The 72,089-nt window shown below is 20.2% G+C and overlaps 7 non-coding genes across 7 annotated transcripts; all 7 read right to left on the reverse strand.

Annotated features, from left to right (window-relative positions):
- Window positions 1–2,855: 2,855 nt before the first annotated feature.
- On the reverse strand, window positions 2,856–2,940 carry Trnal-uag (transfer RNA leucine (anticodon UAG)). Its single transcript has one exon. It is a non-coding gene; the product is annotated as a tRNA-Leu (tRNA).
- A 6,465-nt stretch (window positions 2,941–9,405) lies between these two features.
- On the reverse strand, window positions 9,406–9,479 carry Trnar-ucu (transfer RNA arginine (anticodon UCU)). The gene has a single exon. It is a non-coding gene; the product is annotated as a tRNA-Arg (tRNA).
- A 53-nt stretch (window positions 9,480–9,532) lies between these two features.
- Window positions 9,533–9,616, reverse strand: Trnal-uaa (transfer RNA leucine (anticodon UAA)). The gene has a single exon. It is a non-coding gene; the product is annotated as a tRNA-Leu (tRNA).
- Window positions 9,617–9,628: 12 nt separating this feature from the next.
- On the reverse strand, window positions 9,629–9,701 carry Trnak-uuu (transfer RNA lysine (anticodon UUU)). Its single transcript has one exon. It is a non-coding gene; the product is annotated as a tRNA-Lys (tRNA).
- A 273-nt stretch (window positions 9,702–9,974) lies between these two features.
- Window positions 9,975–10,046, reverse strand: Trnat-ugu (transfer RNA threonine (anticodon UGU)). The gene has a single exon. It is a non-coding gene; the product is annotated as a tRNA-Thr (tRNA).
- A 5-nt stretch (window positions 10,047–10,051) lies between these two features.
- Window positions 10,052–10,124, reverse strand: Trnav-uac (transfer RNA valine (anticodon UAC)). The gene has a single exon. It is a non-coding gene; the product is annotated as a tRNA-Val (tRNA).
- Window positions 10,125–22,513: 12,389 nt separating this feature from the next.
- Trnai-uau (transfer RNA isoleucine (anticodon UAU)) lies at window positions 22,514–22,589 on the reverse strand. The gene has a single exon. It is a non-coding gene; the product is annotated as a tRNA-Ile (tRNA).
- Between the last annotated feature and the right edge of the window lie 49,500 nt (window positions 22,590–72,089).

The following is a 72,089-nucleotide window of genomic DNA, read 5'->3' on the forward strand; positions in this document are numbered from 1 at the left end:
ATATTTCTTTTTCATTTATTTTTAATTCAGGATAAATTTTGCTATATTTTTCAACTACTTTTTCACAAATTTTATAAATATTTGGTTCATAAATTTTTAAAAAATAAAATTGTAAACAAGCATTTCGAATTATTCTTCTTAAAATGTAACCTTTTTTATTTTTAAAATTTATTTCTTTTTTTTCTATTAATAAATCAGAAATCAAAAAAGTAATTGCACGACTATGGTCAAGTATTATCTTTATCTTAATATTTAAATCTTGATTATTTTTTGAAGATAAATTTATATCTTTATTTAAAATTTTTTTCATTAATTTTAATGAATTATCAAATAAATCAGTTTCAAATGGATTTTCTTTTTTTTGTAAAATTGTTAAAATTCTTTCTAATCCAGCACCAGTATCAATATTTTTATTTTCTAATAATTTATAATTTTGATTACCTGTATTTACAAATTGTGAAAAAACAACATTTCAAACTTCTAAGTACCTATCATTTTCAATATCATCTTTTATTAAATTAATACCTTTATTTTTTAAATCATATTTATTACCAAGGTCATAATAAAACTCTACATTAGGACCACATGGACCAACACCTAAATCCCAAAAATTTGTTTTTCTTCCCATTGGAATTAAATGTTTTTCATTAATATTATTTAATTTTTTTAATATATTAAAAGCTTTTAAATCTTCATTAAAATATGTAATAAAAATTTTTTTTGCATTTAAATTCAATAATTTTTCATCTGTTAAAAATTCTCAAGCTCATTCTAATGATTCTTTTTTAAAATAATCACCTATTGAAAAATTACCTAACATTTCAAAAAATGTTAAATGTCTATTTGTTATTCCAATTTTTGAAATATCTTTTGTTCTTAATGATTTTTGTATATTTACTATTCTTTTATTACTTGGTTTTTTAATACCTAAAAAATAATCTTTTAATCCAGCAACACCTGAATTAACTCATAAAAGTGATTCATCTTTACTAATTAAAGATACTGATTTTTTAAATTCGTGATTTTTGTTTGTTCAAAATTTAATTCACAATTTTCTAAGTTGAAAGTAAGTTAAATTTTTCATTCTTTTTTATATACAACACTTAATATTGTTTTTATAATGATTATTGCTGGTAATGCAAAAATCATTGAAAAAACACCAAATAAAACACCAAAAAAAACTAATGCCATAATTATTGTAACTGGTCCAATTTTTAATTGTTGTGAATAAACTAGTGGTGCAACTAATAAAGATTGACCAACTTGTATTAATACAGTACCACCAACAGCAACAATAAATGGCAATCAATTAACAAATAATGAAACATCTGTAATAATTGCATGTGAAATTCCAAGACCAACTATTGGTATAACTCCAACTCATGGTCCAATATATGGTATTAAATTGAATAATGACATAATCAATGTTAATGCAAAAACAGAATCAAGAAACCCACTATCCCGTCAAATAATACCAGTTAAAAATATAAAAAAACCTGTACCTAAAAAAATATAAGTTTGTTCTATAAAAACACCTTTAGATCAAGATTTTAAATTTTTTGTAAGTTCAAATTTTAATTTTTCTTTTACATCTTTTTCTTGTTGTTTTGTAAAAAAATTTCAAATTTTTGAATAAAATGATTGTCCTTTACCCATTGAAAAAGCAGCAATAAATAATGAAAAAACTATTATATAAATTATCATAAACAAAATATTAAGATTACTTCATAAATAATCAATATAACCTTTATTTGAAAGTTTATAAAAAAATGAAATTAATTTAATTGATATACCTTTAAAATATTGAGAAGTTGAAAACATTTTTATTAACAAAACAAAAATACCAGATAATTCTGAATTTTTAAAAGATGTTGTCACTTCATTTTTTTTAATAACTTTATATGAAAAATTCCATTGATCATTTTCAGAAATTAAATCTAATTTTTCTAAATTAGTTGATGTAATTTCTTTGTTTTTAATACCTTCAAAAAACTCTTTTACTTCTATATTTGAAGGTGTTTTTTCTATTAAAAAATCATATAAACTTTGTAATTGGTATAAAAATAAAATAATGATACCAACTAAAAATATAACAATTAAAAAAGAAATAAATATATATGAAATAATTTGACTTGTTTTTTCAGAAAAATATTTTTTTAAAAAAAGTACAAATGGCTTACTTATATATGAAAAAGCAAAACCAAAAAATAATGGTAATGATGTAATTAAAAGCAAAATTAATTGATTAGAAATTTGTCTAAAAATCAAAAAACCAATAATTAATATTACTAAAAAAAAAGAAATTCTAAATCATCTAAAACTAAAAATTTTAGAAATAAAAAAATCTTTTGAATTTTTATTTTCATTATTATTAACAGGAATTGAATTTTTCATATATATTTCAATTTAAAATTTATTTAATTGATTTTTCTTTGTGTAACATAATTTTTTTGCAATTTTTACAAAATTTATTCATCTCTAATTTTCCAGTACTTGTTTTTTTGTTTTTAGTTGAAAAATAATTTCGAGTTTTACATTCTGTACATGCAAATGATATTTTTATTCTCATACTTTTTTATTCCTTATTTTTGAAATTTTTGCATTGCATTAACAACTGAATTTATTTGTGATTCTGATGGTTTTCTTCCCATTTGCATATACATTGCACGAATCATATTTTTATTAATTGGAGGATTCTCCATTAATTGTTTTGTAAATACTTTCTTAGCAATTAAAAAACCAATAACAATACCTATAAGTATAGTTACAACTGGTAACACTGCTACTAAAACAATTGCTTCTGTTGGTCACATATTTTTTTTATCTTTTATTCCTTTCAATTTTAAATTTAATGGTGCAGAAAAAGGGACTTGAACCCTTACATCACAAATGATACTAGCTCCTAAGGCTAGCGCGTCTACCAAATTCCGCCATTTCTGCTTTATTGATTATTATTAATAATTATTTTATAATTTTTTATTTGCTTTTTCTATTTTTTTCTTGGAGATTTAGAAAATAAACAGTTAAAATTCAATGTTTTTGGAAAAGCAATCACATCTCTTATACTATTTGCATTAACTAAAATCATAATAATTCTGTCTATTCCAATTGCAATTCCAGCATGTGGTGGATAACCATATTTCATTGATTCAAGAAAAAATCCAAATTCTTTTTCAATTTGTTTTTCATCCATACCTAATATTTTAAATACTTTTCTTTGCATATTTTCTTTAAAAATACGTTCAGAACCACTACCTAATTCAATACCATTTACAACTAAATCATAACCATTTGATTTACATTTTTTTCAATCTTTTTCAAATTCTTCTTCATTTTTTGGTAAAGTAAATGGATGATGTGAAGAAACATATTTGTTTTTTAATTCTGAAAATTCAAACATAAATGGATTGGTTATTCAACAAAATTTAAATTCATTTTTATTTTTTAAATTTAAAAAATCTGCCAAAATATTTCTAACTTGAGAAAGAACAACATTTGATAATTGTTTTTTAGAAACAAAAGCAATTAATGATTTATTTTTATTTTTAATGTTTTCTATTTCTTCTAAATCAAAATTTGTACTTAGACTTTTACAATTAATCATTAATTTTTTTTCTGTTATTTTTGAAATTTCAAACTTTAAAAAATTAAATTGTTCTTTATTTATATCACCATCAAACCATATTCCTCTTGCAACTTCATTAGAATTTACTTTTATGAATTTTAATTCTTCTATTTTTAAATCAAATCTTAAATCTGGTTTATCAGTTCCATATTTTTCAATTGAATATTCATAATCAATTCTTTTAAATTTATAATTAATTTGAAATCCCATTCTTTTTCAAAGATCTTTAATCATTTCTTCAATTAAGTTTAAAATTTTCTCTTGTTTTGCAAAACAAATCTCTAAATCTAATTGAGTAAACTCTGGTTGTCTATCATTTCTTAAATTTTCATCTCTAAAACATCTAGCTATTTGATAATAAGAATCAAAACCAGCATTCATTAATGTTTGTTTATAAATTTGTGGTGATTGTGGTAATGCAAAATAATAATTTTTTTTATTATTAATTTTAACTAAAAAACTATCAGCACCTTCAATTGTTGGAAAAGATAAAATTGGAGTTTCTATTTCTAATATTTCTTTTGTATTTAAAAAATTTCTAATAAATTTTAAAACATTTGATCTTATTATTAAATTTTTTTTTAAATTTGATCTTCTTAAATCTAAATATCTATATTTTAAACGAATTTTTTCAAGGCCATCAGTTTCATCTTTTATCATAAATGGAGTTATTTTTGAATTATTTATAATTTTAAGTTTTGTAATTAATATTTCAAAAATTCCTGTTAAAATCTTCTTATTTGGTTTATTTCTTAAATTTAATGTTCCTTCTATTTCAATTAATGTTTCTTTTGAAAGATGTAAAATATTTTCAAAAATTTTTGAATCCTCTTTTACAATAATTTGTACAATATCAAATGTATCTCTAAGATCCAAAAAACAAATAGAACCCATTTTTCTAATATTTTGAATTCAACCAATCATTTTTATTTTTTTATTTAAAAACTTATTTGATAAATTTATTGATTTTATATACATAATTTAATTATTTTTTAAAATTTCTATTACTCCATCTAAAGAAGATATAAATTGAATTTTTTCTTCTTTATTTTTATAAATTTTTTTTATTAATACTTTTTTTTCTTTTATATATTCATTTCCAAAAAAAATCATTCATTTAATATTTTTTTTTAAATTTTTTTCTAATGATTTTAAAAATGAAATTGGTTTTAAATCATTTATTACAAAATATTTTGCATTGATTAATTCATTTTGTAATTTTAATGCATTATATTTAAATTCTTCTTTTAAAAAAGAAATAGAAATCTTTTGTTTATTAAAAAAATTATTTTTTTCAAAAAATGAAATTTTATCTAATGCAATCAAAAATCTTTCTATACCTATTGCAAAACCAATACCTTTTTCATTTTCTTTGAATTTATCACTAAATGCATTTAATAAATATTCACCACCAGCTAAAATTACATTTTTGGCTCATTTTTCATTTGAATTAAATAATAATTCAAAAATTATTCCATCATAATAATCAAGTCCTCTTGTTAAATTTTTATCTTCAATTATTTTTAAATTTTCAAAAATAATTGATAAATCTTTTTTTATTTTTTTGTATCTTTTTTTATCATTTAATGTTAAAAAATCAATTAAATTAATTTTTTTAGATAAATTTTTTCCATCAATTTTACAATCTAAAATACGAAATACATTATTTTGTTTTTTTCTTTCTAAACAAAAATTACATAATTTAAATTCATCAGAAATACTAGAAAAAAAACTTCTAACATTTTTCAATTGATTTAAAGAAATGTAATTTATTTTTAATGTTACAAATTTTTTTATTTCAAAAAATTCTAATATTAAATTTAAAAATGAAAAAATTTTTAAATAATTATTATCATCAGTTAAAATTTGTTCTAATGATCATTGATAAAATTCTCTATATCTACCTTTTTGAGGATTTTCATATCTAAAACAATTTCCTGAAGTAAAAACATTAAATGGTTTTTTTGGATTTAATAATTTTGATTCCAAAACTGCACGTATAACATTTGATGTTAATTCTGGACGAAGAACGATATTTTTATTATTTTTATCTTTTGATTTTATTGAAAAAAATTCTTTTTGTACTATATCACTTGTATTTCCTAATGTTTTTGAAAAAACATCTTCTAATTCAACAGTTGGAAGTATTAAAGAATTAAAATTAGATTTTATTGCAAAATCATTTAAAAAATTTATTATTATTTGATTTTTATTTACATCTAAATTTCATTTATCTAAAAAACCTTTTAATTTTTTAATCATTTATACCTTTCATTGTTTCTTCTTTTCCATATTTAAAAACAACATTTGAAATTTGTTTTTTAAACTTTAAAATAATTTTATATTCTAACTTAACAAACAAAAAATAAAGTATTTTTTGTAAAAAATAAAATATTGGAATAACAAATATAATTATTATAAAAAAACCAATAAATTGAATATTTCTTAAATCAAATAACAATAAAATACTTAAAATTAAAAATGAAAAAAGAATTATTTTATATTTATTTGTTTCTCTTTTTAAATTTAAAAAAAATAAATTTTTTAAAATATTTTCATTTAATGAATCTATTAAACTTATTTTTCTTTCACAAAAATTTAAAAAATTTTCAACTAATAAAAAATCTAATAAAAAAACAAAATATATCATTGGTACATTTATATTTTTTATTGTATCTATAATTTTTTCATTATTAAATGAAAAATAAAAAATTAAAGAAAACAAAACAAGTTTAATTGGAAATAAAAATGTATATATTAAAAAACCTTTAATTTTATATCTAATCATTAAATAAATCATTGGAATTAACATTGTAAAAGATAAATTTTTTAACATTTCTAAAAAAATATCTTTAAATTCATTATTATTATTTAATTTTGTAAAAATTTTATTTGTTAAAGTACTAAACAAACTTACAATTACAATTGATGAAATTATTAATAAAAAATTAAAAATTAAATTCAATATAATTATTTTTTTATTTAAATTATATTTATTTAAAATTTTATTATTTAAAATTAAAAAATTTATCTTTTGAAAATTATTTTTAACAAAAAAATCAAATTGAAAAAACAAAAATGTAATTAATAAAAGAAATAAAATAAATTGAATAATAAATGAATTTAAAACAATAAATAACAAAGAAAGAAAATGTTTATCTAAATTATCATATTTTACAATAAATGTTGGAGTTAATATAAATAAAATAATTAATAAATAATACTTCAATTTATAAAATTCTTTAATAAAAAAAAATTTAAAAAACTTTATAATTCCGATTTCATTATTTAAAGAATATTTTTTATAAAATTTAAAAAATAAAATATGCATATAAATTCCTAAATAAAAAAAAGAAAAAACAGAAATAAAATAAAATAATTTATTTTCTAAAACGTATAAAAATTGCCATTCTAATTTATAAAAAGGAAAACAAATATTTAAAGATAAAAATAAAAAATTAATTAAATATATAAAAAAACCAAAAAATTTAAATCTTTTTATTAAATAAAAAAAAGTAAATATTAAAAATACTAAAATTATTGAAAATTGTGAAATATTATATTTGTTAATAATATTTTTTTCATTTACAATTTTAAGAAAACTTATGTCAAAATTAATAAAAAAAGTTCCTATTAACAAAATAATAAAAAAACTAATTAAATATAAAACTATTGGAAACTTTCCATTTATTCCAAATAAATTATTCAATCTAATATTAAATTTCATTTTCTAAATCATCAAAAATTTCTTTACATTCTTGAATTTCTAATATTTTATTTTTTATTTTAATATATTCATCTTTTAATTCATTAGAAATTATTTTTCTTACAAACGGAACAAGAATTTCTAATGAATCTAAAATTTCTATATTTTTACTTAATAAATTATTTTTTAACTTTTTAATTTCTGAAGAATTATTAAAAATAAAAATTATTTTTTCATTTTTTTCTTCTATATTTTCTACATCAACATCTTCTAATAAATCAAATAATTTTTCTTCTGAAATTTTATTTATTATAATTTTATATTTTGTTTCAAATAAATGTTTTATAGAACTACTTTTTAAAATATTAATTTTAGATTTTTTTGTTACTTCTTTAATATTATTTAAGCTTCTTAAAAAATTATCAGTAAAAACTTTTATAAACAAATTTATTTTTTGTGCAAATTTTGCTTCACATCAAAAAATATTTTTATTTTCAATTGAAGAACTTTTTTTTAATGCTCTTTGAATAACATCTTTTGGTAGGTTTTCCTTCCTTGCTAATTCTAAAAGTTTTTTTAATTCAGAATTTGTATTTGGATTTGGATTAAAGTTAGCAACTTTTTGAATTTCATTAACTAATTTTTGAAACTTTTTACTTTTTTGACTATCTTGTCTTTCTTTACGATGTTTTATGTTTGCTCACTTAGAGTGTCCTGCCATTTTTAAAACTCTTTGATTTTTAAATTATTTTTTTTTGTTTTCTAAAGAATTATTATTAATTAAAAATTCTTCAACTTTATTTTTTAAAAAATTATTATAAATTGCTGTTTTAGGATACACTTTTTTTAATTCATCAACTGATTTTTTTGTATATTGTGACAACATGTTGTAATAACTTTCAATCTCTTGTTCAGTTACATCTATATTTTCAATTTTAGCAATTTCAAAAATTACTAATAATTCTTTAATTGTATTTTCAGTTTTTATTTTTAACTCTTTTTCAAAATCTTTTAAAGACATTTTTTTATTTTTCAAAAAATCTTCTAATTTAATATTTTTTCTTTTTAAATAATCAATTTGATTTTCTTTTAAATATTTAAATTCACGTTCAAAATATGTTTTTGGAAGATCAATTTTTGAATTTTTTAAAATTTCTTCATTTATTTTTGAAATTAAAATAGGTCTATTATTTTGTTTTTGTATACTAATTAATTCATCTGAAACTTTTTGTCTTAATTCTTCTTCAGATTTTAAATTTAACTTATCAATTAATTCTTCTTTAGATAATTTAACCTTTTCATGAACTTTATTTAAAATAATTTTAAATATTACTTCTTTACCAGCAAATTCAGGTGCATAATCTTTTGGAAAATTTAATTTTAAATCTTTATTTTCATTTAATTTCATTCCAATTACACCATCTTCAAAACCTGGAATAAATGTATTACTTCCTAATTCAAGAGAATAATTTTTCATTGATGCTTTTTCATTTTTTTTTCCATCAATAAAACCTTCAAAATCAATATTTGCAAACATTCCTTTTTTAGCAATATTTCCTTTTTCAACTAATTTTGAAAATTTTTCTTTTTTTTGTTCTATTAAATCATCTATTTCATTTTCTGAAATTTTTTTATTTTTAATTGAAATATTAAAATTTTTATATTTTGTTAATTCAATTGTTGGTAATTTTTCAAATTCAAATTCAACTTCAAATTCAGAAAATGATATTTTTTTAGTACTTCTTCCAACAAGACGATAAATTTCTAATTCTTTTTCTTTTTTTAATTGATTAAATATTTTTTGAATACCTTTTTCTTCAGCTTGAGAAAGAATATCAGATGTTGAAACATATCTTTCAACAAGTTCTTTTGGTACATTACCAGAACGAAAACCTTTTATTTTTAATTTTTTACCAATAGATTCTTTAACACTATCAATAACACTATTTCATTCTTCAAAAGAAAATGAAACTATATTTTTAATAATTTCATCATTTTTTATTTTTTCAAATTTTACAGTAAACATTAATTAACTCAATTCTTTCTTTTTTATTTTTAAATATTAAAAAAATGGAGCCCACGGAGGGAATCGAACCCCCGACCCAAAGATTAGAAAACTTTTGCTCTAAACCACTGAGCTACGCAGGCAATTCTTAAATACCCATATTATTTCAATAAATTTTAAAAATTTATTGAAGTGGTACCCGGAGCCGGACTTGAACCGGCACGAACCAAAGTTCGGCAGATCTTAAGTCTGCTGTGTCTACCAATTCCACCACCCAGGCATAAAAGAATGGTGTCCCATAGAGGGCTCGAACCTCTGACACCCTGGTTAAAAGCCAGGTGCTCTACCAACTGAGCTAATAGGACTTTTTTTTTTTTTTTTTTGGCTGGGGCAGACAGATTCGAACTATCGTATCATGGGACCAAAACCCATTGCCTTTCCACTTGGCTATGCCCCATTATTTTTAAAAACCAAAAACACTTAAAAATTAAATGTATATTTTTATTATATTTAAAAATATTTTTAAATAATAAAATTTTTTTAAAAATGGTGGAAGCGAGAGGATTCGAACCTCTGAACCCGAAGGAGCTGATTTACAGTCAGCCGTGTTTAGCCAGACTTCACTACGCTTCCAATGGTGCTGACTATAAGATTTGAACTTACAACCTTTCGCTTACAAGGCGAGTGCTCTACCATTGAGCTAAGTCAGCAATGGTAGAGTGTAACAGATTCGAACTGTTGACCTCCTGTTTGTAAGACAGGCGTTCTCCCAACTGAACTAACACTCTAAAACTTATTAATAATTATTTTATCAATTTTTATAAATCTTTAATAAATAAATTTAATATTTTTTAAAAATTTTATTTGTTTTCTTAAAAAAAATAAATTTTTGTAAAACAAAAGTTATAAATAATACAAAAAACAAAAATAATAAAAAATACCAAAAAAATTCTAAATAATCAAAAATAATTAAAAATATACCTGTTTTAACTGAAAAAATATTTGATAATAATTCAAAAATAAAATATCCAAATAAAATTGCAAATATTGTTGATAACAATAGAAAAATAGAAAAATTTAATAAATATTTTATATTTCATTTTCAATTTGGAAATCCAATTGTTGAAATATTTAAAAATAATTTTTTATCATTATTAATTTGTCAAATAATAATTGAAACAATAATTAAAAATAAAATCAATGAAAAAACTAAAATAATAAATAAAAAATATCACTCATAAATTTTAAAATGTTTAGACTTAATTTCTGATAACAAACTTAAAGATGAAGATTCAGCATTAATAATTTCAACATTTTTAAAATCTTTTAAATCTGTTTTTGTTGGATCTATATCTATAATAAGATTTCTTTTTAAATAACTTTTTTCATTATTTGAAAAAATAAAATTATAAATACCTGAGTTTTCAGAATTAATTATTTCATTTTTGGATAAAAAACTGTAATTAACAACACTTATTGGTTGATTAAATTTAGAATATGGAATAAAACCTGCTACTGTAAATAATCACTCATTATTTTTTAAATTATTATTTTTTTCTTTTAATGATATTTTTTTATATAAAAATTTATCATTTACATAAAATCTTTTTATTACTTTATCACCAACTTTAAAACCAGAATTTTTATATGATTCAGGTAAAAGTATATATTCTTTTGATCCATCTTTTTCTAAATAAAATTCACCATTTTTATTAAACTTTATACCTTGTAAAATTAAGCTTTCTTTTAAACCATCAAAAAAATTAATTCAATTATTTTCTTTTGAAAAAAATAAAGTATATTTTAATGATGATGAATCTATAATTTCAGTTTTTTCTTTAAATGGATTTACTATTTCACTTTTTAATAATAAACTTGGTAAATCTGTTTTTTTATCATATGGTGCAACATTAACAAAAATTTTTTCTATTTTAAATGACTCTAATAATTTTCTTTGTTTTTCATCAGGAAAATCTTTAGATTTTATCATTACTGGTATTCCATCACCACACCTATCATTTCTAAAGGTGTTGCTTTTTAAACTATTAAAAATTTCATAAATACATTCAGCATGTAAATTATCATTTGATAAAATTTCAGAAATTGTCTTTTTAAAATCATTAATTTGAACAATATTTTGTGAAAATTCACTATTTTTTTCAACAAAATTAACTTTTTTTTCTATACTATTACCATTTTTTAAGTACAAACTATTTAATTTTGAAATACTTTTTATATTTTTTGGAAAAAAGTTTTTAGAATCAACAAAATTTGAAAAAGATATTTTAATAAAAAGAAAAAGAAAAAATAATAAAATTGAAAAAAAAGTTAAAAAAAATAAAAATATTTTTTTATTTATTTTATTAAAAAAAAGTAATGTACTAACTCCTATTTTTGAAAAAAATATTGGAAATCATTTTTTAATAAAAACAAAAATTGGTTCTATTTTTATATTTTTTAATGAATTTTTATTTTCAAAATATATTAAATTCTTTTTATAAAAATATATTTGATATATATATGATGTAAATGCAAAAAAAACAGGAAGAATTATTAAAAATGAAATAATAAAAAATGGATTAAAATATTCTTTTTTTAATCTAAAAAATGAACTATCAAAATTTCATTCATAAAAATAAACACTTAAAAATGTTCCAAAAAACAAACTTATAATTGATATACAAAATATTATAAAAAAACTTGTAAATGTATCAATTAAAATTATTTTTTTAAAATTTAATCCATTAAAAATTAAAGACTGTATTTGTTTTTTTCTTGAATATAATTCTTCTTTTTCAACAAATTTAATAAATAAAACTAAAATTATAATTAATAAAAATGAAAAAAATGTAATTATAAAAATATTAAATAAATTATTAATTTTAATTTTTAATCCACCATTAAAATCTTTATCAAATTTATGAATTGAAATATTTGAATTACTTCATTTTTTAGAAAAAAAACTTCTAATATTATCAATTATTTCTTTTTTTTGTGTTTCATTTGTAGATTTATAAAACTTAATATATATATTTTTTTGTTGTGTATGTTCTTTATTAAATTTCTTTAATAAAAATTCATATTGTTTTTTATTTACAAAAACTTTTGCAAAATTTTCAAAATAACCATTTTTATTAAATGATTCTAAATATATACTATTTTTTAATGTTTCTGTAAGATTTAATGAATAATCACTTATTCTTTCACCAATAAATTTTACTTTAAATTCTTTGTTACCAAGATCAAATTTATTACCAACTTTAAAATTTGGATTTAAATCTACAAATTTTGTATTTAAAATAACTTCATTATCTTTTAATTCTTCAATATTTATAACTTCATTATTTGATGAATTTACTAATTGATTAAATGTTTGTTGTTTTGAAAATCTTGTTATTAAATAATTTTTTTTGTTTTTAATATCAACTCAAAAAAAATATGGTGAATAATTATATTTAAATGTATTTTTATACTTTTTTAATCTAAATTCATTATCTATTAATTCATCTTCAACTTCTTTATTTTCTAATTTTAAACGTGGTAAATTAATTCTATAATCAAAAGCAACTGATTTATTTAAAAAATTATTATTTTTTATTTGAGATAAAATTTGAAATTGAAATAATGGAGCAAATAAACCAACTATTAAAAAAATTGAAATAGCAAAAATAAAAAAATTAATTTTTCTTTTTTTAATCAAGTTTTTTATTTTGTTTTTAAATATTAATCAAAAAAATTTCATTTTATTTATATAATTAGGATATATGAAAAATTGTATTTTTTGTAAAATTATCAATAAAGAAATTGAATCAAAAATTCTTTATGAAAATGATACATTAATTGTTATTTTAGATGTTTTTCCTTCTGATGTTGGTCATTGTTTAATTATAACTAAAAAACATAAAGAAAATATTTTAAAATTAAATAAAAATGAAATAAAAGAAATTGCATTAGTACAACAAAAAATAACAAATCTATTAAATTATAAATTAAAACCAAAAGGATTTAACTTTTTAAATAATTTTAATCCAATTGCTGGACAAATAATTGATCATTATCATTTACATATTATTCCAAAATATAAAAAAAATATAGGTTTTTCAGTTAAAGTTGAAAAATCTGATGAAAAAATTGACATTGAAAAAGTTTGAAAAACTATTAAAAATTAATTTTTTATATTTCTTTTATTTGGTTTAATAAAAAATTCTCTTCTTTTAAATTCTTTTTTAACACCTAATGATGCTCTTTTAAATCTTCTAACTAAAGAATTAATATTTTCATTTTCTTTTATTTTAATAATAATCATAGATAAAAAAATTTTATCATAAAAAATAAATATAAAAATTTATAATTTAAATAATATGTTAATTTTATCAATTGAAAGTAGTTGTGATGAAAGTAGTGTTGCAATTTTAAAAAACAATAAAGTAGTTAATTGTTTAACAATATCACAAATTGAAACATTCAAAAATTTTGGAGGTGTAATTCCTATAATTGCAAGTGATTTACATGTAAAAAATATTCCAATTTTAATAGAAAAAATAAAAAATAAAAATCCAATTGAATTTAAATTAATAGATGCAATTGCATATACTGAAAAACCTGGATTAATTGGTTGTTTAAATATTGGATATACATGTGCAAAATTTATTTCTGATTATAAAAAAATACCATTAATTCCTGTAAATCATTTACATGGACATATTTATGCATCAGAACTTAATGATAAACAAAAAATAGAATATCCAGCACTTGCAATTGTTATAAGTGGTGGACATACAAGTATTTTTTATCTTGAAAAAGAACTAAAATTTAAATTAATTTCAAAAACTTTAGATGATGCAGCAGGTGAAATGATAGATAAAGTTGCAAGAAAATTAAATTTGCAATATCCTGGTGGACCAAAAATTGAAAAACTTGCAAAAAATGGAAAACATAAATTTAAAATTCCTATTTATAATAAAAATGATGATTTAAATTTTTCATTTTCAGGTATTAAAACACATTGTATAAATTTAATTAATAATTCAAATTTTAATGAAAATGATAAAAAAAACTTTGCTTTTTCATTACAAGAAACAATTTTTGAAAATATAATTTTTAAGGTAAATAAAATAATTAATAAAAATTTTGTTAAAACAATAATTTTAAGCGGTGGTGTTGCAAGTAATGAAAGTTTACAAAAAAAATTTAAAGAAAATTTTAAAAAAATTAAAATTTTAATACCAGAAAAAAAATATTGTACTGATAATGCAGCAATGATTGGAATTGTTGGTTATAAAATTTTTAAAAATAATAAAATATTATATAAATATGATTCAAAAAAATAATTTTAATAAAAAATCATTAACATTAAAAATAATAAAATATTTAATATTATTTTTAATTATTTTCTTTTTAGTAATAACAACCTTTAGATTATCAATAGTTGGTCAAACAATAGATAATTTTGTATTTCATTTACCATTTGGTATATTAAAATATTTCTTATATTTTTGTTTATTTTTTCAAATTATTTTTTATACTTTTAATAAAAAAATTTTCAAATTAAATAAAATAAATAAAAAATTAATTATAAAAATAACATGATGTATATTTAATATTTTTTGAATTACAGGTTTATTAACAACTATTTTTTTAAATATAAATAATAATATTTTAGCTTATAAAAATTACTCTTTTAATAAAATTTTTTCAAATTTTTGAAAAGAATATAAAGTAAATAATGTTATATTTCAAGAAAATATAAATTTTTTTATAGGATATAAACCATTTATTTTAATAACTGAAAAAAATATTAGTGGAATTATTGGTTTAACAATAGCAACATTATTTAATTACACATATATTATTTCATCCATTATTTTAAATTTTTTTAGTTTATTTTTTATGTTTTCTTTTTTATTTTTTAATCATCCATTTTATTTATTATTTAAAAAAGAAAAAAGAAATTTAATAAAATGGAAAAATATGAAAGAAGGATTTAAAAAAATAAAATTTAAACCTGAAACAATGAATCAAATACATGATGAAAACATAACAATTGAAGTACCTATTGTTTATAAAATGAGTAAAAAAGCAGATAATATTGCTTCTGAAAATTTAAAATTAATAAAAAAACAACATCAAGAAAAAATTGAAGAAAAAGAAAAAGAACATACTAGAGAAATTGAATGAGAAATTCCTGAATTTTCATCTAATAAAAATGATAAAAATAAAAATATTATTTTAGAAAACTTAAATAAAGAAAAAGAAAATAATAATAATAATAATAATAATAATAATAATAATAATAATAATATATATCCAAAAAATGATATTTATAACAAAGTAAATAATCAAGATATTGAAGAAATAAAAAAATTTAATAAAATTGAATCATTAAAAAATAAAAATAAAATAGAAAATGTTTTAAAAATTTATAATGTTAATGCAAATGTTAATAATTTTTATATTGGTCCAACATTTACAAAATTTGAAATAGAATTAGGAACTGGGGTAAAAGTTCAAAAATTTAAAGAATTAAAAGAAGAATTTGAAATAGAATTAGCAAGTAACAGAATAAGAATTGAAGCACCTATACCAGGTAAATCTGCTGTTGGTATAGAAATACCAAATAAAAAAAGATTAAATATTTATTGAAATTCAGTAATTAAAGATTTAACAAAAGAAAATAATTCTTTAAAATTATTAATTGGAAAAGATGTTATTGGTAACACAAAAATTATTCAATTAGAAAAACAACCTCACCTACTTATAGCTGGAGCAACTGGAGGTGGAAAATCAGTTTGTTTACTTTCAGTAATTTCATCATTAATTTCTCAACATTCTCCAGAAGAATTAAAATTACTATTAATTGATCCAAAACAAGTCGAACTTACAGTATTTAATGATTTACCTCATTTAGTAAGACCAATTATTAATGATAATAAAATTGCAATTTTAGCTTTAAAAAATGTTCTTAAAATAATAAAAAAACGTTTTGAAATTTTTAAAGAATCAAAAACAAATAAAATTGATTCATATAATTATAAAAATCCAGATAAAAAAATACCATATTTTGTTGTAATAATAGATGAATTAGCTGATTTAATGTTTTCAAACAAAAAAGATGTAGAAGACTCAATAATTAAAATAACACAAATTGCAAGAGCAGCAGGAGTATTTTTAGTTATTGCTACACAAAGACCATCTACTGATGTTCTAACTGGTTTAATTAAAGCAAATATTCCAGGAAGAATAGCATTTAATGTTTCTAATCAATTTGATTCAAGAACAATTTTAAATAAAACTGGTGCTGAACAACTTTTAGGATATGGAGATATGTTAATTTTAAATCCATTAGGACAAAAAATTTCTAGAGCACAAGGTGTTTATATAAAAAATGATGAAATAAATACATTAGTTAATTTTTGAAAAAATAAAAATTATAAAAATAATTATTGAAAAAATTTTATTAATTTAGAAGAAAATTTAAATTCAATAGAAAATGTAAATTTTAATGAAAATGATTTAGAAATTTATGAAAAAACTTTAAATCTAATAAAAAATAAAGAATATATTTCTATTTCTTGAATTCAAAGATATTTTTCAATTGGTTATAACAAAGCAGCAAAAATAACTGAAAAATTAGAAAATGAAAAAAAAATAGTTAAATCTGGTAATAAATACAAAATAATTGATGAATAAATAAAATTATAAATATGGAACACCAACTTTTTTATTAATTAATTTCATTTTTTTTTCGGCAATTTTTTTTGCTCTTTTAAAACCTAAATTTAAATATTCTTTTAATATCTTAGGATTATTATTAAAATATTTTACTTTTTTATGAATTGGTTTTAATTTATTTATTAATGAATTTAAAACATTTAATTTTAAATCTAAATAATTATTACAAATTTCTTTTAATTCTTTTTCAGCTAAAAAAATATTTTTTTCATTACACAATGAATAAATAAGAATTAAATTTGAAACACCAGGTTTATTTTCAAAATCAAATTTAATTATATTTTCTGAATCTGTTTTACAACTTTTTATTTTTTTTGTTATTTCTTCAATTGAATCATTTAAAAAAATCGTAGATAATTTATTTTTAACAGATTTTGACATTTTTTTATCTGGATTTTGTAAATCTCTAATTCTATAATTTGTACCAGACATTTCAATAAATTCAGGTAATTTAAATACATTTTTATATTGTTTATTAAACCTTTTACATAAGCCTCTAGTTAATTCTAAATGTTGTTTTTGATCTGGACCAATTAAAACATCTGCATCAAAAAGTAAAATATCACTTGCCATTAAAACAGGATAACTATATAAACCTAATGATTTAAAAACACCTTTATTTATTTTAGATTTAAATTGTGTCATTCTATTTAATTGACCAACTGGTTGAAAAGATGATAATAAACAACTTAACATTGTATGTTCTTGAATTTGAGATTGAATATAAACATTTTCTTTTTCAATTCCACATGCAAAAGCTATTTTTGCTAATTCTTCTTGAAAGATTGGAATTTCTTCATTTTCTTTTCTAGTACTTATTGAATGTAAATCACCAATTAAAAAAAATAAATCATATTCTTTTTGTAATTTAATTAAATTTTTAAAAATTATTAAATAATGAGCTAATGTTGGGAAACTTGAAGAGGTAATACCACTAATAATTCTTCTTTTTTTCAATTTCATTTTCTTTTTTTGAATTTTTTATATCATCATTTTTAATAATAAAATTATCTTCAATTTTATTATCATTATTAATTATTTGTAAATTTGTATCATCTTTTTTTTGATGTTGTCATAAATTAAATATTTTTACATTCATTGCAATACCAAGAAAAGTTAAAATAATTGAAAATGGTGAACATACAAAAAATATTATTCTAGATAATATTGTTGTTTTTATTATTGTACGAACTTGTATATCTGAATCATAAAATCATACTAAAAATAAACAAATAATTCCAATAATTAATGTAAAAAAAATACTAAAAAATAATATTTTAAAATCTTTATATACTTTTTGAACAAAAAAATTATATTTTTTTTTAAAAAAAAGAAAAAAATATAATAAATAAACAGAAAAAAATAAAACAGATATTGCAAAAATTGAAGTAACAACTATTCTAAAAGAAACAATATCTGTTCAACCAGTACTTCTAAATGCAAAAATATTTGTAATTACTAAATTTAAAACAAAAGATATATTTAAAATACTAAAAATTTGTTTATAAAATAAAAATTCTGAAAGTTTTATTTTTTTCATCTATAAAATTTATTGTTAAAATGGAGCAGATAAAGAGAATCGAACTCTCATCTTCAGCTTGGAAGGCTGTGGTTTTGCCATTAAACTATATCTGCAAAATTATTTATTACATTTTAACATAAAAAATAATATTAAATATTTAAATCAAAATATTGTAACAATACAAAAAATGAACAAATTGAAACTGCTTGTCCTAAATTAATACTACTTGTTAATTTTGTTTGATTAATTTTAAATAAATTATTTGAATACTTTTTAATTATATTTTTTGGTAAACCAACAGATTCTTTTCCAAAAACAATAAAAATTGGTTTTTCAATCATTGTAAAATCAAAATCTGTAATTTTTTTGTCTGCTTTTGAAGAAGTTGTAACAATATAAATATCTTTATTTTTTGAAATAAAATCTTCTCATGATGAATATTTCTTAATATCTGCTAATTCAAAATGATTTGCACTACTTCTTTTTAATCATTTTTTTGAAAATATAAAACCAAATGGTTCAATTAAATGTAATGTAAAATCAAATGAACAAGCAAGTCTAATAATTGTTCCAACATTTCCAGGTATTTCTGGTTCTAATAAAACAATATTTATTTTCTTTTGAAAAAAATAATTTTCATTTGAATCTTTTCAAAAATACATTTTATTTTTACAAAAATTACAAACAAAAAAAATAAAAGTTTGTTTTTTTATTATTTTTTCTTCTATTTTTGAAATACTATTTTCATCAATTAGTGATTTACAAAAATAACAAGTATTAAAATTTTTTATAATTAATTTTTTATATTCCATTAATCTATTATATTTATTTGTTTAGTTTTTTGTAATTCTTCAATAAATTCTGAAAAATTATAATCTGATGTTATAAACAATGTTTTTCTTGCTCTTGTCATTCCAACAAATAACAATCTTCTTTCCTCTTCTAAATCATTAATTGTTTTAATTCTTCTTGTTGGAAATATATTTTTTGAAACATTAAAAATAAAAACATGATCAAATTCTAATCCTTTTGTATTATGAACTGTCATTAAATTAATTGAATTTTTTTTATCAATAAAATCATCTGAAATAGAAATTTTAATCATATTTAAAAATTCTAAAATTTTTGTTTTAATTGATTTATTTAAATTTTTATTTTCAAAATCATTTATTATATTTAATAAAATTTTAATATTTTTAATTCTTTCATCTTTATTAAAATAAAGTTTATCTAAAATATTTAAATATATTTTTTCAAAAATAACTTTACTTAAATATGATAAACTTTTAATTTCAAATAATTGTTTTTTATAAATAAAAATATTATCAAAAACTTCACTAATATTTGAAGAAATATTATTAAATTTTATATTATCTGAAATATTTTCAATAAACTTTAATAAAGTTTTGTTTTCTTCTTTTGCTGCATTTTTTAATTTTATTATTGTTTTTATACCAACAGCTTTTACTCACATTAAAATTTGTTCAACTTCAAAATCATTTTCATTTACCAATAATGAAATTAAAATCAAAAAATCTTTAATTTCTCTTCTTAAAAAAAATTTAATACCTTTAAAAATATAATAATTAATTTTATTATTAATTAATTCTTTTTCTAACTTTGCTGATAAATAATGAGAACGATAAATGATACATATTTCATTTAATGGTACAAAATTATCAATTAATACTTTAATTTTATTTACAATTTCATCTACTTGTTCATACTCATTGCCAATAAATAATTCAGGTTTTTGAATATTTTTTTTTGTAGCAATGATATTTTTTAAAATACGATTTTTATTTTTTAAAATAAAAGAATTTGATAAATCAACAATATCTTTTGATGATCTATAATTTTTATTTAAAATTATAGTTTCAGTATTTTTAAAATCTTTATCAAAATTTAAAATATATTCAATATCTGCATCTCTTCAACCATATATTGTTTGATCAGGATCACCAACAATTGAAACTTTGATTTCTTTTCCATTATTTGATAATAATTTTATTAATAAATATTGTATTTTATTTGTATCTTGAAATTCATCTATAATTATTTGTGAATATCTTCTTTTTCATTTTATTAAAAGTGATGGATTTTCTTTCAATAAAAAATATGTTTTTTTTAATAAATCAAAAAAATCTAATAAATTATTTTTTTGTTTATATTTTTCATATTCATTACTTAAATTTCATAAAAATAAAATTTGTTTTTCATTTAAAATTGAATCAAATTTTAAAATTATTTCTTTAAAATTTTCATAATTTCTTATCTGTAAAAATTTAGTTTCATTTAATGATTCAAAAATATAATTTATTGTTTCTTTGTCTATAATTTTTCCAAATAAATTAATTTTATTTTCTTTAATTATATTTTTAATAATTTGTTTTTGATCTTCTTGATCTAAAATATTTAAATTTTTATTTTTTACAAAATTTAAATGGTTTTTTTCTTCTAAAAGAAACTTATAACAAAATGAATGATATGTAAATATATGTTTACCATCAAAATCAGATATCTCATTTTTAATACGTTCTTTAATATTTTTACATGCTTTTTTTGTAAAAGTTAAAATTAAAATTTTATTAAAATCTACTTTTTTATTTTTGATTAAATTTAAAATTCTAGAAACCAAAACTGTTGTTTTACCTGTACCTGGTCCAGCAATTATTCTTAAATTTTTTTCTTTTGAAATTAAAGTTGCTTTTAACTGATTTTCATTTAAAAAATTATTATTTATATTTGTTTTTATTTTCATTTTTTTATTATTTTCTATGTTTTTTTCTTCTTTTACAAACACTTGTTGCCCTTCCATTACAACAAGAGCTAAATATTTTGAATCATAAAACAATCTATTTGATTTATTAATTTTTTGAAAAATAAAAATAAAAATAAATCAAAAAATATTTAAACAAGAAATTGAATTAATGATAAGTTTTATTATTTCTTTGTTATTCAATAAATTATTTTTTAATAAAATCAGATAAATAAAATTAGATAAAATATAACTTAAAAATAAAGTTAAATAAACAAAAAATTCTCTAATAATAAAAAAAATGATTGGTAATTTTTTATTATTTTCATTAATTATTTTTATTTTAAAAATATATTTTCCAATTGTTTTTCCATTATTTAAAAATGGAATAACAATTTGTAATAAAACAAAAAAAATAATTGTTATTGAAAATGAAATTAAAGATAAAATTTGTATTTCTTCTTTTTGAAATTTAAATTGTTTTCATATTAAATAAAAAATTGATGTATATATTGAAATTATAATTATTAAATCAAATAATCTTGCAAATATTCTTCTTCATTGTGATGCTAAAACAATATGTTTATTCATTTAATTTTTTAATTTTATATTCTTTATACTCAAATATTTCTAAAATTTTTTTAACTATTCGATTTTTTACAAAAAATAAATATACAAATAAATTAAATATTGGATTTACAATTGTAATCATAAATACAACTATTGGATTTGCTTTTAAATAATCTAAAAAACTTAAATGTGATTTTTCAGAGAAAAATTTTAATTCTCCCATTATTAAAAAAAATATTATATAAATTATTGGCATTAATACTACCATTAAACATATTAATTTTTTTCTTTTTTTTAATCATGAAATAAAAAAACATGAAATACCACTTGCAAATCAAATAAAAACAAAAAAGAAATCAAAAATCATACTTATATCAAATAATGCATGACCTAAAAAACCAGTTATAAAAGCTTCTCTAGGTGGAAAATAAAAAGCTTGAAATCATATCAAAAAATAAAAAACAGGTATAAAACCTGTTGTAAAAAATAATGGTCTAAATATTGATAATGATGTAGATAGCAAAGATCATATTGCAATAAAAGAACTACACAATACAATATTTTTTAAAATTCATCTCATTTAAGTATATAAGTGGTGGGACCATTGGGAGTTGAACCCAAGACCTCACGATTATAAGTCGTGTGTTCTAACCACATCTGAACTATGGCCCCAGTATACTTTTATTATATAAAGAAAAAATAAAATTCTATCTTTTTGAGAATTGAGGAGCTTTTCTAGCTTTTTTAAGACCGTATTTCTTTCTTTCTTTTATTCTAGAATCTCTAGTTAAACAACCAGAATTACGTAGAATATTTTTATTTTCTGGGGATAAAGTTGCTAAAGCTTTAGCAATTGCAGCTCTACATGCAGAAGCTTGTCCTGAAAATCCACCACCAGAAACTTTTATTTTAATATCGTATTTACCAACAGTTTTTGTCAATAATAATACTTCTCTTATTAGTCTTACAAATACAGTATTTGGAAAAAATTTTTCAATTTCTAATTCTTTTTTAATATTTTTACTATTTATTAAAATTTGCGAATCTTTTTTTTCTTCACATGGAAATAAAATTGCTTGTGCAATTGAACACTTTCTTTTTCCTGTACCTCTTATTAAATTGTTTTTTGTCATAATTTATATTAATTTATACTAATTTCTTTTGGTTTTTGTGCATTATGTGGATGATTTGAATCAGAATAAAGATATAAAGATTTTAGTTGTTTTGAACCTAATTTATTTTTAGGAAGCATTCTTTTAACTGCAAATCATAATAATTTTGTAGGATCTTTTTCAAAAATAACTTTTGCATTTTTAACCTTTAAACCACCTGGATATTGTGAATGTGAATAATATAATTTATTTTTTCATTTATTACCAGTTAAAATAATTTTTGAACTATTTATAACAATAACATTTGAACCACAATCTTGATTTGGTGTATACATTGGAAGATTAGTTCCTGTTAAATATGGAATAATTTTACTTGCTAATCTACCTAAAACCAAATCTTTTGCATCAACAACAAATCATTCTTTAACTATTTTTTCTTTTGGTGTAAATTTTGTTTTATACATTTTTTTATATTAATTTTTTATTATAAATAATTATATACTTTTTTACTCTTAATGACTATGTTTATTTTTTAAAGACAATCATTCTTCTAATAAAAAATTTTTTTCTAAAAACTCAATAATTATTTCATAATTTAGAAAAAAAACAAAAATTCCAAACATAAATACAACAATAAAAAATAATATTCAATCTAATTTTTTAAATTGATTTTCAAAATAATATGTTCTTTCTTTGTCAGGATTATAACCTCTTGATTCCATAGCAACAGTCATTTCATCTGCTTTTCTTAAAATAGAAATAATTAATGGAATTAACAATGAAATTAAAGATTTAATTTTAGTTTTTCAACCACCTTTTCTAAAATCTAATCCTCTTGATGCTTGTGCTGTAATAATGTTTTCAGACTCTTCCATTATTGTAGGAACTAATCTAAGACTTAATGTAATTATCATTGCAAGAATATGTACAGGAAATTTTAAAAATTTCAATGGTGATAATAAACTTTCTATTGCCCTTGTCATTTGTATTGTAGAAGTTGTAGAAACTAAAATTACACTTACTAAAATAACTAATGTAATCCTTAATGTAAAATAAAGCATTTGCATTAAACCAGTTTTTGTAATTTGTATAAATCCAAAAATTTTATCAGTTAATGCATTTTCTTTTGATACTGGATCAGAAAAATTTAAAATATTAAATAAAAATAAAAATACAATCATTAAAAAGGATGATTTTAAAATTATCTTAAAAATTTTTCATTGTAACTTTGCTATAAAAAAAACAGATATCATAATAATTATCAATAAAAAATATAAAGTTAAACTTTTTCCACCCTCAAATGTTGGTAAAAAAATTAATATAAAAAATAAAATTGATGAAATTATCTTTAATCTTGGATCAAATCTTCATATAAAAGAATTTTTTGGATTATTTATTTTACTTATTTTAAAGTTCATTATTCTTTATTTTTTTAACTATTTTTTCTATTAATTCATCTTCAGATGAAAATTTTTTTAATTCTGAAATATTTATTTTATTTGATTCTAATTTTTTTAAAAAACTAATTGTATTTGGAATTGACAATCCAATATTTTTAAGAAAATTATTTTCAAAAAAAAGTTGTTCTGAATTTGTTTCTAAAATAATTTTTCCATTTTCTAAAACTATTATATTATCTGCTAAAAATTGAACCATATTCATATCATTTGTTGTAAAAACAATTGTTTTTTTTGATTTAATTGATAAATCTTTAATTAATTTAATTACTTTTTTTGTTGATTCAACATCTAAACCATTTGCAATTTCATCAAATAAAATTAAATCTGGATCATGTGCAATTGAACCAATTATTGAAATTTTCTTTTTTTCACCACCAGATAATTGAAAAGGAGAACGTTTTAAATAAATTTGAGGTAATGAAAGATATTTAAAATATTCTTTTATTTTTTCTTTTGCTTTATAAACATCTAAACCATAATTAATTGTACTAAATAAAATATCTTTTTCTACTGTTTCTTCAAACAATTGATTATCTGAAAATTGAAAAATACATCCAGTTTTTTTTCTTAAAAGTTTAATATTTTTTATTTTTTTATTATTAGATCAAGTAATATCATCAAGTGTTACTTCACCAAATTTTGGTACTATTAAAGCATTTAAATGTTTTAATAAAACACTTTTTCCAGAACCAGGTTTACCAATTATTGCAGTTATTTTTCCTAATGGAAAATTATAATTTATACCATCAATAACTTTTTCATTTGTTTCAGGATTTATACAAATTAAATTTTTTATTTCTAACTTTTTAATTGACATATTTTTTTTATTATTTTTTCTTGACTTAAAATTTTTTTATCTATAATTTTATTATTATATAAACTTAATGATAATTTATAATTAAATGGTAATTCAATAGATTTATTAATTTCTAATTCTTCAAAATTAGACAAATTAATTAATTTTTCTGGTTTATCAAAATAAATTAATTTACCATTATTCATAACAAGTACTTTATCAGATTTTAAAATCCTTTCCATATCATGTGTAATTTCAATAATTGTTTTTTTACCAATTATTTCATCAATTGTTTTTATAACTCCAGATTTACTAAATGAATCTAATAAACTTGTTGGTTCATCAAATAAAATAATTTCTGGTTTTGAAATCAAAACTGATGCAATTGCAACTTTTTGTTTTTGTGCTGGTGACAATTCGGTTGAATTTGAAAATAAAATAGATTCTAATTTTAATTTTTTAACTATTTCAATAATCATTTCTTTCATTTTTGAAATAGGAATCATTTTATTTTCTAAACCAAATGCCAATTCTTGATCAACAGTTTCTTTAATAAATTGACTTTCTGGATTTTGAAAAATTATTCCAATTTTATCTAATAAATTTCTATGATTTTTTTCTTTAAAAGTAGAATCAAGTATTTTTAATTCTCCACTAAATTCTCCTAATAAACCACCAATTAATTTTATTAATGTTGATTTTCCACTTCCATTATGTCCTATTACAACAATAAATTCACCTGGAAATATATTAAAAGAAATATTATTTAAATTTTTATATTTTGACTTTAAATTATATGAAAAACTAACATTTTTAAAAGATATAATTGGTTTTTTAGATGTATTCATCTCTTTTTATAATATTATTTTTATTAATTAAACTAATTTTAGATAAAAAACTGTTGCATTATCACCTAATCTATTTTCTAATTTATAACATTTTAAATAACCACCATTACGATCTTTATATTTAATTGCTAATTCTTTTAATTTAATCAATGGATATTTATCTTTTTTATCTTCTTTTACTTTTACTTTTTTTCTAATAATTTTTAATATTTTTCTATCATTATGTAAATCATCTTTTTTTGCAAAAGTAATTAATCTATCAAAAACTTTTTGTACTCTTTTTTTTCTTGAAATAGTAACTTTAATGTGTTCATGTAAAATTAATTCTGTAACCAAATTACGAATTATATTTTGAACCTTTGATCTTTTATGTGCTGTTATTTGTCTACGTGGCATAATTTATTAACTCTTTAATGTAATTTTACATTCATTTTTTAATTTTTCATCAATCTCACTAACTGATTTATCACCAATATTTTTGATTCTTCTTAATTCAGATAATGTTTTTTCTTTTAATTGACTTACTTTTGTAATTCCAACTGCTGATAAAGCATTATAAGTTCTTTCAGAAAAATCAAGTTCTGTTATTTCAACATCTTCAACTTTTTTTTCAACTTCATCTTTAGGATTTACAAATTTAAATTCTTCAAATTTTGTAGGTGCTAAATCTTTAATAAATTCAAAATGTTTATATAAAATCTCTGATGCAATACTTAAAGTATCAATTGGACTAATTGTTCCATTAGTTTTAATACCTAAAATAACTTTTTCAAGAACAGATTTTTCACCAAGTTTAATTTCATCTGTAATCATTGAAACCTTTTCAACTGGTGAAAAATTTGAAGTCATTGAAATTCAACCAATTTCATCAATTAAATCTCTATTTTCTTCAAAAGTTGAAAAACCATAACCTTGTTTTGCTTTGAAATCAATTTCAACTTCAATTGATTTTGTCATTTCAAATAACTTTAATTCTGGATTTATAATTGTAATACCAACAGGTGTTTCTATATCTTTTGCTTTTACAACACCTTCTTTATTTATTTTTAAATGTAAATTAATTATTTCATTTTCATTATAAATATTTGGTTCAACTTTAATTTTTATTTTTTGAATATTTAAATTAATTTGTAAAACATTTTCAATACAAAAAGGTAATGTTTGTAATTCTTGCATAACATTTTTAATTTTAAATGCAAAAATTGAAATACCAGGAACTACTGATAATAATACACGTCTTAAAGAATTACCAATTGTAATTCCAAACCCTTGTACTAATGGTTGAATTTCAAATTCAACATAATTATTTTCTAGATCTTTTTTTAATACTTTAAATTTTGGTTCAATAAATTTATTCATTTTTTTAATTTTTTAATTTCTATTCCTTATATTTTTATGATCTTGGTTTTTTTGGTGGACGACATCCATTATGTGGTAATGGTGTTACATCAGAAATGCTATCAATTTTTATTCCAGAAGTTTCTAATGCTCTTAAAATTGAATTTCTACCTGGTCCTATTCCTTTAATTTTAACTGAAACAGTTTGCATTTTATACAATTTAGCAACATTAATAACTTTTAAAAAAACTACTTGACCAGCATATGGTGTTGATTTTTTAGCACCTTTATATCCTAAAGAACCACCTGATTCTTGTGCTAAAACTTCTCCATTATCTCTTGATAAAGAAACAATTGTATTATTAAATGTAGATTTTACATGAATAATACCATGTTGTACTATTTCTTTAATTTTCTTTTTTCTTTTACTTATTTTTTGTTTTACACCCATTATTTAAACTCTATTTTGAAACTTTCTTTTTACCAGCAACTGTTTTTCTAGGACCTTTTCTAGTTCTAGCATTTTTTTGAGTTATTTGACCACGAACAGGCAAACCTTTTCTATGTCTAATACCTCTATAACTTCCTATTTCTTTCAAACGTTTAATATTAAAACCTTGTGTTCTTCTAATTTCACCTTCTGTAGGAATTTTTGAAATTTCAGCTTGAATTTGACTTATTTTTATATCATCTAATTCAATAACTTTTTTATCTTCACTAATTTTTAAATCAGATAAAATCTTTTTTGATGTACTTAAACCAATACCATAAATATATGTTAAAGCTACAACAACTCTTTTTTTCTCTGGAATATCTATACCTGCAATTCTAACCATTACTATCTTTTTTTAACCTTGTCTTTGTTTGTGTTTTGGAGTTTTGCAAATAACTGCAATACGTTTTTTACGTTTTACAATTTTACAAAAATTACAAATCTTACCTACTGATGTTCTTACTTTCATTTTTAAATCTCTTTACAATTCTACCTTTTGTACTATCATATATTGACATTTCAACTTCAACCAAATCATTAATTAATATTTGTATTGAGTATTTTCTTATTTTACCACTAACTCTTGTTAATATTTCATGTTCATTTTTTAAACGTACTTTATATAAACCTTTTCCAAGATTTTTTATTACTATTCCATTTAACTTTATTATAGAACTATCTTTTTTCATAATTTGTTAAAATATCTACTCCATTTTTAGTTACAAGAAGCATATGTTCAAAATGACATGTTATCTTTCTATTCTTTGAAACAACAGTTCAACCATCATTTAAAACTTCAGTTTCATATGAATCAATTAACAACATAGGTTCAATACAAATAATACTATTTAATGGTAATTTAATATCTAAATTTTTAGATTCAACATTAAAAATAAAAGGTTCTTCATGTAAATTTTTACCAATTCCATGACCTGCATAACCAACAGTTAATTTGTATCCTTCTTTTTTTGCTATTCTTTCTATTATATAACCTATTTTTTTTAAACTTACATTTTCTTTAATGATTTCTATAGCTTTATCTAAACATTTTTTTGTAGTATTTAATATTTTTTTCTTTTCTTCTGTTTCTTTACCAACAATAAAAGATACTGCTGCATCAGCATTCATACCCATATATTTACAACCAACATCAACTGAAATTAAATCACCATCTTCAAATGGTTTATCATTTGGTATTCCATGTACTAATTGTTCATTTAAAGAAACACAAATTGATGCTGGAAAGCCATTGTAATTTAAAAAATTTGGTTCACAATTATTTTCAAAAATAATTTTATTTGCTCTATCATTTAAAATAAGACCATTTTCTCCAATTTTTGTTGTTTCTTTTAAATTTTTTAATATCTTACCAACTGTTTTTGCTGCTACTCTAGAATATTTGATTTCTTTTTTAGTTTTTTTTAAAATCATTTTCTATTTTTTTAATTCTTTAATTTTTTTAAGAAATGAAAGAAAAATTGGATGAGGATTTGCAAATCTTGTACTTATTTCTGGATGAAATTGTACACCAACAAAAAATGGATGATTTTTTAATTCAAATGATTCAACAATACTTCTATCGTCAAAACGAAATCCAGATAATATAAAATTTTTATCATTTTCAAATAAATTTAAATATCTATTAGATAAACCAAATCTATGTCTATGTCTTTCTGAAACATCTGTAATTGATCAATTTGAATCTTTATACATTTTAATTATTTTTGTATTTTCTTTTAAAATAATTTTTTGATCACCTAAAACTAATTTTTTAATTTTAGGATAAACATAATCAATTATTAATAAATCATTATCATTTTTTGAAAGTTCTTTTGAATTTGCATTTTTTTTATTTAAAACATTTCTTGCATATTCAATAAATGATAATTGCATACCATAACATATACCTAATAATGGAATATTGTTTTCACGTGCATATTTAATTGCAATCATTTTTCCGTTTACACCACTTGAACCAAAACCACCAGGAACAATTATTCCATCATACTTTTTAAAAATTGATGAATCTTTTGTTATCTCTAATTTTTGTGGTGAAACTTCTTCAACATTTATATTTGTATTTAATTTAATTGATGAATCTTTTAATGCAACTAATAATGAATAATATGAATCTTTTGGATTTTTATATTTATTAACTAATGCAATATTTATTTTTTTATCTTTTAAATCTTTTAATTTTAAACAATCATTTAAATACTTATTTCAAAAACTTAAATTTAAATCCTTTTTAAAATTAAATTTTTTTAATAATTTATCAAAAACACCATTTTCAGAAAGAATTTTTACAACTTTAAAAATTTCATCAATATCTTCTATATTTACAATAAATTCTTCATCAAAAGTAGATAATCTAGATATCTTTTCTATTACTTTTTTAGGAATTTTATTATGTGATCTTAAAATTAAAATATCTGGTTCAATTGTATTTGAACGTAATAGTTCAATTGCATTTTGTGTTGAACGAGTTTTAAATTCAAAATTATTTAAAAATTGTGTTACAAAAGTTAAAAACAATATTGATGTTTGATACTTTTTAGAAGAATTAATAAATTTAATTGCATGTAAAAATGGTTGAATATTATAATCTGAAATATTACCACCAATTTCTACTAATAAAACATCTGGATTTTTTCAATTAATCAAAAAATCTATTTTATTTTCTATTTCTTTTGCAACATCAAAAAAATCAATTGTTCTACCTGAAAAACTATTTTTTCTTTCTTCATCAATTAAATATTTAAAAATAGATCCTAATGTTATTGATTGTTTACCACTTTGATCTTCATTTAAAAAACGTTCATAATGACCAATATCTAAATCTGTTTCTTTTCCATCAGAAGTTATAAATGTTTCACCGTGTTCAGCTGGATTTATAAATCTTGCATCAACATTTAAATATGGATCTAACTTTAAAGTTAGAACATTTTTTTTATTATTTTTAAATAAAGTTGCTAATGAAGCAGTTACAATTCCTTTTCCAATACCAGAAAATACACCACCTATTACAAATACAATTTTTGATTTATTCATTAAAAATATATATAGAATTTATTATATACTAAAATAAATTTTAAAAATAAAAAATCCTATTTTAAAAATATGGATTTATGATTAAAAATGGCGGAGATAGAGAGATTTGAACTCCCGCGTGCTTTTAACACCTAACTGTTTTCAAGACAGTTCCCTTCAACCGGACTTGGGTATATCTCCAAATTAATTATATTTTAATATAAAAAAAATATTAAATTTTTCAATTTTTTCTAATAATTAAAATTATATAAATTATACTAAAAAATTAAATATAAAACACTTGTTTTAATTAATTTTAAATTTTTTTATATAAATCTTTTATTCATTATAAAAAATTTTTAATTATTTCTTTTTTTTGTCTTATTTTTTTAAAATTATTAATAAAAAAATTAAAATAATATAAAATTTTCAATTACTTTTTCTTTTTCATTTGCAAAAGGAAGCTTTTTTAATTATGAATTTTAATAAATTGTGTTTAAATAATAATTATTTAATTTATCAAAAATATTTTTAAATTAAAATTGTTTATATTTTGAAGTTATAAATGAAATTACTAATATTGTTTTTTTAATTAAATTAACAAAAAATGAAATAAATAATATTAAAAAAAAAAAAAAAAAAATAATTTAAATTTTAAATTAAAAATTTTCAATATTTTTTCATTATATAAAAATATTTATTTTTTTAAAACTTTATTTTTCTTTTTTATAAAAAACATTATTATATAAACAATAATTGGAATTAAAACTAATAATCATAAAAGATTTAATAAATCATTTTTATTATTTAAAACTTTAATTTTTTTAATTTCTTTAATTTCTTTAATAGATGATTTTAAAAATTTTGCATCTTCAAATCAAGATATAACATTATTTAAAAATTGTTTTTGTTCATCAAAACCTTTATATCCTCCATAATGTAATTTTCTTGCAAACATTTGTAAAAAATAAAATTCATATTTTTCATTTTTTACATTTTTAAATAATTTATCAGTACTAAATGTTATTTCTTGTTTTGTTTTAAACTTATAACTATTATCTTTATTTAAAAAACATAAAAGTTTATCTTTTTCTATTTCTTTTTTTTTATCATCTTCCATTATTTTTTTAATAAATTTAAATATTTTATTATCTTTATCAGTTCATAAATTAGAATTTTCAAATTTTGAAACAATAATAATAAAATCAATTAATTCTATAATTTTATTAACAGTATTAATATTTGAAATATCATTTATTTTATTTTTATTTATTATTATTTGATCATTTAATATTTTAAAATATGAATTATCATTTAAACTTATAAAATCACTAAAATTTAAATCATTTAATATTAAATCAAAAAAAATATCATTTTTATTATTAAAATTAAATACATCAAATGTTTTTGATTCAGGAATATATTTTAATCAAAATAAACCAAGATTTAGATTTCTTGCTCCAATAAAATAATTATTTGTATTTCCTAATTGTTCAATTGTTGGATTGAAATCTTGAATTCAAGCTTTTTTCTTTTTATCTATTAATCAAAAAACATCTCAATTATCACCAGATATTGTATTTATTTTAAATGTATTTGTTGTGTTTTCAAATTCTAATAAATAAAAACCAATATTATTTGTTCCTAAAAGATAATTATTATTACCCAAACTTTGTATTGATGATGTTTAAGCAATAAAACCAGAAGAAAAAACTGGAAAATTAATTTTGGTTCCATCAGAATTTAATTTTTTAATTTTTTCAGCTTCAAACGTATTATTTGTATTATCAAATTTTAAAAAATAAAAACCTTTGTTATATGTTCCAACAATATATTTATTATTTCCTAAACCTTGTATTGAAGAGTAATAAGCTACATATTTTAATTCATTTGACACATTATCTGGATCATCAAATGTTAAATCATCAACTAATACATTTTCTTTATTTTTTATTTGTGATATTTTAAATGTTTCTGTATCATCATCAAACTCTAATCAACAAAAACCCATTTGATTCATTCCAACAAGATATTTATTATTTCCTAAACTTTGTATTGATGAAAAACTTTTATATAAAACAATATCACTTTTATTACCATTAGAATTTAATTTTTTAATTTTTTTAACTTCAAATGTATTATTTGTATTATTAAATTTCAATAAGAATAAACCTTTATTTTTTGTTGATAAAAGATATTTATTTTCACCTATTTTTTTAGATTTTGCAGCTCAACTAATATCACCAGAAATAAATTCATTTGGATTTATATCATTATTTGTATTTGATATTACCATTTTACTAATTTCTAATTCATCATTTGTATCATCAAGTTTTAATAAACAAAATCCATATCTTCTTGTTGCAACAAGAAAATTATTATTTCCTAAATCTTGAATAATATGTCCTCCAGAACTACGATAGTCTAAAATTAAAATATCATTTGAATCAGTTGGTTTTTTAATATATTTTTTTATTTTAAATTCACCATCATTAGGATTAAATTTTAAAAAAACATGTCCTAATGTTGTAAGTAAATGATATTTATTATTACCTAATGATTTTATTCCTTCATAATAAACCAAAAAATTACTCAATTCTTTATATTTTTTTATCTTATAAAGGTATTTAAAATATTTTTTTATATATTCATTTTTATTCCATTTATTTTCAATAATATCTGATTTTGATAAAACACTATTAGTTTTACTTGTTGTTAAAATAACATTTTTATTTAAATTAAAAAATATAAAAAATATTAATATTAAAAATAAAAATAAAAACTTGAATTTTATATAAATTTTATTTAAACTCATTTTTTGATTATTATTGTTGTAATCAATAATATTATTATTGTTATTATTATTTATTTTTTTTTTTTTTTTTTCAAGTACTTTTTTTAAAAATTATTTAAAAAATATAATTTAAATAAAAAATAAAATGCTTATTTTTATAAGTTTTTTATTAACTTTTAAATAAAATTAAATATATAAATTTAAAACTTATTTATCTTTTTTTTATTCAATAATTTCTTTTTTCTAAAATTTTTTTATTAAATCAAGATTTAAAAGTTTCAATTAATTTTTCTTTTTCATTTTCAAAAGAAAATTTTTTTAATTATGAATTTTTATAAATATTTAATAAATTGTTTTTAAATAATCATTATTTAATTTATCAAAAATATTTTGAAATTAAAATTGTTTATCTTTTGAAATTATAAATGAAATTATAAATATTGTTTTTTTAATTAAATTAACAAAAAATGAAATAAAAAATATTAAAACAAACAATAAAATTAATTTAAATTTTAAAGTAAAAATTTTAATTTTAATTTGAAATACATTTTAAATATTTTTTTAAAAATTTTCAATATTTTTTCATTATATAAAAATATTTATTTTTTTAAAACTTTATTTTTCTTTTTTATAAAAAACATTATTATATAAACAATAATTGGAATTAAAACTAATAATCATAAAAGATGTAATAAATCATTTTTATTATTTAAAACTTTAATTTTTTTAATTTCTTTAATTTCTTTAATAGATGATTTTAAAAATTTTGCATCTTCAAATCAAGATATAAAATTATTTAAAAAATTTTTTCTTTCATCAAAACTGTTATATCCTACAATGAAATTTAATGTAAAATTTATTAAAAAATAAAATTCATATTTTTCATTTTTTTTTGAAATGTTAAATAATGTAATACTAAATGTTCTATATTTTTTTTTATCTATTCAAGTTACTTCATACTTATAACTATTATCTTTATTTAAAAGATATAAAAGTTTATCTTTTTCTAATTCTGTTTTTTTATCATCTTCCATTATTTTTTTAATAAATTTAATCTTTTCATTATCTTTATCATTTCTTAAATTAAAATTTTCAAATTTTGAAACAATAATAATAAAATCAATTAATTCTATAATTTTATTAACAGTATTCATATTTGAAATATCATTTATTTTATTTTTATTTATTATTATTTGATCATTTAATATTTTAAAATATGAATTATCATTTAAACTTATAAAATCAGTAAAATTTAAATCATTTAATATTAAATCAAAAAAAATATCATTGTAATTATTAAAGTTAAATACATCAAATGTTTTTGATTCAGGAATATATTTTAATCAAAATAAACCAGTGTTTGGATTTTTTCCTCCAATAAGATAATTATTTGTATTTCCTAATTTTTGAATTGTTGGATTGAAATTTTGAACTCATTTTTTTCTTTTTTTATCTATTAATAGAAAAACATCTCAATCATCACCAGATATTGTATTTATTTTAAATGTATTTGTTGTATTGTCAAATTCTAATAAATAAAAACCAATATTATTTGTTCCTAAAAGATAATTATTATTACCCAAACTTTGTATTGATGATGTTTTAGCAATAAAACCAGAAGAAAAAACTGGAAAATTAATTTTTGTTCCATCAGGATTTAATTTTTTAATTTTTTCAGCTTCAAATGTATTATTTTTATTATCAAATTTTAACAAATAAAAACCTTTGTTAAGTGTTCCAACAAGATATTTATTATTTCCTAAACTTTGTATTGAAGAATAAGAAGCTACATATTTTAATTCATCTGACACATTATTTGGATCATCAACTGTTAATTCATCAACTAATACATTTTCTTTATTTTTTATTTGTGATATTTTAAATGTTTCTGTATCATCATCAAACTCTAATATACAGCAAAAACCCATTTTATTCATTCCAACAAGATATTTATTATTTCCTAAACTTTGTATTGATGAAAAACTTTTATATAAAACAATATCACTTTTATTACCATTAGAATTTAATTTTTTAATTTTTTCAACTTCAAATGTATTATTTGTATTATTAAATTTTAATAAGAATAAACCTTTATCATTTGTTGATAAAAGATATTTATTTTCGCCTATTTTTTTAGATTTTGCACCTCAACTAATATCACCAGAAATAAATTCATTTGGATTTATATCATTATTTGGATTTGATATTACAATTTTACTCATTTCTAATTCATCATTTGTATCATCAAGTTTTAATAAACAAAATCCATATCTTCCAGTTGCAATAAGAAAATTATTATTTCCTAAATCTTGAATAATATTTCCTCCAGAACTACGATAGTCTAAAATTAAATTATCATTTGAATCAGTTGTTTTTTTAATATATTTTTTTATTTTAAATTCACCATTATTAGGATTAAATTTTAAAAAAATATGTCCTAATGTTGTATTTAAATGATATTTATTATTATTACCTAATGATTTTATTCCATCATAATAAACAAAAAAATTACTCAATTCTTTATATTTTTTTATCTTATAAAGATATTTAAAATATTTTTTTATATATTCATTTTTATTCCATTTATTTTCAATAATATCTGATTTTGATAAAACACTATTAGTTTTACTTGTTGTTAAAATAACATTTTTATTTAAATTAAAAAATATAAAAAATATTAATATTAAAAATAAAAATAAAAACTTGAATTTTATATAAATTTTATTTAAAATCATCTTTTGATTATTATTGTTGTAATCAATAATATTATTATTGTTATTATTATTTATTTTTTTTTTTTTTTTTTCAAGTACTTTTTTTAAAACTTATTTAAAAAATATAATTGAAATAAAAAATAAAACCATTATTTTTATAAGTTTTTTATTAACTTTTAAATAAAATTAAATATATAAATTTAAAACTTATTTATTTTAATGTTTTGATTTTTTTAGAATCAAAATTATTAAAATAATAATTGGTATTAAAATTAACAATAATAAAAGATGTAATAAATAATTACTTTAATCTTTTTTTTGATTCAATAATTTATTTTTTATAAAATTTTTTTATAAATTAAAATTTAAAAGTTTCAATTAATTTTTCTTTTTCATTATAACTTGATAAATTTTCTAATTTTGTTTTTAAAAAAATAAAAATTAAATATTCATCTTAATTCAAATTAAACATATTTTCTAATTCATTTAATTTTAATATAAAATTATTTTTTTTAATTGATCTTTATAAAATTTATAATTATTATTTTCATAAATAAAACCAAATAATTTATTTCTATAATTTAAATTTTTATCTTTTAAAATATCTTTTATAAAATTAAATTTTAATTTATCTTAATCAATTATATTAATAAACAAAAAATTATATTATTAATATTAAACAATAACAAAAAAAATTTAAAATTCAAATTAATTTTTCTTATATTCATTTCTCAAAATGCTTTACTAAATATATTTTATTATTTTTAATATAAAATATTATTTTTATATTTTGTTTAAGAATATTGTAATTTAATACTATACCAAAACTTGTTTCTTGTTTTTGAGTTAGTTGAATTTGCTTAAGAATAATCTAATTTAATACTATACCAAAACTAATCACTTGTTATTTAACATTGGCAACATGCTTAAGAATACTCTAATTTAATACTATAACAAAACATATACTCTTTTATCTATTTGAGTACCTGAGCTTAAGAATACTCTAATTTAATACTATACCAAAACTAGGAGGAGTAATGAAATCAATATTTATTTGCTTAAGAATACTCTAATTTAATACTATACCAAAACTGATTTTAAGCTAGAACGTAATGATATAGTGCTTAAGAATACTCTAATTTAATACTATACCAAAACATTCACTAAGTTTAATTATGACAATTTTATGCTTAAGAATACTCTAATTTAATACTATACCAAAACAAAAGAGGTATAGAAAGAGACCACGTAGATACTTAAGAATACTCTAATTTAATACTATACCAAAACCAATCATTAAATCAGTTCCATATTCAAACTGTTTAAGAATACTCTAATTTAATACTATACCAAAACCCGCTAATGTTACCCGTTCGTTCTAATTGTGTTTAAGAATACTCTAATTTAATACTATACCAAAACATAAATTTAAACATAATTTATCAATTTCTTGTTTAAGAATACTCTAATTTAATACTATACCAAAACTATTAACTTTAAAACTATCTAATAAGTTTTGTTTAAGAATACTCTAATTTAATACTATACCAAAACCGATAACATACTCGAGTGATTGCCAGGTTGGTTTAAGAATACTCTAATTTAATACTATACCAAAACTGAGCAATAATTTTAATAATTGGTATATGTGTTTAAGAATACTCTAATTTAATACTATACCAAAACACTAGATCATATCAAAACTAAACAAAAACAGTTTAAGAATACTCTAATTTAATACTATACCAAAACTGCACCTAACAGAACAATAATTACAGATTAGTTTAAGAATACTCTAATTTAATACTATACCAAAACCGAGGTGTTTAAAAAGGATCGTGTAGCTAAGTTTAAGAATACTCTAATTTAATACTATACCAAAACAACAACGTTGTAATACCTTATCTTTAATACGTTTAAGAATACTCTAATTTAATACTATACCAAAACGGACAGCGTATCAATATACCCGCCTCAAACGTTTAAGAATACTCTAATTTAATACTATACCAAAACTATACAGCATATAAGCATTAAGAGGTAATCGTTTAAGAATACTCTAATTTAATACTATACCAAAACATAGAGGTTATCAATATATTAAATACGACGGTTTAAGAATACTCTAATTTAATACTATACCAAAACCCCTATACATATCAACTCTTGTTATCGTTCGTTTAAGAATACTCTAATTTAATACTATACCAAAACCTGCTAGGTGGGGGATCCGGGGCGCCTTTGTTTAAGAATACTCTAATTTAATACTATACCAAAACTAAATATTATTTTATTATGTTGAACTGTTAGTTTAAGAATACTCTAATTTAATACTATACCAAAACATGATAGACCTGAATGAGTTCAATATCTTTGTTTAAGAATACTCTAATTTAATACTATACCAAAACCAAAATTAAATGATGGATTATATTGATTGAGTTTAAGAATACTCTAATTTAATACTATACCAAAACTGTCATATCAATTCCTTTCTTAAAGGTAAAGTTTAAGAATACTCTAATTTAATACTATACCAAAACCTGAGAGTATTGCTGGTAAATATCCAATAAGTTTAAGAATACTCTAATTTAATACTATACCAAAACCTTCTGCTGTTTCGTCTGTTGCTGTTAATTGTTTAAGAATACTCTAATTTAATACTATACCAAAACAATGTTCCTTTTTTAAATCTCATTGTTTGTGTTTAAGAATACTCTAATTTAATACTATACCAAAACTACGTATTGCAGCAGCCTTTGGTGACGAATGTTTAAGAATACTCTAATTTAATACTATACCAAAACTTATTTCTTTATTATCTTTAACATTTAGAAGTTTAAGAATACTCTAATTTAATACTATACCAAAACAAAGTAAAATCTAAACATTCTATTCTTATTGGTTTAAGAATACTCTAATTTAATACTATACCAAAACTAAATTTTTAGATCTACAAGAACAAAAAAAGTTTAAGAATACTCTAATTTAATACTATACCAAAACCAACCAGAAATTATTACAAGTGATAATTCTGTTTAAGAATACTCTAATTTAATACTATACCAAAACCGTATTCGTGAGTTTAAAAAAGAATTAAAAGTTTAAGAATACTCTAATTTAATACTATACCAAAACTAGCAAGACATGCATTAACAACAATTAATTGTTTAAGAATACTCTAATTTAATACTATACCAAAACAATTAATATTATTATTTTCATAATTAACATGTTTAAGAATACTCTAATTTAATACTATACCAAAACACCTGACAAACACATAGCAATGGGACCAAAGTTTAAGAATACTCTAATTTAATACTATACCAAAACCAAACTCAACTAGAAGCTAAACAACAAGAAGTTTAAGAATACTCTAATTTAATACTATACCAAAATGAACCATACAATAATTGTGTTCAACAAAAAGTTTAAGAATACTCTAATTTAATACTATACCAAAACTATAATTAGGTTTTTTAGGTATTCAAAATAGTTTAAGAATACTCTAATTTAATACTATACCAAAACGGCATACTAAAACAAATTCTAGCTTCAAAGGTTTAAGAATACTCTAATTTAATACTATACCAAAACAGTTGTATAGTCACCTATATCGCCCATACCGTTTAAGAATACTCTAATTTAATACTATACCAAAACCAAGTGCTGAAACACAAGATTTTTTAAATCGTTTAAGAATACTCTAATTTAATACTATACCAAAACTCGCGGGTACAGGTATTGTATCGTTAAAAAGTTTAAGAATACTCTAATTTAATACTATACCAAAACTATAAACGCATTAAATGATTTAAAGCAAGAGTTTAAGAATACTCTAATTTAATACTATACCAAAACTATATTAATAAATTCTTTATGAATACAGGTGTTTAAGAATACTCTAATTTAATACTATACCAAAACTAGATTTTTAGTATTTGTTTTATTTTTATAGTTTAAGAATACTCTAATTTAATACTATACCAAAACTCTTTGTTATTGAATATTGAACTACAAAAGGTTTAAGAATACTCTAATTTAATACTATACCAAAACCATACCAGGTGAACTATTCAATGACGTGCAAGTTTAAGAATACTCTAATTTAATACTATACCAAAACTATGTAAAAGGCTTATTAATGCTTCTACTTGTTTAAGAATACTCTAATTTAATACTATACCAAAACCGATATCTATCAACCGCGTCCGTTTCTCTAGTTTAAGAATACTCTAATTTAATACTATACCAAAACAGCAACGCCTTCGTTCTGTTAGCTACACGGGTTTAAGAATACTCTAATTTAATACTATACCAAAACTAGAATAAAAACGAATAATATCGTTCACGCGTTTAAGAATACTCTAATTTAATACTATACCAAAACCAGGAACAGGTGGAACAGGCGGAGAAACAAGTTTAAGAATACTCTAATTTAATACTATACCAAAACATATACATTCATTTAAATTTTTATATAATTGTTTAAGAATACTCTAATTTAATACTATACCAAAACTTGAACGACGTGCTTGATTCCTAATTGTCGGTTTAAGAATACTCTAATTTAATACTATACCAAAACTAAGCCACTAGGACTTATTGAATTCAATTTGTTTAAGAATACTCTAATTTAATACTATACCAAAACATAATAGATTCTCAACATAATACACCATTAGTTTAAGAATACTCTAATTTAATACTATACCAAAACAATTAAGTTCAACACCAATTTCTATTCCCTGTTTAAGAATACTCTAATTTAATACTATACCAAAACTATTACAAGATATATTAGATGTCTTAATTGGTTTAAGAATACTCTAATTTAATACTATACCAAAACTTCAATTGTTACCCTTTTAAAAATATATTAGTTTAAGAATACTCTAATTTAATACTATACCAAAACAACTATTGAAGCGATGCAATCGATAACCTTGTTTAAGAATACTCTAATTTAATACTATACCAAAACTAATATATCTTTTAAATTAATTAAGTTTTTGTTTAAGAATACTCTAATTTAATACTATACCAAAACTTGAATACCAATAACAATAGCTATAACAAGTTTAAGAATACTCTAATTTAATACTATACCAAAACTTGTTGGAGTTGTTATGAAAAATAAAAAAAGTTTAAGAATACTCTAATTTAATACTATACCAAAACTAGCCCCTACTCCTATACAGCGGTAAATGGTTTAAGAATACTCTAATTTAATACTATACCAAAACAATAGCCTAATGAGATAAATAAATCATACTGTTTAAGAATACTCTAATTTAATACTATACCAAAACACAGATTGCTTGCGTTCTTTGCTAACTATTGTTTAAGAATACTCTAATTTAATACTATACCAAAACAAATATGATTTTCCAAAAATAAACCCTTCAGTTTAAGAATACTCTAATTTAATACTATACCAAAACTTGATGGAGGAGGTAAAAAATGACAAATAAGTTTAAGAATACTCTAATTTAATACTATACCAAAACAGGCTAGCGGGTACAAAATGGCAAAATATAGTTTAAGAATACTCTAATTTAATACTATACCAAAACTTGTTGGAGTTGTTATGAAAAATAAAAAAAGTTTAAGAATACTCTAATTTAATACTATACCAAAACCAAGAGAAATAACAACTCCAGGTTATTATGGTTTAAGAATACTCTAATTTAATACTATACCAAAACAGTTCTTAGTTGATTTTGTAATGTTGTTTTGTTTAAGAATACTCTAATTTAATACTATACCAAAACATAACGCCATATTTTCTGTTCCAGCAACTTGTTTAAGAATACTCTAATTTAATACTATACCAAAACTTATTAGCATTAGTTAATTTATCATTATATGTTTAAGAATACTCTAATTTAATACTATACCAAAACTGGTGCCTGAAACTCAGGTTTAAGAGGTTTGTTTAAGAATACTCTAATTTAATACTATACCAAAACATCAAGGCAAGAAATAACGAAGGAGTTTTTGTTTAAGAATACTCTAATTTAATACTATACCAAAACGGCACAGGTGAAGAAGCTACATTTAAAGATGTTTAAGAATACTCTAATTTAATACTATACCAAAACAAGCTAAACTATGGATCACAAGATAAGCTAGTTTAAGAATACTCTAATTTAATACTATACCAAAACCAACAACAAGACCAAGAATTAGACACATTAGTTTAAGAATACTCTAATTTAATACTATACCAAAACTGTCAACCATTAGATAAAATGATTATAACAGTTTAAGAATACTCTAATTTAATACTATACCAAAACTTTTTAGATGGAAACATAAATGGAGAACAAGTTTAAGAATACTCTAATTTAATACTATACCAAAACTATAAGCTCTTTTTGAACTTTTAGATTTAAGTTTAAGAATACTCTAATTTAATACTATACCAAAACATCCAATAGATGTGTTAACAGCATTTTGAAGTTTAAGAATACTCTAATTTAATACTATACCAAAACCAACAGGTAATATACCGCACCATTCCGTGGGTTTAAGAATACTCTAATTTAATACTATACCAAAACAAAGAATATAGAAATAAAAAGAAAGAAATAGTTTAAGAATACTCTAATTTAATACTATACCAAAACTTCTCATTCTCAAAGAAAGAACTTTTCCTAGTTTAAGAATACTCTAATTTAATACTATACCAAAACTAGATATTGTTGATGAAACAGGACAAGAGCGTTTAAGAATACTCTAATTTAATACTATACCAAAACTTTAAGAAAATGAAAAAAATATATAAATAAGTTTAAGAATACTCTAATTTAATACTATACCAAAACTAATATAACATTTATAATTACAATATTTTTGTTTAAGAATACTCTAATTTAATACTATACCAAAAAAAGCAGGAGGTGCAGCAGTAGCAGGAGTTAGTTTAAGAATACTCTAATTTAATACTATACCAAAACTATTTGTGCCTACTCCAACAGTAGGAACTCGTTTAAGAATACTCTAATTTAATACTATACCAAAACTAGATAGATGATTAAATAGAGGATTTATAAGTTTAAGAATACTCTAATTTAATACTATACCAAAACTAACCAATATTGACCATATTGAACTTGTGGGTTTAAGAATACTCTAATTTAATACTATACCAAAACGTAAAGCACTATCAGGTCTATTTGTATAAAGTTTAAGAATACTCTAATTTAATACTATACCAAAACAGATGAGGAGATTATTTACAAACAAAAAATGTTTAAGAATACTCTAATTTAATACTATACCAAAACGAATTGAACGCACCTGGTGAAGGTACGGGTGTTTAAGAATACTCTAATTTAATACTATACCAAAACTTTAATGCATGCCGTGCAACATTCGCAAGTGTTTAAGAATACTCTAATTTAATACTATACCAAAACATCTTCTCATTTAAAGTTTTGTGCTTCTTCGTTTAAGAATACTCTAATTTAATACTATACCAAAACGAACTAGTTAGTTTAACAACTACAAAATCTGTTTAAGAATACTCTAATTTAATACTATACCAAAACATATGCTAAGAAATGGTGAGGCTAATGGTAGTTTAAGAATACTCTAATTTAATACTATACCAAAACAAGCAACATTAAATAATGCATCAATGATTAGTTTAAGAATACTCTAATTTAATACTATACCAAAACCTAAGGCTCTTAAGATAGTGTCCATAGTTGGTTTAAGAATACTCTAATTTAATACTATACCAAAACTTGAAAGAGATATGAGTTTTGAATGTATTAGTTTAAGAATACTCTAATTTAATACTATACCAAAACAGGTAAGAATTAAATGGCAAAAGAAAAAACGTTTAAGAATACTCTAATTTAATACTATACCAAAACTCAGCTGCGTCAACCTCGTTGTTAACGTGGGTTTAAGAATACTCTAATTTAATACTATACCAAAACTACATCTTTTTAAAGGTTTATACTTAGCAAGTTTAAGAATACTCTAATTTAATACTATACCAAAACTTATTCTTTCATTTTTTAACTTGTAAAAAGGTTTAAGAATACTCTAATTTAATACTATACCAAAACAGAACTTTTAACTACTAAATCAAAAAATAAGTTTAAGAATACTCTAATTTAATACTATACCAAAACTATCAACTATGCGAGGCAACGTGTGATTTTGTTTAAGAATACTCTAATTTAATACTATACCAAAACTGTATATGTAAAAGTTTTTTAATTTCTTTAGTTTAAGAATACTCTAATTTAATACTATACCAAAACCACAAGCATCATCTAACTTTTCATAATCAAGTTTAAGAATACTCTAATTTAATACTATACCAAAACCAAAAAATCAAATATTACCAACACTAAATAGTTTAAGAATACTCTAATTTAATACTATACCAAAACTTCAAAAAAATTGGAGTTAAACCAGATTGAGTTTAAGAATACTCTAATTTAATACTATACCAAAACTCTTTAACATTCATCCTCCACCATTTGATTGTTTAAGAATACTCTAATTTAATACTATACCAAAACCATAGGGTAATTCTTTATGATACATTTGATGTTTAAGAATACTCTAATTTAATACTATACCAAAACAGATTATATTGATTAAAAAATAAAGATAAAGTTTAAGAATACTCTAATTTAATACTATACCAAAACTTCAAAAAAATTGGAGTTAAACCAGATTGAGTTTAAGAATACTCTAATTTAATACTATACCAAAACTTGGTAACAAATTAATATTTATTAAAAATAGTTTAAGAATACTCTAATTTAATACTATACCAAAACCTTGGGCTGTAAAACCTAAAATGTCTGTAAGTTTAAGAATACTCTAATTTAATACTATACCAAAACTAGACGTGAATACATAAGACCTGCTAACGAGTTTAAGAATACTCTAATTTAATACTATACCAAAACCTATACCATTAGTTACTGGATGTTGTGTAAGTTTAAGAATACTCTAATTTAATACTATACCAAAACTTATATTTCTTTCACTTTCTAATAAAGTTTGTTTAAGAATACTCTAATTTAATACTATACCAAAACAACTTTATAATTAATAATATTTTAATTTAGTTTAAGAATACTCTAATTTAATACTATACCAAAACTAATTCTTGTACTTGTTAATGTTGTCATAAGTTTAAGAATACTCTAATTTAATACTATACCAAAACGCATGTTAACAAGCAATGGTGGCAAAGATTGTTTAAGAATACTCTAATTTAATACTATACCAAAACTTGAAAATATAGATAAAAATACTGTTTTTAGTTTAAGAATACTCTAATTTAATACTATACCAAAACCCACAATCACAGTTGATACATATATTTTCAGTTTAAGAATACTCTAATTTAATACTATACCAAAACTCGTATTTTTAACAATTGAACCGTCAATTGGTTTAAGAATACTCTAATTTAATACTATACCAAAACTCAATGGATGGATCTTAAAAACTTTTTAATGTTTAAGAATACTCTAATTTAATACTATACCAAAACAAATGGTTCAATAAAATTACCTAAAATATGTTTAAGAATACTCTAATTTAATACTATACCAAAACTTTGTGGTACTGGTATAGTATCTTTAAAATGTTTAAGAATACTCTAATTTAATACTATACCAAAACCCCCAGGTTACCATAATTATAACTCGAAAAATTTAAGAATACTCTAATTTAATACTATACCAAAACCATTCCATATAGCAGCTGCACAGCTCCAATATTTAAGAATACTCTAATTTAATACTATACCAAAACGGTTCTATCATTAGATACAAGGCTGATAACATTTAAGAATACTCTAATTTAATACTATACCAAAACTAGAACTAAAACCAATAGAACCACCAACAAATTTAAGAATACTCTAATTTAATACTATACCAAAACCAGTATGCAGCGAATGTAAGGACGGTTACGATTTAAGAATACTCTAATTTAATACTATACCAAAACCCATATTAGCAATACGGTTGCCCTTCATTGATTTAAGAATACTCTAATTTAATACTATACCAAAACGTCAAAAATTACAAAAAAAATATTAATTAATTTAAAATATTTAAATAAATTTTTTTATATTTTCAATTATTAATAGATTTTTTTAATCTATTTGAAGAAAATTTTTTAGATATTTTATTAAATTGAGAAAAATTATAATCTATAGGTTTAACTTCAACTTTCATTCCATTATCACCTGTAGTAATACCAGTAACATAATATTTTTTATTATCTTTTAAATCTAATAAAATTGTTCCATTATATCAAACATCAATTGGCAAACTATTTTTATTAATTAAAAATTTTTCTTTTTGTTTATTTAATTTATCATTATTAATTTTTAATTTATTAATTTGTTTTAATTTTCCATCTTTGAATTTTTTTACAACTTCTATTTTAGAATTCAAACAATTAATTGGAATTAATTTTTTTTGATCTTTTTTATTTTTATACACATAAATTTTAAATCAATTAAAACTATCATAAAATGATAATTTATTTTCTTTAAGAAAAACAACATCATCTTTATTTTTTAAATTACTTAAAATTTGAATTTTTTTAACCTCTATTTCTTTATTATTAATATTACAAATAATTGAATTTTTTTTATTTTCCATCATTGCTTTTTGAAATGGTAAGTTTAAATCTTTATTTTCTTTATAATTTTCAAAAATATTACATAATTCATCATACATTTTTGGATTTTGATTTTTAATAACAACTTTATCTGAATCTTTTGAATTTTTATTAAAATATTTTTTACAATCTTTTTCAGTTAAATCAATTAATTTTTTATAAACTATTTTTTGAATTTTATTATCACCTTTATCAATAGATTTATACAATGTTTCTTTAAATAATTTTTTATTATTTTTCTTTTCTATTTTTCTAGAAAAACAAATATTTTTAAAATTTTTATTTAAAACAATACAAGAATTTAAAATATTTGTTAATAATTTTTTAAATATATTATTTAATTTTTTTGTTTCTACAATTTCATTAATAGAATTTTCTTTTTTATTTTCTAATAAATTATATTTTGTATAAAAAAACTTATCAAAATGTTTTTCAATCATTTTATGATCCATATATCATTTTGAAAGAACAGTTATAAAATATGCATCTTGTGCATGATGTCCATGTCAAATCCTATCTTTTTTTATTTTTTTTTGTTTTTCAATATCTTCAATATCTTTTAAAATAGGATTTATTAAAATATATTTTTTATCTTTATTTTTTCAATACTCTTTATTAATTACACTTCTACAAAAACTTGTCATCTTTCCATTTATTGTTTTAATATTAAAAGATAAATTATTAATTTTTTTATATTCAATCAATAAATTTAAAAACTCTCTTGTTGTATATCTTGTATCAACAAGATTTCTTTGAATAAAACCAATTTGATTTTCAGTATTTGAAAAATCAATCTTTGTTGTTAAAAAATCAAATTTTTTCTTATTTTTGTTTTGTGTATTATTTAAATATCAATCTTCTCATTTTTTAGATAATTCTTTAAATTTATCTAATTTTCCAAAATGTTTAAAATATTGATAAACTGTTCTATTACCTTTTTGTTTATTTTCTAATTTATTTGTTAAAACTTTATTATTTTTTGAATTATCAAATGATTGACTATATGGAATAATATGATCTATTTCAAATGTTTGATGATTTTTTAAAATATCTTCTAATTCTATTTTTTTACCAGTATATACATCACATTGTTTTTGTTCTAATCAAAATCAAATTTTATTTTTTAATTCATTTGGTACTTTATCATAATCTTTATTATATTTTTCTGTATATTCTTTTATTATTTTTTTTATATTTTCATTATTATTTTGAATGTTTTTTATAATTTCTTTTCTATCTTTGTTATTTCTTTCCCTTGCCATTTCAATAATAATATTTTTTATTTCTAAATTATTATTTTTACAAAACTTATTAATTTCATTAAAAACTTTTATTGTTTGTCTTAAGGATCTTTTGACAGTTGGAGTTAAAATTAATTCATCAATTACATTATTTGTTAAAAAATCATTTTTTTTAAGATTATACTTTGATATCAAATTATAATTTGAATCAGAAGAATATAAAATTTCCATATGATTTTTACTTTCAACAATCATTTTTTCAATAAATTCATTCAATGCTTTATAAGAAAAATTATGTCTACCAGATACTATATTATTAATTTCAGATAAATCATTTATTAAATCTTTAGAAAAATTTGTAAATTTAATTTTTTCAATATTATATTTTCTTTCATCTTTTATTTCTGTTTTACTTAAAATATCACATAATTTATTTATTAAATTATCTTTAATATATTTATCAAAATGAAACATATTTTCAAAACCATATTCATATTTATGTTTTTTAAAAACTTTTAAAATTGAATTATAAGATGTAAATTTAGTTAATAAATCTTTATTTTTACTATCTTTTCTAAAACCAGAAATAAAAACTTCATCTTCAAATTGATTTTTAATATATTTTTTAATTTGTGTGATTGTTTTTTGATTTAACTTTAATTTAATAATTTCTAATTTTTGTTTTGTATTTAATTTAATATTTTTTATATTTTTACTTGAAATATTTAAATTATTTAAATCTTGTAATAAATTAAATAATAATGCACTTAATGATTCTTTAGGTGCTCTAAATTCATCTTTATAAATTGTACATTTACCAATATTTGATTCTCAAATAGATTCATAATAAACTTTTATTTTTTTACCATTTTCATCAGTTTTAAAATAATGTTTTTTTTCTACTTTTCCATCTTCATTTTTTATTCAAAGTCCATATTCAGATTGTGAAATTTCAGAACCTGGTCCAATTTCATATGAACGTTGTCTTTTAAAAAACTCAAAAAACTTATTTTTAAATTCAGATGTTAAATATGTAATATTAGAAAAAATTTTATTAATTTCTTTTTTATAATTTTTAAAATGAAAAATAGAATTTAAATTACCATTTAAAAATTTATTATCATAAAAATAATCTATTTGTATTTCAACTGGAAATTTATTTTTTAAATCATCAATATATTTTTTATAATTTGATTTTGATTCTTTATTTTTATCTTTATTTTCAATATTAATTATTTCATATTTAAAACCTCTATGATTTATATATCAATATAAAACACTAATTAATTCTTTTTTATTTAATTCTTTATTTAAACCTTTTAATCTTAAATTAAAAATACCACCTAATTCAGTTGAATTTTTATCTTGTTCTTTTCTTCAAATTGAATCATTTATATATTTTTCTCTAAATTTATTTACAAATTTATTTTCTTTATCTAATTTAATATCAGTTATAAAATTTGATTCAATCAATCATTTAATAAAGTCTCTTTTTAATACTTTCCTTCTATTTATTTGTCTTCTACTAATACGTTTTTCTCTTCTTTCTTCATTTAACAACATAAAATCCATAGGATCATCAACTGTATCAAATGTTCTTACACCATGTTTTATTATTTCTAATGAATCATAATCAGTAACACATCAACCAACTGATGCAATACCAATATCAAATCCAATAATTACATTTTTTTTATTTTCTATTTTATTCATATTTTTATTCTAATGATTATTTTATTAAAAAATTTTATTTATTTATTTTAATTTTATATTTATTTTTTTATTTTTTGTATTGACTTATGTATTAAAAAAGAATTCATATTAATTTTATTATCAAAATAATCATTAATATCTTGTATTTTTAAAAATGTTTTAGTTTCTAATTCAAGTCAAGATTTAAATTTATATTTATCAATTATTTCAGTTGGGATATCTCATTCTAACATTACTAATCTTTCTAAATTAGATCAATTTATATTCTTATTAAATAAACTATTTGTTAATAAATGAATATTTAACATATTAAAATTTTTTTCAACATATTTACTATTTAAATCAATTAAAATAACATTTTGTATTTTTTCAGAATATTTATTTAATATAAAAAGTATTTTTTCAATTTCTTCTTTTTTAATATATTCATCATTAATTTCAAAAAAAATTTTTGATAATTTATCAAATGAAATTTTATATTTTAATAAATTAAAACCAAATATTTCATTTACTTTTGAAGTTATTAAAGCAATTTTTTCTTCATTTATAATTTTTGAAAAAATATTATTATCTAAATTTAACAACATTTTATTAATAATAGAATTGTTATTTAAATTAAATAAATCACTTCTTTTTGTCAATGGACTTAATAATATAAAGTTTTTTTCTTCACTAAATTTTTTTATTCATTCAAAAATTTTATTTGTATATAAAATTTTATTTTCACTAAAATTAATTTGGTTTTTCAATTTTTATTCTCCTTTTTTCTGTATTTATTGTTTCATTCATTTTTTTAGATCCTCTTAAAATTTCCATTTTATAATATTGAGAATCTGTTATTGTTAATAATCTTACATGACTATTATTTGGTATATGTTTTTTTAAAAAAATAATTTCTTGATTTTTTTTAATAGGTAAATTAATAACTTTAATATAAACAGAATATTGCATCATAATATAACCTCTTGAAATTATTTTTTTATGAAAATTCATATATAATTTTCTTTGTTTTTCAGATGAAAAATCTAAATCATAAAATAAAATTACTCTCATAAACTTATTCATAAATGTCCTTTATTACTAATTAAATAATCAACTTGTTTTTCAATTGCATCATTTATATAAAAATAAGAATTATTAACTTTTACTTTTTTATCTAAAACTTCTTTTAATTTTTCTTTAACTTCAATTGTAAAAAACTTTACATCTTTATTTTTATATACAATCTTGTCTACTAATGGTCTATATGGCTCCATTAAATCAGAAGCTAAAGCAAAAAAGTTTGTAAAAGATTTATGAAAAATACTAATTCTTGGATCTAAACCTTTTTTTATTATTGATTTAATAACTAATGATCTAATTATTGAATAACCATAATTTAACATTGAATTTATTGTTGGATTTTTTATTGAAGTATAATCTCTTAGAAAATTTATACCAAATAATTTATGTCAATAAACTTTTGCAGCATGTCCTTCTCTATTTGTAATATCATATTCTTTTACATTATTATAAAAATCAATTATTTCAAAATAATTTATTTTTTGTATCTTTAAATGTGTAATTTGATTACTAATTTTATTTTCAATAATATTTTTTCACAAATGAGATTTATATTGATGTTTTCAATTTAATTGTTTTTCTAAAATCTTTAATGACATATGATGTCCATTTACTGGAATTGCATGTGTTTGTGGTATATTTTCTGCATTCATAAATAAAATTGCAACATTTGATTTTGTTAATGCATTTAATAATTTAATACTTATTGTTGTTCTATCATTATTAAAAATAATAAAATCAATATCTGAAATATTTATTAAAATTTTTTCATTAAATCTTTTAATAAGTAAATTATTAAAATACAATTGAACATATTCATCAGTATTTATTTCTATAATTTTTCAACTCATTTTTACAAAAAAAACTCCAACTTCTACTTTATAAAATAGAAATTGGAGTAAATTTACGGCATAAAGCCTTATCTTGATAAAAGTATTAAATTAGAGTTTATTTTTTTAGAGTATTCTTAAACAACCTTTTTTCAAGATTAAATAAATTATATTACTTTTTTATTTTATTTTAAAATTTTATTTAATTTTTCAATAATTTCTTTTTTTGATTTTGAACAATCAAGTTCAAAAAAATCATAATGTTTTGAATTTTTAACACGTTCAATTAATGGAATTGTTTCATCAATATAAACTTCTCATCTTTTTTGATTTTTTAATTCATCTTCACGTTTTATTAATTGTGCATTATCAAAATTACATCTATCCATAATTTTTGGAGGATCAAATTTTATATGATATGGTTGTCCGCAAACAGAACATGTTATTCTTCCTAAAACTCTATCATTTGAAGTTTCTTGATCAATATTTAAAAATAAAATAATTGGTTTTATTTTTCATTTTCTTTTTCTATATTCTCTTAAAAAGAATTTTTCTTGTTTTATATTACGTGGAAAACCATCAATAATAATTTTTTCATTTGATTCATTTATTTCTCTAAATAATATTTCTGAAATAATTTCTGGAGAAATTAATTTTCCATGATTAATAATTCTTTGTATTTCTTTTCCTAATTCACTATCAATTTGAGCATACTTTCTTGCAATATCTCCAGTTGAATATTTTATGAAACCTTTTTCTTTTATCATTCATGTTCCATAATAACCTTTACCAGCACCTGGTGGGCCTATTAAAATAATCATTTTTTCTATCATAAAAATGGATCCCTTCTTTGTTTTTGAAAATTTAAATATTTTGTTTGAACAATAAGTTCTCACATTTGTCCAATAATATTTTCACCAATTACAACTAAAATTAGTAAACTTGTACCACTAAATATAAAATTATCTGTTTTTTCAAATAATGTTTTTTTCATAATTAATGCAAAAACAGATAAAAAAACTAAATATATAGAACCAAAAAATGCAATTCTTTTTAAAACATAATTTATATATTTTTCAGTTTTTTTTCCACTTCTAACACCAACAATATAAATTCCATTTTTATTAAATTCATTTGCCATTTTTTCTGCATTAACTGCAATATTTGCATATAACAAACCAAAAAATAAAACTAAAAATCCAAATATTACTATTCCTGATCATTTAGAAAAATTAAGATAATTATCAACAAATGTTATATAATTTTTTGCAGATTCATTTAAATTATCATTTAATTTTAAAATTCCTTTTACACTTCCAAAAAATGAAATTACAGTTGATGCAAAAATAACAGGAATAACTCCAGATGGATTTAATTTAATAGGTAAATATGATTTTTTTTCATCTTTTAATCTTAAACCAGATCCTGTTTGTTGAATTGGTATTTTTCTTTTTGAATTATTTAAAAAAATTATCATAATTAGTAAAAAAATTATTGAAAGTATATAAATTAAAAATTTAATATAATCTTCAAATAAAATAATTTTACTAAATCCTTGTTTTAATTGACTAGTAAATGAAGAAAGAATACCAACAAAAATAATAACTGATGTTCCAGAACCAATACCTTTTTGTGTTATTAATTCTGCAAGAAATAAAGTTATCATTGTTCCAGCAACCAAAACTAATGGACATAAAAAATAATAAAAATTTTGTTCATTTGCAATAATATCTTTTGATTCAAGTCAATTTACTTTAATAATTCCAGATTGACTTAATGATGTTAAAATTCCTAATGCTTGAGCATATCCTATAGGAATCATAAAAAATTTAGTAAGATAATTTAATTTAATTTGACCTTTTTTACCTTGTTTTGCTCATTTAGATAAAATTGGAATAACTCCACCAGATAATAATTGAACTACAATTGATGAAGTAATAAATGGCGAAATTCCAATTGCAAATATTGATAATTTATTTAAAATTCCTCCACCCATTATTGAAAGTAATCTAATAAATTGATCAGGATTACTTTTATAATTTTCATTCCATTTAACACCTGGAATTGTTATTAATGATCCGATTTGAAATAAAAATACAAACAAAAAAGTAAACAACAACCTATAAATTATTGTTTTATAAGATTTGAAAAATCCTATAATTTTATTTTTCATTATTAAATTTTTGTAAATGTTCCGTTTTTTTCTTCAACAGCTTTTAATGCACTTTTAGAAATTGCATTTGTTTTAATATCTGTTTTAAAACTAATATTACCTTTTCCTAAAATTTTTACTGGTTTTAATATATTTTTTATTAATTTTTTTTCAAATAAAATTTCATTTGTTACAAGTTTTAAATTTAATTCTTCAATTTTTAACAAATTAACTATTTGATAAATTGTTGGATTATATGCTTTAAAACCTCTTTTTTTTGGAACACGACGATATCATGGCATTTGTCCACCTTCAAAAGCAAAACCTATTTTATGTCCTGAACGTGCTCTTTGTCCTTTATGACCTCTTGTTGAAGTTTTACCATGACCTGAACCAGTTCCACGGCCTACACGTTTTCTATTTTTTTTATTATTATTAACAAGTTCGTTTAATTTTAATTCTTTTTGTTTATTCATATTTTGAACGTAATTCCATTATTTGTTTTGGAGTACGTAGTAATTTTAAAGCTTTAATTGTTGCTTGAAGTAAATTTATTTTATTTGTAGAACCTAATGCTTTACCACAAATATTTTTAATACCTAACATTTCAATAACTAAACGAGCAGAACCACCTAAAATAATTCCAGCACCTTCAACTGCAGGTTTTAATAAAATTACTGAACTACAATATTTTGCTTTTATTTCATGTGGAATTGTTTTTGTAAATGGAACTGAAAAAATATTTTTTTCTGCTCTTGCAAAAGCTTTATTTCTTGCAGATGCAATTTCACTTGCTTTTCCATATCCAACACCTACACGACCTTTTCCATCTCCTGCTAAAGCAACTGCCATAAATCTAAATCTTCTTCCACCTTTTGTAACTTTTGTGATTCTTTTAACTTGAACTAATTTAAATTTAAATTCAGATACTTTTCTTTTTTTAAATCCAGAAGATTTTCTTCAAAGAATTTTTTGTTTTTTTATTTGTTTTTTTTGAATTTCTTGGTCTTTTTTAATATCTTTTTGAATTTGTTCTTTTTCTTTTGTTTCAGAAACAGATGATTTTAAATCATCTTTTTTAACAATTTTTTCTTCTTTTAAATTAGACTTTGTTTTATCTTCTACTTTATTATTAAAAACTTTATTTTTATTTGAATTATTAGAATTTACCATATATTAAAATTTTAACCCTTTTTTACGTGCACCATCTGCAAAGGCCTTTATCTTTCCATGAAATAAAAAACCTGAACGATCAAAAACAACGTTTTTTATTTTTTTTGAAATTGCCAATTCAGCAATTTTTTCGCCAATAAGAAATGCTGTTTCAATGTTATTTTTAAATTTTTTATTTTCTAATTTTTTTGTTGAATAAGAAATCAAAGTATTATGTTTTTCATCATTAATAATTTGTGCATAAAAATTTTTATTAGATCTAAAAACTGATAATCTAGGTTTAATTTCAGTTCCAAAAATTTTCTTTCTAATTTTTAAATGACGTAATTTTCTTTTTGCTTTTTTTAAATTTTTCATATTATATTTATTTTATTATGAACCTACAGCTGTTTTACCAACTTTTCTTCTTACTTGTTCATTAGCATAAGCAATACCTTTTCCTTTATATGGTTCAACTTTTTTAATTTTTCTAATTTGACTTGCAAATAAACCAACTAATTCTTTATCAATACCTGAAATTTTAATCATTGTATTTTTATTAACTTCAACTTTAATATTTTCAGGAATATTTAAAATTACAGGATGTGAAAAACCTAAATTCATTTCTAAATTATTACCTTTTAAAAACACTTTATATCCTAATCCTGAAACAGTTAATTTTTTTTCATATTCTTTAGTAACACCAATTAAATAATTTTCAATAATTGAATTTGTTGTTCCTCATAATGGATAATCTGTTTTTTTAGCACTTTTTAACATTAATGTTTCAATTTTATTATCTTTAATAATAACTTCAACTTTACCTGATAATTTTTTATTTAAAATACCTAATGGACCTTTTACAGTAATATCTTTAAAATCTTTTGAGATTTTAACTTCTACATTTTCAGGTATATTTAAAATTCTTTTTCCAATACGACTCATAATTTTTTATCAAATATAAGCTATTACTTCTCCACCAACATTTGCATCTCTAGCTTCTTTATCAGTTAATAATCCTTTTGAAGTTGAAACTATTGCAATTCCTAACCCATTAATAACAAAAGGTATTTTTTTTAATGAAGTATATTGTCTTAAACCTGGTTTCGAAACTCTTTTCAAACCTGTAATAGCACAAACTTTATTTTTATATTTTAAAGTAATAAAAATTTCTTTTTTTACTTTTGAATTATCAATAAATTTTATTTCAAAATTTTTGATATATCCTTCTTTTTTTAAAATTTCTAAAATTTTTAATTTAAAATTTGAAAATGGTACAGATAATGTTTCATGTGAAACCATCTTTGCATTTCTAATTCTTGTTAATAAATCTCCAATTTGATCACTAATCATTTTTTATCATGAAGCCTTTCTAATTCCAGGAATTAATCCTTTATTTGCTGATTTTTTAAAACAAATACGACAAAGTAAAAACTTTTTATAAACAGATCTTTGTCAACCACACATTCAGCAACGAGTATAATTACGTGTTGAAAAACGGTTATATTTTTTTTGTTTTGCTAATAATGCTTTTCTTGCCATAATTTATTTTTTCTTTATAATTGGAAATCCTAATTTTCTTAATAATTTTAATGATTTTGTTTTATCATTTGAACTAATAACAAAAGTTAAGTTAATACCTTTATTAACACGAATTTTATCATAATCAATTTCAGGAAAAATAACCTCTTCTTTAATACCAATTGTATAATTACCTTGTCTATCAAATGCATTTAATTTTAATCCTCTAAAATCTCTAATTCTTGGAAAAATAATATTTATTAAACGGAAAATAAAATCATACATTTTTTCTCTTCTTAATGTAACTTTTACACCAATTGGCATTCCATCACGAATTTTAAAACCAGCAACAGATTTTTTTGCTAGTGTAACAATTGGTTTTTGACATGTAATACTTCCTAATTCATTAATTGCATCTTTTATATGTGATTTATCTGTAACAGCAGAATTAACCCTCATATTTAAAACAACCTTTTCAATTACAGGAACTTCAAAAATAGAATTAAATTTAAATTCTTCTTTTAATTCTAATATTATTTTTTCAAAAAATTCTTTTTGGAAAGTACTATTCATAATTTTTAATTTTTATATTCTTTCTTTGTTTTTTTAGAAAAACGTATTTTTTTATCTTTTACAATTTTAAAACCAACTCTTGTTGTTACTAAACCTTTTGGATCCAATAACATAACATTTGAAATATGAATAGATGATGGAATTTTTTTAATTTCACCTTTTTCATTTTGAGACGGTTTTTTATGTTTTATTCTAGTAAGGTTTTCAACATTAACATTCAAAGAATTTCTATCAATTTTTTGTATAATACCTTCTTTACCTTTAAATTTTCCAGCAATTACTCTAACTTTGTCACCAACTTTAATTTTTTTCATATTTTTAGATTATATCTGATACTAAAGAAACGATTTTATCAAACTTTCTTTTTTTAACTTCTAATGCAATTGGACCAAAAATTCTTGTTCCAACTGGTAATTTTTTTGCATTAATAATAACTGCTGCATTTTCATTAAATTGAACAACACTACCATTATTTCTTTTAATTTTATTCTTTGTTCTTACAATAACTGCTTTAACAACATCGCCTTTTTTAACTGTACCAGATGGAGTAGAAGATTTAACAGTTGCAACAATTATGTCTCCAACAAAAGCAAAAGGTTTTCTAGAATTTAAATTTCTAATTAATAAAATTTCTTTTGCACCAGTATTATCAGCTACTTTTATTCTTGTTTCTTGTTGAATCATTATTTATTTTTATTTTCTTTTTTAACTAATCAAAAACTTTTTCTTGCTGAATATTTTCTACCAACTTCAATAACAACTTTATCACCAATTTTTGCTTCATTTTTTGAATCATGAACTAAATATTTTTTAGAACAAGAAACAATTTTTTTATAAATTGGATGTTGATATTTTCTAGTTACTTCAACTGTAATTGTTTTATCTAATTTATCTTGAATAACTTTACCTCTTAATCTTAATTTGTGTATTTTTTTAGTTTTTTCTTGCATTTTTTTAACTTGTTTCTATTTATTTTAACATAAAAGTTATTTATCTTTTTTATTTTTCAAAGTTGGAAATAAAATAACATCTTTAATTGAAAAAGAATTTGTAAATAACATAACTAATCTATCAATTCCTATACCCATTCCACCAGTTGGAGGCATACCATAACTTAATGCATCAACATAATCATAATCTACTTCATTTGCCTCTTCATTTCCAAGTTGTTTCTCTTTTAATTGTTCTTCTAATCTTTTTAATTGTTCTAATGGATCATTTAATTCTGAAAATGCATTTGCATATTCTCTACCACCAATAAACAATTCAAATCTATCAGTAAAATCTTTATTATTTTTATTAACTTTTGCAAATGGTGAAACTGATTTTGGAAACTCATAAACAAATGTAGGTTGAATTAAGTTTGATTCAACAAATTCTTCAAAAAACTTTACAATAATATGTCCTAATGTATTTTCATGTTTTTCTAATTTAATATTTTTTTTATCTGCAATAATTTTTGCATCTTCAAAATTTTTTATATTTAAAAAATCAATATTTGAATACTCTTTAATCAATTCAATCATTGTTTTTTTTATAAATGGTTTTTTAAGACTTATTTTATAATTTTCATATTCTATTTCAGTTTTATTTAATATTTTATTTGCTAAATAAAATATCATATCTTCTGCTAATTTCATCATTCCATTCATATTTGAATATGCTTGATATATTTCAATTGCAGTAAACTCTGGATTATGTTTTACTGAAATACCTTCATTTCTAAACATTTGACCAATTTCATATACTTTTTCAAAATTACCAACTGTTAGTCTTTTTAAATAAAGTTCAGGTGCAATTCTTAAAAAAAAATTCATTTTTAAACTATTATGAAATGTAATAAATGGTTTTGCTGCTGCACCAGTTGCAATATTAGTTAAAATTGGTGTTTGAACTTCTAAAAAATCCTTATTATTCAAAAAACTTCTAATTCCTTGAATAATTTTTGATCTTTTTATAAAAGTTTCTTTTACTTCTGGATTCATTATTAAATCCAAATATCTTTTTCTATATCTAATTTCTTTATCTTCTAAACCTTTAAATTTATCTGGAAATGGTAAAAGTGTTTTTGCCAATATTATAAATTCTTCAACTTGAATTGATAATTCAGAAGTTTTACTAAAAATTAAAATTCCTTTTTTAATACCAATAATATCACCTCTATCTAATAAAGAAAGTAATTTAAAATCTTCTTCTTTTGTTTTTGATTTTGAAAAAAATAATTGTATTTTTGATGTATTATCATCTAAATTTACAAATGCAATTTTACCAAAACTTTTAATAATTCCTAAACGACCAGAAATTTTTAAATTAATCTTTAAATTATTTAATTCTTCATTTGTTTTAAAATTTTTTGTTTTTTCTCTTATATTTAAAATTGTATTTTCAGGTAAAAAATAATTTAAAAATGGGTCAATTCCTAAACTTTTAATTTTATTTAATTTATCAATTTTTATATTTTTTAAGTTACTATTTTCAACTTTATTCATTTCTTTTTTAAAATTTATTTATTTTGATTTAAATTATTATTATTTTTGTTGTTATTTTTTTTATTATTTTTGTTGTTATTGTTATTTTTTATAGATATAATTTTTCCATCTTGAATTTTTATAATTGTTTTTGCAATATCTGTAATTTGTTGATCATGAGTAATCAAAACAATTGTTGTTTTATATTTTTTATTAATATCAAGTAATGCTTTAATAACTTTTTTTGATGTTTTTTCATCTAAAGCACCAGTTGGTTCATCACAAAATAAAATACATGGATTTTTAGCTAATGCTCTTGCAATTGAAAATCTTTGTTGTTGACCACCAGATAATTGATAAATAAATGAATTTTCCAAATGCTTTATCTCTAAAATATTTAAAATTTCATCAATATCAATTACTTCTTTATTTTTAGGTAATAAATTTGCACCAATTTCAACATTTTCTCTAGCAGTTAAATTTTGTAATAAATTATAACGTTGAAAAATCAAACCAACATTTTCTCTTCTAAATTTTGTTAAATCAGAATTATTAAGAAATGTTAAATTCTTACCTTTTACAATAACATCACCTTGATCTGGTGTATCTAAACCTGCAATTATATTTGAAAGTGAAGTTTTTCCAGAACCAGATGGACCTAAAATAACAACAAAATCACCTTTTTTAATTTTTAAAGATAAATTTAAAAAAAGTGGATTTATTTGTCTTTCAATTAAAAAATATTTAGATAAATACCTAACTTCAATATCATATTTTTCAACATCATAATCTTTAACATCATCTATTGAAACAAGAAGATCATTTTTAATAATTTCTTTAGAATATTTTTTTCTTAATTTTTCATATTTTTTTTGATTATTTATATAATCTTTGTAATTATTTATATCATTATATAAAGTTTCATCTTTTAATGAAATTGGTATATTGTATTTTTTAATTAATACTTTTTTTTTATTTCATTTAAATTTGTTTTTTAATTTTTGTAAAAATGTAAATTTCATATCTAATAAATAAAAATTTTGGATTTAAATAAAAATAATTATAAACTAAATTATTTATTTATTTATTGTTTTATCAATATTTTTATTTAATTCTTTAATTAATGTTGAAACTCTTGCAATATCTTTTTTAATTTTTTTAACTTCTGAATATTTTTGAGTTTTACCAGTTGAAATTTGAAATTTTAAAACAAACAATTTACCATATAAATCATTTAAAATTTCCTTTAATTCTTTAGTACTTTTATTTCTATATTCATTAATAATAATACTCATAACTTTTTATTTTTATGTTAATAATTCATTCCCTTTTTTAACAAATCTTCATTTTAATGGAAGTTTGTTACCAGCAGATCTAACTGCTTTTTTTGCTAATTCTTCAGAAATTCCTGCAACTTCAAATATCACTGTTCCCTTTTTAACAACAGCAACTCATTTATCAATAGAACCTTTTCCTGAACCCATACGTACTTGTGCTGGTTTTGAGGTTTTTGCAAAATGTGGAAAAACTCTAATTCACATTTTTCCATATTTTTTAGTATATTTCATTAATGCAATTCTTGCAGATTCAATTTGATTATTAGTTAATCAATTACCTTCTAAAGATTGTAAACCAAATTCACCAAAAGCAACTGTTTTACATCCTTTTGCTTTTCCTTCATAACTTACTCTATGTGGTTTTTTTCAAGTTGTTTTTTTTGGTAATAACATAATTAAATAGTAACATTTACCTTTCTATAAACTCAAACTTTAACACCAATTGCTCCATAAGTTGTTCTTGCAGTTGAATAACCATAATCTAATGGAATACGTAAAGTTGAAAGTGGCAATTTACCAAATGATTGTGTTGATTTTCTTGCAATATCTACACCATTTAATCTTCCACTAACAGTAATTTTAATACCAAAAACACCTAATTTTTGTGCAGTTTTAATTGTATTTTGTAATATTTTTCTATAATTTTGTCTATTTCCTATTGCTCTTGCAATATTATTTGCTAAAATTTGTGCATCAAAATCTGGATTTTTTTCTTCAATTAACTTAACTTTAATTACATAAGTTCTATCAATTAATAATTTTTGAATTCATTTTATAATTTTTTCAATATTTGAACCTTTTTGTCCTAATAAAATCCCAACTTGTGATGTATGTACAAAAATTCTAATAACATTGTTTTGTCTTTTAATAACAACTTTTGAAATTGAAACATTAGAAAAACGATCTTCAAACATTTTTCTAATTAAATAATCTTCTTTCAATCATTTAATTGTTTTTGTTTTATCAGCAACTCATTGAGATCTTCAATTTTGATTTATACCAATTCTTAAACCTATTGGATTTACTTTGTGACCCATTATTTTTTAATCTCCTTTTTTGTTTTTGATTCAACAACTTCATCTGTTAATACAACAGTAATATGTGATGCTCTTTTTCAAACAGGATATGCTGAACCTTTTGCTCTAGGACGAATTCTTTTTAATTTTCTTCCTTCATTAACAAAAATTTCTTCAATAAATAATGAACTTAAATTCATTTTATGATTATTTGTTGCATTTGAAATTGCAGATTTTAATAATTTTAAAACTACAGGAGCAGATCTTTTTTGAGTATTTGAAAGAGTGTTTAAAGCTTTTTCAATATCCATTTTTCTAATTAAATTAACTACTAATCTAACTTTTCTTGGTGTAATAGATAAATTTTTTAAATGTGCATAAGCTTTCATACTATTTGTTCTTTCCGCTATGACCTCCAAATTTTCTTGTAGGTGAAAATTCTCCTAATTTATGTCCAACCATATCTTCTGTAACAAATACAGGAATATGACGTTTTCCATTGTGTACTGCAAATGTAAAACCAACAAATGATGGAAAAATTGTTGATCTTCTTGATCAAGTTTTTATAACTGTTTTTTTATTTTCAGCTCTTAATTTCTCTACTTTTTTTAAAAGTGATGGAGCTGCATATAATCCTTTTTTTAGTGAACGACTCATATTTATATTATTTTACTTTATTTTTTAAATTTCCTTGATCTAATAATTAATTTAGTTGAATGTTTTTTCTTATTTCTTGTTTTAACACCACGTGCTTTTTTACCTCATTTTGTATATGGAGATGGTCTACCAATAGGTGCTTTACCTTCTCCACCACCATGAGGATGATCACAAACATTCATTGCAGCACCACGTACAGATGGTCTAATTCCTTTTCATCTATTTCTACCTGCTTTTCCTAAACGAACTAGTCTTAAATCTTCATTTCCTACAACACCAATTGTTGCTCTACAATTTTTTAAAACTTTTCTCATTTCTGAAGAACTTAATTTTAAAATAATGTAACGATTAGTATCATCAAAACCAAGAATTTGTGCATATGAACCAGCAGATCTTGCTATTTTACCACCTTGACCTGGTCTTAATTCTATATTATGAACTAAAGTACCTTCTGGTATTTGATGTAATGGCATAGAATTTCCAACTTTAACTGCAACATTTTCATCTGCAGAAACAATTGAATCACCAACTTTTAAACCTTTTGGAAAAATAATATATCTTTTTTCACCATCTGGATAATTAATTAAAGAAATAAAACAATTTCTATTTGGATCATATTCAATTGTTGAAACTTTACCAATTATATTAACTTTATTTCTTTTAAAATCTATAATTCTATAATATCTTTTTTGTCTTTTTCCTTGATGACGAACACTTATTTGTCCTGTTTTATCACGACCACTATTTTTTTTTAAAAGTTTTAGCAAACTTTTTTCTGGTTTAGAAGATGTTAAAGTTTTTGTATAATCAATTAAAATTGTATTTCTAGATCCATTGTTTGTTGGTTTTAATTTTTTGATTGCCATAATTTTTATTTATTTTCATCCTCTTTTTTTTGTTTTTTTATAGTTTTTTTAGTATCTAAAGTTGTAAATGATTTTCAATATTTTTTAAATTTATTAAAAACACCACCTTCATTTTTTGATTTTGATTTAACATCTGATATTTTTGTTGATTTATCTTTTACTTTAGATTTTATTTCAGCAGCTACTTCTTTAATTTTATTTTCTTGTTCTTTACTAAATAATGTAAATACTTCACCTTCTTTTAAACTAATAATTGCTTTTTTAACTCTTTTTGTTTTACCTAAATAACGACCAACTCTTCTTTTTTTTGATTTATTTTTTATTAAATTAACAGAATCTACTTTTTTATCAAAAATAATTTCAAATGATCTTTTAATTTCTAACTTTGTAGCTTGATTATCAACAACAAAAACAAATTTATTTAAATCCATCATTTTATATGTTTTTTCAGTAATTATAGGTTTTTTTAATACTTGTGTAATCTTCATAATGCTTTTATTTTTTTAATCTTTGTTCAATTTTTTTAAATAATTTTTCAAAAATAATTATTTTTTTAGAATTCAATAAATCAAAAATTGTTAAATTATCAAATGAAACAATTTTATAATTTTTCATATTTCTTAAACTTAAAATAATATTTATTTCATCTTTTGGAACAACAAATAAAGTTTTTTGACCTAAAATATTAAAATTTTTTGAAATATCTTTAATTAAAGAAGTTGATGGTTTTTCCATTTCAAATTCTTTTAAAGCAATTAACTTATTGTCTACAAAAATTTGATTTAATGTTCCTAAAATTGCTTTTTTATAAACTTTTTTATTTACTTTTTTTGTATAATTTTCATTTCCAGTTGGACCAAATGTTATACCACCACCACGAAAAATAGGAGAACGAATAGAACCAGCACGTGCACGACCTGTTCCTTTTTGTTTTCAAGGTTTTTTACCACCACCTGAAACTTCACCACGTTCTTTAACTTTTTTTGTTCCTTGTCTTTTTGCAGAATTTTCAATATTAACAACAAAAGAAATTAATTCATTTGAAACACTTTGACCTCAAATTTCTTCACTTAATTCAATATTATTTACAATTTTATTTGTTTTATCAAAAACATCAATTTTAAATTTATTTTTTGTTTCTGATTTTTCTTTTGTTTTTTTTAAAATTGTTTCTGATTTTTTTGTTACTTCTTTTGTTGTCATAATATTAAATTTATTCTATTTACTTAATTTACTTTCAATATCTTCTGTTTTTGAATTATCCAATAATTGAAATGGTTTTTTATCTGCAACATTTTTAATTGAATTTCTAATTAAAATTCAACCATTCTTTGTTCCTGGAACAGAACCCTTTACAACTAAAATTTGTTCTGATTCAATAACTTGAATTATTTCAATATTTTGAATTGTAGTTCTTTTATTACCTAAACGACCTGGTAAAGGTTGTCCTTTTCAAATTTTATCTGGTCTTGATAAACCAACTGAACCTGGTGCTCTATGATGTTTAGATCCATGTGTCATTGGACCACGACCAAAATTATGACGTTTTACAACACCTTGAGTTCCTTTACCTTTTGAAATTCCAATTATATCAACAATTTCTCCAGGTTTAAAAATTGTCAATTCAACTTTATCACCTAAATTAAAATTTTTAACATTTTTAAATTCAAATGTTTTTGAAACAGTTTTAATATTAGATTTTTTAAAATGATTTACTTGTGGTTTATTAATTTTTGTTTTTGAATCTACACCAACTGATAATTGAACAGCATCATAACCATCTTTTTCAAAAGTTTTTAATTGTGTAACAAAATTAGGAATAACTTTAATATAAGTTACAGGAATCAATTCTCCGTTTTTAGAGAACAATTGATGCATCATTATTTTTTTTGCTATTAATCCTTTATTCATAATAATTATGTTTTAATTGAAAGACCAACACTTGAAGCAAGTGTAAGTTTTTTTAATTGATCTACTGTTTTTGAATTTGATTTAATAATAATTAAACGTTTATGTGTTCTACGTTCAAATTGTTCACGTGAATCTTTATGACGTGTAACACCTCTTAAAACTGTAAAAATTTCTTTCTTAGTCGGAAGAGGAATCGGTCCTCTTACTTTTGAACCATAACTTTTAGCTATTTTAATAATTTTTTTAACAGCTTCATCTACTGTTTTATGTTCATAACCTCAAATAAAAATTTTCATAATATATTTTTAAAAAAACCAAATTGACAAAAATTTCATCAATTTTTAAAATTTATTTATTAATATTAATAATACCATAAGTATTTATAAATATTACAAAAAATAATTATTTTCAATTTTCAAAATACTTTTTTTCTAATATTTTACTAACAATTTTAGCTGCATTTTCTGGATCATATTCTATAAAAGATTTAACCTTTTTATTCTTATTTAATATTTCTAAAAACAAAATTGTTTCTTCTTCATTTAATTTAAAAAAAGAACCTCATAATTTTTCATATTTTTTATTTTGTAAAATATTTAAAACTTTTACAATAATACCTCATTTTACATTGCTACAATCATTTTCTATTCTACATATTGTAGATTGTGAAATCATTGTTTTTTTTGCTAATTTTTTTTGAGTTCATCTTCTTTCTAATCTCAATTTATAAATTTTATTTGAAACATAATTCATAACATAAATTTCTCACTATTCTTAAAAAATATTTTTTAATTTTATTTTCTAACTTTTTATATTAAAATTAAATTATTTTTATATATAAATAATTTAATTTTTTATGAATTTTTAAAAATTTTTTTTACAAATTTTAAAGAGTTAAAATTAATATTATTTATAAATTAATAAAAAAAGGACCATATAAAATATGGCCCTTATAAACTAATATTAAAAAAATATTAAAAATAATAACTTAATTGATTAACAACAGTTACTACAACATGATGATTTGTCGTCACAACAATCCTCGCATTTTTCACAATCACAAGAACAACATTTACAACAACAACATTTTTTTGTGTGTTTACTTGTCATCATTTAACAAAATAAATCAATTTATTAAACTAATTTATTATTTAACCCCCTCATAAAAAATTATATTACTATTCTTCTTTTTTTTGTAATAATTTTCTATATGAAAGTCCAATTGGAATTAAGTTACCAACAATAACATTTTCTTTTAAACCATAAAGATTATCAGTTCTATTTTCAATAACTGATTGAATTAATACTTTTGTTGTTTCTTGAAATGATGCAGCAGATAAAAATGAATATGTTTTTGTAGCAAGTGATTTTGTACCAGAAATAATTGGTTCAAATTCAATAATCTTTTTATTTTCAAGTAATAATTTATTGTTTGTTTTTTCAATAATATAATTATCTAATTCTTCACCAACAATAAAGTTTGAATCACCAACATTTTTAACTTTTGAACGTGATAACATTTTTTTAACAATAATTTCAATGTATTTATCAGATAAATCAATTCCTTGTAAATAATAAATTTTTTGAATTTCTTTAATCACATATTCACAAACTTTTTGTTTACTTAATGTAACTTTTAATAATTCTTTTAAATCAACTGATCCACGTGTTAAACGATCACCTTTTTCAATTAAATCACCTGATTTAACAATTAAATTAACATATCTTTTTGTAACATAAGTTGTAATTTCTTTTTCTGTTTTAGGATCTACAATTAAAATTTCATATGCATAATCAGAATTTAATCTTGCTTTTTTAACTTTACCTGAAACATATGAAATCATAGCTTTATTTTCTGGACTAATTACATCAAATAATTCAATTACACGAGGAAGACCTTGAGTAATGTCTGAAACATCTGAAACACCACCAGTATGGAAAGTTCTCATTGTTAATTGTGTTGCTGGTTCACCAATCGATTGTGCAGCAAGAATACCAACTGCTTCTCTTAATTCAATTATTTTATTTTTTGATAAATCTATACCATAACATAATTGACATACACCTCTTACTAAAGAACATGTTAAAACAGAACGGATTTTTACTGATTTAATTTTATTTTTAATAATTTTATTTACCAAATCATGTGTAATTAATTCATTTTTTGAAACAATTATTTCACCATTTTTATCTAAAATATCTTCTGCTGAAAATCTACCATAAATTCTTTGTTCTAATAATTCAATAACAGTTTTTCTACTTGAAATAATTTCTTTAACTTCAAAACTTTCACTAGTTAAACAATCATATTTAATTGTATAAAAATCATGTGTAATATCTACTAATCTTCTTGTTAAATAACCAGAATCAGCTGTTTTTAAAGCTGTATCAACCATTCCTTTTCTAGCACCATATGTAGAAATGAAATATTCCAAAATATTTAAACCTTCATAAAATGAAGATTTAATAGGTGTATCAATAATCATACCATTTGTATTTACCATCAATCCACGCATACCAATTAATTGTGTAACATTTGAAATAGAACCACGTGCACCAGATTTAACCATTGCATAAATTGAACTTCTTAAATCACCTTTTTCAAAATATTTACTTAATTGATTTTCAACTTTTTCTTTTACATCAGTTCATATCTCAATTTTTTTAGTACGTATTTCATTTGAAGTAAGCATTCCAAGTGATTTTAATTCATCAGCTTTATCAAGATTTTTTTGAACTTCTTTAAATAAATCTTTTTTATTTGTTTTTTGACTTTCTAAATCAAAAATTGATAATGTTACTCCAGATTTAGTTGAATATTTAAATCCTAAATCTTTCATATTATCTAATACTTTAATTATTTCTAAATTACCAAATTTATCAAAACAATTATTAATTATTTTTGATAAAACAGCCTTTGTAATTGCAGGTTTTACTTCAAAATCTTTAATTAATTCTTTTATATTAACATTTAAATCATATGTTTTTAATTCAGAATTTCAATCATTTCCATTTATATATTTAAATTTTGATGGAAAAATTTCATTGAAAATAATTTTACCTAATGTTGTAATTACAAATTTATTTTCAACATCTTTAAATTCTTCTTTTTCTAAAACAGATGTTAATACAAAAATAGGAGCATTTAATGATAATTTTTTATTATAATATGCATTTTTTATAAAATTTTTATCTCCATAAACTGAAAAAGCACCTAATTCATCAATTTTTTCATAAGTTAAATAATAAATACCTAAAATAATATCTTGTGACGGCATAATTATAATTTGACCATTTCTAGGATTTAATATATTATTTGTAGATAAAAGAATATCTTTTACTTCTTCTTTTGCTTCTTTTGTTAATGGTAAATGAATAGGCATTCTATCACCATCAAAATCAGCATTAAATGCAGTTGTAACTAATGGATGTAATTTAATTGCATTTCCTCTAACTAATTTTGGAAAAAATCCTTGAATTCCAAGTCTATGCAATGTAGGGGCACGATTTAAAATTACAGGATAATCTTTTATTAAATCTTCCAAAATTTCTCAAACAACTGGTTTTCTTTCAAAAACAATTTTTTCTGCTTGTTTTTTATTAATTGCAATTTCATTTTTTAATAATCTACCAACAATCATTGTTTTAAACAATGTAATTGCTATTTCACGTGGAATACCACATTGATTTAATTTTAAATCTGGTCCACCAACAATAACAGAACCACCAGAATAATCTACACGTTTTCCAAGCAAGTTTTGTCTAAATCTACCTGTTTTACCTTTTAAGTTTTCAGCAATAGATTTAACCATCTTATCTTCTTTAGTTTGTATTTTTTTTCTAGCTTTTACTGTTAATGTTTTATCAAATAATTCATCAACTGCATCTTGAATTAAAAAACGTAATTGATTTGTCATAAACATTGGTGAATATTTTTCTTGATGTTTAATCAATCTATTTTTACGCATAATTAATTGTGCATACAATTTATTAATACCAGAAATAGCAAAACGACCACCATCTAAACGAACAATTGGTCTTAATTCAGGAGGTAATACTGGAATAGTTCTTGTAACCATTCATTCTAGTTTTTGACCTGTTTTTAAAAAATTATTTAATAATCTTAAACGTTTTACAATTTTTGAATGTGAATCAATAAATGATTTTTTAAAAGAAATTTTTTTATTAATTTCATCAATTTCCTTTTGTAAATTAATTCTTTTTAATAATGTTTCAATTGCTAATCCGCCAGTTTGTAATTTAAATGGAGTTTCTTCATTTATAAAATAAATAAATTCTTCAATGAAAAAAATTGAATCTTCACCTGAATTAATTTGAAAAAGCATATTTTGTGCCTCTTCATAATTTACAGAATTTATTTCAAATAAACTTAATGATTTACGTAATAAAGTTTCAATTAATTTAATTGTATTTGGTTTAATTCTTGAATCACTTTCATTTTTTGAAATATTTAATTCAATAATATCTCCAATTTTTATTTCATCATCATTATTGTTTTCAACAACTGAATATGCTTGATAATATGTAATTTTTTCAATATGTAATTGTGGTAAATCTAAAATAACTGGAATTGTTGTTGGAATTGATTTTAAATATCAAATATGAACAACTGGATCATCTAATTCAATATGTCCCATTCTTCAACGTCTTTCAATTGATTCAGTAACTAAAACACCACAAACTTCACAAATTTTACCTTTAAATCTTAAACTTTTATAACGACCACATGAACATTCATAATCTTTTACAGGACCAAAAATTTTTTCACAAAATAAACCATCTGAAACTGGTTTTTCAGTTTTATAATTTAAAGTTTCTGATTTAGTAACTTCTCCTTGTGATCAAGATCTAACAGTAGTATCATTTGCTAAACCAATTCTAAAACTAAAATTATTACTTTTTTTGTGCATTTTTTATCCTTATTATTTTATTTATAACTTTTTTTTATTTTTTTAAACTTTTGTTTTTGATTTATAAATTATTTCAAAATTTAAACATAAAGCTTTTAATTCCATCATTAAAACATTAAATGATTCTGGGAAATAATCAAATTTATAATTTATTTCATTATCATCAATAAATGAACGATAAACTCTATTTCTTCCAATAACATCATCTGATTTAATTGTTAATAATTCACGTAAATTATATGATGCACCATATGATTCAAGAGCTCAAACTTCCATTTCACCAAATCTTTGTCCACCATTTTGTGCTTTACCTTTTAATGGTTGTTGTGTAATTAATGAATATGGACCAATTTCACGTGCATGTAATTTTGTATGAATCATATGTGAAAGTTTCATATAATAAATATATCCTAATGCTACTGGTTGATCAAAAGCATCACCTGTTTCACCATCATAAAGTATTTCTTTACCTGTTGGATTTAAATTTGCTTTTTTCATTAATTCTTTTATTTTATCAATCGAAACACCTTCAAATGCTGGTGTTGCAATTTTAATATTTAATTTCTTTGCAGCATAACCAAGATGCATTTCTAATAATTGACCAATATTCATACGTGATGGAACACCTAAAGGATTAATCATAATATCAATTGTTGTACCATCTTTTAAATATGGCATACTATTTTGTGAAAGTACACGTGAAATAACACCTTTATTTCCATGACGAGAAGCCATTTTGTCACCTTCTTTTAATGAAATTTTCTTTGAAATATAAACTTTAATAATTTCAATTACTTCTGCAGTTATATTTTCACCAAAATTTTCTTCTTTAAATCTTTCAACTTTTTGTACAATTCCACGAACACCATTTGGAACAACTAATGAATTATTTTCAACATTATGTTCTCTTCCTTTAAATAATTGATCTAACAATAAATCTTCAGGAGTTTTTTGTTCTTTTGCTTTTGGAGTAATTTTACCAACTAAAATATCACCTGGTAAAACTTCAGAACCAACTAAAACAATACCATCTTCATCTAATAAACGACGTGAATATTTACTTGTATTAACAATTTCATTTGTAAATTCTTCATTTCCTAATTTTGTTCTTAAACGACGAATTTCATATTCTTCAATATGAATAGATGTAAATAAATCATCACGTACTAATCTATCTGAAACAATTAATGCATCTTCATAGTTATAACCTTTTCATGTCATAAATGCAACTAATAAATCATTACCTAAAGCTAATTCACCATTTTCCATTGCACAACTATCTGCAATTACTTGTCTTTTTTTAATTTTTTCACCTTTTTTTACTAATGCACGATGAAAAATAACAGTTTGTTGGTTTGATGGTAAAAAATCATACAAAATATATTCTACAATTTTATTTGATTTATCACCTAATACTTTAATTATTTGCGAATCAACATATTCAACAATACCATCTTCTTTTGCTAAAATTGAAAAT

This window comes from Lingula anatina, unplaced genomic scaffold, assembly GCF_051362555.1.
Source record: "Lingula anatina isolate TDL-2025a unplaced genomic scaffold, LinAna3.0 unanchor82, whole genome shotgun sequence".
Taxonomy (NCBI): Eukaryota; Metazoa; Brachiopoda; class Lingulata; order Lingulida; family Lingulidae; genus Lingula; species Lingula anatina.